The sequence below is a fragment of the Zea mays genome, chromosome 4 (assembly GCF_902167145.1).
Source record: "Zea mays cultivar B73 chromosome 4, Zm-B73-REFERENCE-NAM-5.0, whole genome shotgun sequence".
NCBI lineage: Eukaryota > Viridiplantae > Streptophyta > Magnoliopsida > Poales > Poaceae > Zea > Zea mays.
Window position 1 is genome coordinate 163,169,457 of NC_050099.1, and position 72,089 is coordinate 163,241,545.

General features: G+C 49.7%; 2 protein-coding genes across 5 annotated transcripts; both read left to right on the forward strand.

Moving 5' to 3' along the window:
• Window positions 1–24,857: 24,857 nt before the first annotated feature.
• LOC103653943 (probable xyloglucan endotransglucosylase/hydrolase protein 30) lies at window positions 24,858–40,224 on the forward strand. Of its 4 annotated transcripts, XM_020552660.2 has the most exons (3): window positions 24,929–25,352; window positions 39,220–39,415; window positions 39,534–40,224. In XM_020552660.2, exons 1-3 carry the CDS (start codon window positions 25,151–25,153, stop codon window positions 40,051–40,053), a joined length of 918 nt encoding a protein of 305 aa, XP_020408249.2. In that variant the 5' UTR covers window positions 24,929–25,150; the 3' UTR covers window positions 40,054–40,224. The 4 variants fall into 4 exon arrangements, with proteins under 4 accessions (XP_023158131.2, XP_020408249.2, XP_035823266.1 ...); XM_023302363.2 differs by lacking the exons at window positions 39,220–39,415; window positions 39,534–40,224 and adding an exon at window positions 26,391–37,075 and having other exon boundaries at window positions 24,858–25,352; XM_035967373.1 differs by lacking the exons at window positions 39,220–39,415; window positions 39,534–40,224 and adding an exon at window positions 26,391–37,075 and having other exon boundaries at window positions 24,929–26,246.
• Window positions 40,225–45,010: 4,786 nt separating this feature from the next.
• Window positions 45,011–45,856, forward strand: LOC103655627 (probable xyloglucan endotransglucosylase/hydrolase protein 30; the record flags this gene model as incomplete). Its single annotated transcript, XM_020552213.2, has 1 exon — window positions 45,011–45,856. A coding segment is annotated over one exon (672 nt), but the record flags the coding sequence as incomplete, so codon positions are not given.
• Window positions 45,857–72,089: the final 26,233 nt, after the last annotated feature.

A 72,089-nucleotide genomic window follows, 5' to 3' on the forward strand; every position in this document is an offset into this window, starting at 1 on the left:
TAAGTATGCTTCCATACGAATTTTCCAATAAGGAAAATCGTCACCATCAAAAGCGGGAGGAGGTCCATCCCCACCGGACATCGTAACTCTAGCGGTTAAGCTAATCTACGAGCAACAAGGCTCTGATACCAATTGAAAGGATCACGATGCCCAAGAGGGGGGTGAATTGGGCTTTTCTAAAAATCAACACTAATTAAAAACTAAGCAAGAGCTAATCAAGAGCCCAACTTCACCCCAACAACTAGCACTAAGAATATAATACTAGAAATGTAACAATGCTAAGACAATACTTCAAATACTTGCTAAACAAATACACAATGTAAAGTGCTTGAATTAAGTGCGGAATGTAAAGCAAGGTTTAGAAGTCTCCTCCAATTTTTCCCGAGGTATCGAAGAGTCGGCACTCTCCACTAGTCCTTGTTGGAGCACCCGCGCAAGGGTATTGCTCCCCCTTGGTCCTCGCAAGAACCAAGTGCTCACTACGAGATGATCCTTTGCCACTCTGGCGCGGTGGATCCCTCGAGACCGCTTACAAACTTGAGTCGGGTCACCAACAAGATCTTCACTGTGATCACCGAGCTCCCAACGCCACCAAGCCGTCTAGGTGATGCCGATCACCAAGAGTAACAAGCCGTAGACTTTCGCTTGACCAAGAAAAGCCTAATGCAAGTGGTGTGTGCTCTAGGTGGCTCTCGCTAGCGCTAATGAGGAACAAACGCGGATTAAGATTCTCTAATCTCCTCACTAGGCTTTTGGTGCTTGCAATGCTCTAGCAATGTGCTGGAATAAATGTGGAGTGCAAGACATTGAATATGGTGGGTGGAAGGGGTATAAATAGCCCTCACCCACCAACTAGTCGTTACAGGCAACTTTCTGCGCACTGGCGCACCGGACAGTCCGGTGCGCCACCGGTGCGCCAACGGTGCGCCACCGGTGCGCCAACGGTCGTTTCCAACGGCTAGTTCTGACAGCTAGCCGTTGGACTCATGGCACACCGGACAGTGAACAGTCACTGTCCGGTGCACACTGGACAGTCCGGTGCGATGTCCGGTGCGCCACTAAAATTCAACTCTGAAACAGGCGCTCTCAGGTTTTCTATGGAGGAAGCTTCTTCCTCGGACCATCCTGGCCCCACCTGGCAGAGGGTGCACCGGACAGTCCGGTGCACATCGGACAGTCCGGTGCCCCCAGGGACAGAAACCCTACTTCTTGTTTTTCAGCTGATTTTCAAATCGGTTTTCGTTCTAACTTGTGAGTGAGTTCTAGAGTGACACCTAGCACTGTATGTGAGTGTGATTGTGCACCAACACTACACTAGAACTCTCTTGGTCAAACTACTCATCGACAACCCCTCTTTATAGTACGGCTAAAAGAGAATAAAAGACCTAACTAAATCTCGAGTGTCCACATCTCCTTGACACTCGGACTCCGTAGACCTTTGCCTTTTGTTTCGTCGTTTTAGCCGTCGCTTCGAGTTCTTATCTCCGGGATTGTTTTCACCGTTGTAGTACTTCTACCTGTCATGCGACCTAACTTACCATTTGTCTCTGCAAAACACACGTTAGTCACATATAATATTACGTTGTCATTAATCACTAAAACCAACCAGGGGCCTAGATGCTTTCATGCCTCACTAATGGTAGTTGGTGTGTCTTCCACAAGGTACACTATAAAGTCATTACCAAAGGATTTTGCAACCCTCTGTCTCTTGCTCTTTCGAGTGACTATAGTGTCATCCTCCTCAGGGATGTGCACGTGAGAATCCTCAGCATGATCTATAGGAATCGACATTTCGTGCTCATGGGGAATTATTGTCTCATGACTTGTATCACTAGGTGTATTCTTCATGGGAAACTCATTCTCAAAAAATGTCGCGTCTCTTGATTCCATGATAGTATCAACATACATATCAGGCACATCAGATTTTATAATTAAGAACCTATACCCAGTGCTGTGAAAAGAGTACCCAAGGAATACACAATCAACAGTTTTAGGCCCAAGTTTACGCTTTTTGTTGATTGGCACATTCACTTTAGCCAAGCAACCCCAAGTGCGCAAATATGAGAGATTTAATCTTCTCTTTTCCCAATCCTCAAATGGAGTGATCTCTTTGTTTTTTGTTGGAACTCTATTCAGGACATGACATGCTGTCAAAATCGCCTCACCCCACCATGCCTTGGATAATCCCGCTGTACTCAACATGGCATTCACCAAATCTGTTAGAGTGCAGTTTTTCCTTTCAGCAATCCCATTGGATTGTGGTGAGAATGGCGGTGTCCTCTCATGAATAATACCATGTTCCACGCAGAACTCATCGAACACATTAGAGAAATACTCTCCACCTCGATTAGACCTTAACCGTTTTATTTTCCTCTCAAGTTGGTTCTCAACTTCAGCTTTATAGGCCTTAAAATAATTGAACGCTTCATCTTTTGTTTTTAAGAGATACACATAACAAAATCTAGTGGAGTCATCTATAAAAGTGAGAAAGTATCTTTTACCACCTTTTGTCAAAATTCCATTCATCTCGCACAGATCAGAATGAACAAGTTCTAGAGGTGCCAAACTCCTCGCCTCAGCAGCCTTATGAGGCTTGCGGGGTTGTTTTGATTCAACACACACATGACACTTAGACTTTTTGACCAAGTTAAATTTAGAAATTAAATTTATATTTGCTAACCGCATAAGACAGCCAAAGCTTGCATGACAAAAACGTGAATGCCATAAATCTGACTCATCAGAAAAATTAACAGAATTCACCAGTTTATTACACACATCATTCAGTGATAAGCGGAACAAGCCTCCGCAGTCATATCCTTTACCAACAAAAGTACCATGTTTCGACACAACACATTTATTAGACTCAAGAACAACTTTATATTCATCTCGACATAGCATCGAAACGCTAACGAGATTCTTCTTGATAGAGGGCACATGCTGCACGCTCTTCAATGGCACCGTCTTTGCCGAAGTAAACTTCAGAATGATCGTACCAACACCAAGAACATGAGCACGCGACCCATTTCCCATTAACAAGGCGCAAGACCTCCCGACCTGATAGAAAGTGAACATAGAGGCATCAGCACACACATGAATGTTTGCACCACTGTCCATCCACCACTCAGGTGAATTACAGACTGAAAGAACAAATGGTAAAGAATTACCATACCCAGATGTTCCATCTTCAGTTTCAGTGGTTACAACATTAGCTGATTTCTTGTCTTGAGTGAACTTGCGATCAGGACCCTCTCTTGCCCAATGTTGATCACTGCCACAGACAAAGCATCCTCCCTTTCCCTTGTTATTGTTGTTCTTCTTTTTAAACTGTGATGTTTGAACAGGTTTATTCGCGTTCTCTGGTTTGTTCTGGTTTTTCTTCTTGTTAAACTTGCGGAAGTTTCTCTTCTGCACCACATTAGCAGTAGAGGTCTCAACACCTTTTCCACTGTCCTTTGTTCTAGCCCTTTCCTCAACATCAAGAGTACCAATGAGCTCTTCCACATTGAACTCTTGTCTCTTATGTTTGAGAGAGGTAGCAAAGTCCTTCCAAGAAGGTGGCAACTTGGCGATTATACCGCCAGCCACAAACTTGTCAGGCAAAGGACAAGGAAAAAGTTCGAGTTCCTTAGCTAGTGCCTGAAACTCATGAGCTTGTTCCACTACAGATCGGTTCTCAACCATCTTGTAGTCATACAGCTGCTCCATGAGATACAGCTCGCTACCAGCGTCAGTAACTCCAAACTTTCCAACAAGAGCATCCCACAGCTCTTTCCCCGTGGGAAGGATGATATAGCTTTTCTGGAATTTTGTGTCAAGTGCGCTAATCACTGCACCTCGAAAGAGGTTGTCTTCAGCCTTAAACTTAGCCTCATCCTCAGGAGGTAAGTTGGCAGGCTTGCCCTCAGCGGCATGAAAACAAGACATTGCAGTTAGCCACAATTCCATTTTAGCTTTCCATATCAAGAAGTTTTTACCATCAAAAGGATCAGGCTTTAGCACAGCAGCAAAACCTCTGATAGAAAAATGCCTAAGATTAGGTTTTTGGATTGTTAGACTTATAGGTATTTTCCGTATCATTTTAATTCCATAAATTAATATTATGATGATGACATATAAAAGATAATTAATCATGACATCAAATATATCCATAACAATATGGATCATGAGAACATAAAGCATATAAATTATATAAATCATATAAATACGATAAACATGTAAACTGACTGAACAATTGAAAATAAACAGATAGTAATATAAACAGCATGACTGTAAAATTAAAACAGACAGATCTATCATATTATAATAAGACAAAACAGATAAGATAAAATCATTCCTACATATGAAACAACATAGATAAATATATGAAACATATATAATCTCCAGAACACAAAACAGTAAGTAAATAAACTGATCATACCCTCCCATGCGCTCTGATGATCCAGATCCCCGCTCCCCAAAAACCTAATTGCCGATCCCCCGTGCAAGGTCTCAAACGACACCGGCTTCGGAGGCACTGTGATTCTGAAAGTGTTTTCTCGCGTGTTCCGAGTGACAGGGTGCTCCTCTATTTAACCTCTCGCAGAGGGAAGCTGAAGGAGAAAGGTCGCCGAGTCACGCCAAGAGTCGGTCAGCTCTAGCCGAGTCATGTCATGAGTAGGCCAGCTGAAGGAGAAGGGTCACTCGGCTGGCTGACGAAGAGACAGGCAACTGAAAGGTTAACGCAGTTAGTGAGTGCTAAAAATTAACACAACCACACCACACCCCGCTCGCCTCGCCTCGCCCGGCCCGGCCGGCGGCGGCGGCGCGCGCGCGTGTGGCACGCCCTTGTCCATTTCTTGACTTCTCAAGTTAAGTGGAATAAATCCCACCATATAAGTCAAGCCAAAAGACTTTTGGACTTCCAATGTGGTACTATTGTTATTCTCCACCATTACACACCTTAGAGTTTATTCAATAAATGGGCCAAGTCCATAAAAGATCCAACAGAAAGATCATGCTAATCGAAATTGAACTGTGTTCTGGCGCGCAGACAGCTTCTCCAGCTCCCTCGTTGACTAGGCAGCAGGCACGTCCTAGGACCAGGACGACACCGGCCAACAGTGCGCCGAAATGCCCAAGGGGAACAGCGGCCGCGCGCTGCTTGCTGGCTCTGTAGATGTAGATCGATGCCTGTTCCATCCCGGCCAAGGCACGGGAGGCAGCGCAGGCACGGCCATGCATGTGTTCCGTGTTCGTTGTCTACTTGTGTTCCAGCGCTGTGCTTGCGAGTACTACTACAATACTAGTATATATACTCCTACTCCTATAAAAAGTTGATGTGTGAAAAAGTACGTTAGCAGGCCGTATAATGGATAAAGTCGTTGACGCGTCTATGATCTGTTGGTTGGCAGATGCGCAACAGTGCTAGCAACGGGAATTTTTTTATTAAAAAAAGCGTGGACAGACAGTCAATGAGGCGAGAAGGACGTCGCGTTCTCTATCCCTCGTCGTTGGACATGATGCATGTAGCGGTACGCGACACACTGGCGGTGGCAGGTGAAAGCGATTCCGATGCCACGCACACACAGGTCAGGTCGACAGGACTATTGGAGGACCGCGGTAGCCACGAGCGACAGACACGGAGCAATGTACGCGACACCTGGACGGCTTTCTGCCTATATATGTCCAAACAGTGCGGGCCGCCCGTTTGACCCGTGACCCGACACGATTCTAGTCTGGTCCAAGCACGATCTGACACGGTTAGTAACGGGTTCGGGTCGGCACGGCCCGTTAAGCGGGCCAGGTTTCAGCGGCTATGTAGGCCCGCGTGCTATGGTCCGGCCCGGCACAAGCTACAGGCCAGCACGCGGTGGCGACCCGTAAGCCAGCCACAACCCACAGACTAACGATATACCCCTCCTGGCCTCTCTCTAGCCCAGCCCACTCGGCCACTCCCCCAGACCCGTCACCCGTCGGCCACACAACCCTAACCGCGACTCCTAGGCGATTCGACGGCGACGCTCCTCGACGTCGGACCGCGAGTCCACGACTCCTCAACGTCGGACCGTCGGTCGTCGCTACCGGCTCTGGTGCTCCGTCCTCGTCCCTCCCTCCGTCTGTGTACTCCGGTTGTCGGGGACCATAATTAGGGGTACCCCTAAGACTCCTAATTCTCAACTGGTAACCCCCATCAGCACAAAGCTGCAAAGGCCTGATGGGTGCGACTAAGTCAAGGATCGGTCCATTCGAGGGACTCGATCACGCCTCGCCCGAGCCCAGCCTCGGACAAGGGCAGCCGACCCCAGAGGATCTACGTCTCGCCCGAGGCCCCCTCCAGCAACGGACATACTTCCGGCTCGCCCGAGGCCCAGTCTTCGCCAAGAAGCAACCTTGGCCAAATCGCCACGCCAACCGACCAAATCGCAGGGGCATTTAATGCAAAGGTGGCCTGACACCTTTATCCTGACGCGCCCTCCGGTCGACAGAGCCGAAGTGACCGCAGTCACTTCGCCGCTCCACTGACCGGTCTGACAAGAGGACAGCGCCGCCTGCGCCGCTTCGACTGCTGTGCCACTCGACAGAGTGAGGCTGACAAGCCGCCAGGCCCGGCCTCAGGCGCCATAGGAAACTCCGCTCCGCCCGACCCAGGGCTCAGACTCGGGCTCAGCCCCGGAAGACGACGAACTCCGCTCCGCCCGACCCAGGGCTCGGACTCGGGCTCAGCCCCGTAAGACGACGAACCCCGCTTCGCCCGACTCCAGGGCTCGGACTCGGGCTCAGCCCCGGAAGACGACGAACTCCGCTCCGCACGACCCACGGCTCGGACTCGGGCTCAGCCCCGCAAGACGACGAACCCCGCTTCGCCCGACCCCAGGGCTCGGACTCGGGCTCAGCCCCGCAAGACGACGAACTCCGCTCCACCCGACCCAGGGCTCGGACTCGGGCTCAGCCACGGAAGACGACGAACTCCGCTCCGCCCGACCCCAGGGCTCGGACTCGGGCTCAGCCCCGGAAGACGACGAACTCCGCTCCACCCGACCCAGGGCTCGGACTCGGGCTCAGCCCCGGAAGACGACGAACTCCGCTCCGCCCGACCCCAGGGCTCGGACTCGGGCTCAGCCCCGGAAGACGACGAACTCCGCTTCGCCCGACCCCAGGGCTCGGACTCGGGCTCAGCCCCGGAAGACGACGAACTCCGCTTCGCCCGACCCCAGGGCTCGGACTCAGCCCTGGCCTCAGCCAACGGTCTCCGCCTCACCCAACCCAGGGGCTCGGACTCGACCTCGGCCTCGGAAGACAGACTCGACCCTGACCTCAGAGGAGCCTCCACATCGCCCAACCTAGGGCACCACGGACCGATCACGTCAACAGGAGGCGCCATCATTACCCTACCCCAAGCTAACTCAGGCTACGGGGAACAAGACCGGCGTCCCATCTGGCTCGCTCCGCCAGGCAAGTAATGATGGCGCCCCGCACGCTCTGTGACGACGGCGGCTCGCAGCCCCCTTACGGAAGCAAGAGGACGTCAGCAAGGACTCGACAGCCCCGACAGCTGTCCTTCCGCCAGGCTCCAGCGCTCCTCCGACGGCCACGACACTACACGAATCGGGTGCCAAGACCTCTCCTGCTGCCACGATGGCATGTACTTCGGGCGCTAGCTCTCCTCCGCTAGACACGTTAGCACACTGCTACACCCCCCATTGTACACCTGGATCCTCTCCTTGCGCCTATAAAAGGAAGGACCAGGGCCCTCTTACAGAGGGTTGGCCGCGCGGAGAAGAGGACGGGACAGACGCTCGCGTGAGGCCGCTCGCTCCCCTCCCGCGTGGACGCTTGTAACCCCCTACTGCAAGCGCACCCGACCTGGGCGAGGGACGAACACGAAGGCCGCGGGATTTCCACCTCTCACGCCCGTCTCCTTCCCCCCTTCTCGCTCCGTCTCGTGCCGACCCATCTGGGCTGGGGCACGCGGCGACATTTCACTCGTCGGTCCAGGGACCCCCCCCGGTCTCGAAACGCCGACAGTTGGCGCGCTAGGTAGGGGCCTGCTGCGTGTTGACGAACAGCTTCCCGTCAAGCTCCAGATGGGCAGTCTCCAGCAACTTTTCCAGCCCGGGACGGTGCTCCGTTTTGGGAGTCTCGAGTTCATGTCACTCGACGGCAGCTACGACATGATACTCCTTCCCCCGTCGTGCGACAGCGACAATGGCGGCCGACAGCCCGCCCGCCGGCGGCAGAATCGACGACGTCTTCCCCGCGTGGTGGAAGAACAACATTCGGGCTCACCCCGCCCTCTCCCCCGCCGACGGAGGAGGAGGCGGGGCAACCAAGGCCAAGCAGGAGGCGGCACCTCGTCGGCTGTCGAGCGAGTCGACGGCGCCGACGCCCCAACGGGGGGCACGTCGGACATCGACCTCGCGTTTGAGACGAAGACGAGCGCCGTCTCCCCACAACACGCCAATCCCAAACAAACGGACGATGCCAGCACGCTCGCGAAAGGCTTGCTGGGCGTCACCCTCGTACCTGAGACGACGGTGCAGTCAGTCCCTGACGTGACTTCGTCACCACCCGTCGACCAAGAGGTACCCATCGATTCCCATCTCACACCTCTTGGATTCAGCCTCGACCCGCCAAGCGGCTTCGCTTTGGTGGACGCTCTCGTAGAGGCAAGTCCAAACCCACTGGGGTATCGTATGCGGTCACCCTGGGACCGGCTGACGGACGTCTCGACCTACGGGCCCTCGGGGTCCGAGGAAGATGACGAGCCCGACTTCTGTTGGGATTTCTCCGGACTTGGTAACCCCAGTGCCATGCGGGACTTCATGGCCGCGTGCGACTACTGCCTTTCCGACTGTTCCGACGGTAGCCGCAGCCTCGACGATGAGGACTGCGGCCCAAGTCGTGAATGTTTCCACGTCGATCTAGGGGGTCCCTCCGAAGGCAACCATCTTGGTATGCTAGAGAACGGTGATCTCCCTAGGTCTGTGCCTCGCGTTGACATCCTACGGGAGCTAGCTGTGGTCCCCGTTCAGGCGGGGGGTCATGACCCACAGCTCGAGCAAATCCGCGGGGTGCAGGCCAGGCTCGACGAGGGAGCAGGAACACTTGAGCCGATCCACCGGGACATCGGGCAGGAATGGGCGGGCCAACCTCTGGCCGGAGAAGTGCGCCATCTACCCCAGGGTATCCAGCACCGCATCGCCGACGATGTCAGGGTGAGGCCGCCACTCGCTTCCAGTGGAGTCGGCCAGAACCTGGCTGCAGCGGCAATGCTTCTCCGCGCGATGCCGGAGCCATCAACCATCGAGGGGCGGCGAATCCAGGGAGAGCTCAAGAATCTTCTGGAGGGCACCGCGGTTCGACGGGCCGAAAGCTCCGCCTCCGAAGGCAGGGGTACCCCTCGGAACATCGCGCTGCGACTTCCCGATTCATGCGGGAAGCCTCGGTCCACACCGGGCGCACGCGCGACACAGCGCCTGCGGCCCCGGGTCGCCTCGGCAACGAGCACCATCACCGCAACCATCGGGCCCACCTCGACGAAAGGGTGCGCCGAGGCTACCACCCCAGGCGTGGGGGACGCTACGACAGCGGGGAGGATCGGAGTCCCTCGCCCGAACCACCCGGTCCGCAGACTACCGGCTCCGAACCCCGACTACTATCACAAAGTACTCGGGGGAGACGAAACCGGAACTGTGGCTCGCAGACTACCGGCTGGCCTGCCAACTGGGTGGAACGGACGATGACAACCTCATCATCCGCAACCTCCCCCTGTTCCTCTCCGACACCACTCGCGCCTGGTTGGAGCACCTGCCTCCGGGGCAGATCTCCAACTGGGACGACCTGGTCCAAGCCTTCGCCGGCAATTTCCAGGGCACGTACGTGCGCCCTGGAAACTCCTAGGACCTCTAAAGCTGTCGACAGCAGCCGGGAGAGTCTATCCGGGACTACATCCGACGATTCTCGAAGCAGCGCACCGAGCTGCCCAACATCACCGATTCGGATGTCATCGGTGCGTTCCTCGCCGGCACCACCTGCCGCGACCTGGTGAGCAAGCTGGGTCGCAAGACCCCCACCAGGGCGAGCGAGCTGATGGACATCGCCACCAAGTTCGCCTCTGGCCAGGAGGCGGTCGAGGCTATCTTCCGGAAGGACAAGCAGCCCCAGGGCCGCCCACCGGAAGATGCCCCGAGGCGTCAACTCAGCGCGGCGCCAAGAAGAAAGGCAAGAAGAAGTCGCAAGCGAAACGCGACGCCGCCGATGCGGACCTTGTCGCCGCCGCCGAGTACAAGAACCCTCGAAAACCCCCGGAGGTGCCAACCTCTTCGACAAGATGCTCAAGGAGCCGTGCCCCAATCATCAGGGGCCCGTCAAGCACACCCTTGAGGAGTGCGCTATGCTTCGGCGCCACTTCCACAGGGCCAGGCCACCCGTGGAGGGTGGCAGGGCTCGCGACGACGATAAGAAGGAAGATCACAAGGCAGGAGAGTTCCCTGAGGTCCGCGACTGCTTCATGATCTACGGTGGGCAAGCGGCGAACGCCTCGGCTCGGCACCGCAAGCAAGAGCGTCGGGAGGTCTGTTCGGTGAAGGTGGCGGCGCCAGTCTACCTAGACTGGTCCGACAAGCCCATCACCTTCGACCAAGCCGATCACCCCGACCACGTGCCGAGCCCGGGGAAATACCCACTCGTTGTCGACCCCGTCATCGGCGACGTCAGGCTCACCAAGGTCCTCATGGACGGAGGCAGCAGCCTCAACATCATCTACGCCGAGACCCTCGGGCTCCTACGCGTTGATCTGTCCTCGGTCCGGGCAGGCGCTGCGCCTTTCCACGGGATCATCCCCGGGAAGCGCGTCCAGCCCCTCGGACAACTCGACCTTCCCGTCTGCTTTGGGACGCCCTCCAACTTCCAAAGGGAGACCCTCACGTTCGAGGTGGTCGGGTTCCGAGGAACCTACCACGCAGTACTGGGGAGGCCATGCTACGCGAAGTTCATGGCCGTCCCCAACTACACCTACCTCAAGCTCAAGATGCCGGGCCCCAACGGGGTCATCACCGTCGGCCCCACGTACCGACACGCGTTCGAATGCGACGTGGAGTGCGTGGAGTACGCCGAGGCCCTCGCCGAATCCGAGGCCCTCATCGCCGACTTGGAGAGCCTCTCTAAGGAGGTGCCAGACGTGAAGCGCCACACCGGCAACTTCGAGCCAGCGGAGACGGTTGAATCCGTCCCCCTCGACCCCAGCAGCGACGCTTCCAAGCAGATCCGGATCGGCTCCGGGCTCGATCCCAAATAGGAAGCAGTGCTCGTCGACTTTCTCCGCGCGAACGCCGATGTTTTCACGTGGAGTCCCTCGGACATGCCCGGCATACCGAGGGATGTCGCCGAGCACTCGCTGGATATCCGAGCCGGAGCCCGACCCGTCAAGCAGCCTCTGCGCCGATTCGACGAAGAAAAGCGCAGAGCCATAGGCGAGGAGATCCACAAGCTAATGGTGGCACGATTCATCAAAGAGGTATTCCATCCCGAATGGCTTTCCAACCCTGTGCTTGTGAGAAAGAAAGGAGGGAAATGGCGGATGTGTGTAGACTACACTGGTCTAAACAAAGCATGTCCGAAGGTTCCCTACCCTCTGCCTCACATCGATCAAATCGTGGATTCCACTGCTGGGTGCGAAACCCTGTCTTTCCTCGATGCCTACTCAGGGTATCACCAGATCAGGATGAAAGAGTCCGACCAGCTCGCGACTTCTTTCATCACACCCTTCGGCATGTACTGCTATGTCACCATGCTGTTCGGCTTGAGGAATGCGGGTGCGACGTACCAACGGTGCATGAACCATGTGTTCGATGAACACATTGGCCGGACGGTCGAGGCCTACGTCGATGACATCGTAGTCAAGACGAGGAAAGCCTCCGACCTCCTTTCCGACCTTGAAGTGACATTCCGATGTCTCAAGGCGAAAGGCGTGAAGCTTAATCCCGAGAAGTGTGTCTTTGGGGTTCCTCGAGGCATGCTCTTGGGGTTCATCGTCTCCGAGCGGGGCATCGAGGCTAACCTGGAGAAGATCGCGGCCATCACCAGCATGGGGCCCATCAAGGACCTAAAAGGCGTATAGAGAGTCATGGGATGTCTTGCGGCTCTAAGCCGCTTCATCTCACGCCTCGGCGACAGAGGCCTGCCTCTGTACCGCCTCTTAAGGAAGGCTGAGTGCTTCACTTGGACCCCTGAGGCCGAGGAAGCCCTCGGGAACCTGAAGGCGCTCCTCACCAACGCGCCCATCTTGGTGCCTCCCACTGCCAGAGAAGCCCTCTTGATCTACGTCGCCGCGACCACTCAGGTGGTTAGCGCCACGATTGTGGTTGAGAGACGAGAAGAGGGGCATGCATTGCCCGTCCAGAGGCCAGTCTACTTCATCAGCGAGGTACTGTCCGAGACCAAGATCCGCTACCCAAAAATTCAGAAGCTGCTGTACGCGGTGATCCTGACGTGGCAGAAGTTGCGACACTACTTCGAGTCTCATCCGGTAACTGTGGTGTCATCCTTCCCCCTGGGGGAGATCATCCAGTGCCGAGAGGCCTCGGGTAGAATCGCAAAGTGGGCGGTGGAAATCATGGGCGAAACAATCTCGTTCGCCCCTCGGAAGGCCATCAAGTCCCAGGTCTTGGCGGACTTCGTGGCTGAATGGGTCGACACCCAGCTCCCAACAGTTCCGATCCAACCGGAACTCTGGACAATGTTCTTCGATGGGTCGCTGATGAAGACAGGGGCAGGCGCAGGCCTGCTCTTCATCTCGCCCCTCGGAAAGCACCTGCGCTACGTGCTACGCCTCCACTTCCCGGCGTCCAACAATGTGGCTGAGTACGAGGCTCTGGTCAACGGGTTGCGCATCACCATCGAGCTAGGGGTCCGACGCCTCGACGCTCGCGGTAACTCGCAACTCGTCATCAACCAAGTCATGAAGAACTCCCACTGCCGCGACCCAAAGATGGAAGCCTACTGTGATGAGGTTCGGCGCCTGGAAGACAAGTTCTACGGGCTCGAGCTCAACCACATCGCCCGACGCTACAACGAGACTGCGGACGAGCTGGCTAAAATAGCCTCGGGGCGAACAATGGTTCCCCTAGACGTCTTCTCCCGAGACCTGCATCAACCCTCCGTCAAGACCGACGACACGCCCGAGCCCGAGAAGGCCTCGGCCCAGCCCGAGGCACCCTCGGCTCAGTCCGAGGTACCCTCGGCCCAGTCTGAGGTACCCTCGGCACAGCCCGAGGTACCCTCGGTACAGTCCGAGGTACCCTCGGCTCGACCCGAGGCACCCTCAGCTCAGCCTGAGGTACCCTCGGCCCCCGAGGGTGAGGCACTGCGCATCAAGGAGGAGCGAAGCGGGGTCACGCCTAATCGAGACTGGCAGACCCCGTACTTGCAATATCTCCACCGAGGAGAGCTACCCCTCGACCGAGCCGAAGCTCGGCGGTTGGCGCGACGCGCCAAGTCGTTCGTCTTGCTGGGAGATGGGAAGGAACTATACCACCGTAGCCCCTCAGGCATCCTCCAGCGATGCATTTCCATCGTCGAAGGCCAGGAGCTCCTACAAGAGATACACTCGGGGGCTTGCGGCCATCACGCAGCACCTCGAGCCCTTGTTGGAAATGCCTTCCGACAAGGTTTCTACTGGCCGACGATGGTGGCCGATGCCACTAGAATTGTCCGCACCTGCGAAGGGTGTCAGTTCTACGCGAGGCAGACCCACCTGCCCGCTCAGGCTCTGCAGACGATACCCATCACCTGGCCTTTTGCTGTGTGGGGTCTGGACCTCGTCGGCCCCTTGCAGAAGGCACCCGGGGGCTACACGCACCTGTTGGTCGCCATCGACAAATTCTCCAAGTGGATCGAGGTCCGACCCCTAAACAGCATCAGGTCCGAACAGGCGGTGGCATTCTTCACCAACATCATCCATCGTTTTGGGGTCCCGAACTCCATCATCACCGACAACGGCACCCAGTTCACCGGCAGAAATTTCCTGGACTTCTGCGAGGATCACCACATCCGGGTGGACTGGGCCGCCGTGGCTCACCCCATGACGAATAGGCAAGTAGAGCGTGCCAACGGCATGATTCTACAATGACTCAAGCCTCGGATCTACAACGACCTCAACAAGTTCGGTAAGCGATGGATGAAGGAACTCCCCTCGGTGGTCTGGAGTCTGAGGACAACGCCGAGCCGAGCCATGGGCTTCACACCGTTCTTTCTAGTCTATGGGGCCGAGGCCATCTTGCCCACAGACTTAGAATACGGTTCCCCAAGGACGAGGGCCTACGCCGACCAAAGCAACCAAGCTAGTCGAGAAGACTCGCTGGACCAGCTGGAAGAGGCTCGAGACATGGCCTTACTACACTCGGCGCGGTACCAGCAGTCCCTGCGACGCTACCACGCCCGAGGGGTCCGGTCCCGAGACCTCTAGGTGGGCGACCTGGTGCTTCGGCTGCGACAGGACGCCCGAGGGCGGCACAAGCTGACGCCTCCCTGGGAAGGGTCGTTTGTCATCGCCAAAGTTCTGAAGCCCGGAACGTACAAGCTGGCCAACTGTCAAGGTGAGGTCTACAGCAACGCTTGGAACATCCAACAGCCATGTCGCTTCTACCCTTAAGATGCTTTCAAGTTGTTCGCATACCTCGTTCCCACGCAAAGTTTAGTCATCAAGGAAGGGTCAGCCTTGCCTCGGCAAAGCCCGACCCTCCCTCGGGGGCTAAAAGGGGGGAACCCCCTCTGCGTCAAAAATTTTCCTCAAAAAAAGATCCTTTCTGCCAGAATGTCTTTCGTGCTTTTTGACTACTTCGAAAGTGGATCCTGAAAACGGCGGAGTACACGTAAGCAGCCAAGGCTGACCGAGCCGAGGGACTCCTACGCCTCCGGGATACGGATACCTCACTCATTACCTTCTGCGATAAGTAACTCGCGTTCGGATAAGTGATTCCGCGGACCGAACAAGTCTTCACGCTCGAAAGCTCCTCTGCCGAAGCGATTCTTCGGGCCTTCTCGACTGCGTCGGTGACAGAACCCTATGGACGGGCAAGAGTACGCGTAAGCGGCAAGGCCGACCGAGCCGAGGGATTCCTACGCCTCCGGGATACGGATACCTCACTCATCACCTTCCGTGAAAAGCAACTCTCGCTCGCACAGACAATTCTGTTACCGACGGAAAAGTCCAGATACTCGAAACAAGAGGAAAAGAAGCGCAGCTTTACAACACGACGATGGTGTGTTTGGGCCTCGGCGACCGCAGAAAACACACGCTACAAAATAATCCGATCCTGTAGGCTCGGATCTTGACGGTTGAAGGGAGCAGCAGCACCCTCGGTGTCAACTACACCTTCGGCGAGGTCCGACCTAGCCTCGGACGGCGACGCGGTCCGAGGATCTCCACTCTGAAGGACGACGTCATCATCACGCCCGGGCCATCGCCGCCAGGGTCTTCTCCAAGAATCCGGCTCCAGCAGGCAGCTCGGCTGGTCACCCCGAGGCCTCGGCCAGCTGTCCCCTGAAGACATCAGCCCAGCCCGAGGCCTCGGCAGATCAACTCTAGCGTCGGTCCCGCTAACGGACGACCCGACCAGGCTCCGGCCGACCAAGTCTTCTTTTCGAGCCAACTCTGCCTCTGTCCGTGCTAACACCGCTACCCCTGGCTTCGGCTCATCGAAGAGCGGCCAAGGGGTTCCTTTAACTAAGCAAGAGAAGCCTCGGATACCAAGGCCGACCGAGCCGAGGGACTCCTACGCCTCCGGGATACGGATACCTCACTCGTCACCTTTGCACGAGGCGACTCACGCTTGGTGAAGCGGTTCAGAAAACCAACAGGCGAGTCTTAGTGCTCGAAAATGAGGAAAAAACACGGCTCCGCGCCAAAAATACATACACGTTCAGGCCCCGACAACCATAATGAACAAAAGACCGGCATTCAAGGTGCCATCACAAACGGAACTCCGGTTCCACCTCCGCAGGTACGAACAACCCCACACGATTGGGGGGCCTGCGGAACAACAGAAGACCGACGAACGGCTCGCCGTCGCCCGCTCCAGCAGCGGCGACGACAACGACTTCTGCTCCGGGGGGCCGAACAGCAGCAGCGATGACCTCAGGGCGGATGCTGCTGCCATGAGGCCCTCGCCCGTGCCCTCACTCGTGAGGCAAGGATGGGCAGAAGGCCGTAGAGTTGGAGGTCGGTCCGTGGGCGGCCCCGGCTATCTCGTCGGCGGAAGAACCTCTTCCAGCTGCCGTGGCGGAAGGCGGCGCCGGGAGCGACTCCAAAGCCACTCGGGTCAGAGAGCCAGGCACGCGGCAGCTGCCAGCGCCACGAACGGCGAACTCCCTCCCCCCCGATCACTGAGGGAAGGAGCGGGCCGCCGCCCGCGCAGGGGCCGACCCCAACTCGGCACACTCCCCTCCCCAGCACTGATGATGAAAATCCTTGAGGCTGAGGGAGGGGCAGAGGCCGCAGCCCGGCTTGCTTTCCCCTGCCATCGAACTGGAGGTCACCGTCTTGGGTGACCGCCGGCGGAGGGGTGCAGCCGGGCTGCATGATGAAAATCCTTGAAGCCGAACGATGGCTGAAAGGTACCAACTCCCACAGAGTTGCGTTCTTCCAACGACAAGGCGAAAGGATTGCGGGTGTCCCCCATCTGGGGGCTCGGAAGGTGGAAAGACACGATGCATAAGGGAGCGCGAAGACATGGCCGCCTTTCAAGGGGGTCACCCTCCTTTTAAAGGCGACTCTCCCTACTTGCGTCCTCAGCCGTCGTGGGCTGAGTCTTCTCCAACACGCTCCAAGATCCTCCCCTTACGGCGCGGGGGCTAGGTCCCACGCGTCAAGCAAGCTGGCCCAGAGCAGAAGAAGCCAAACCGCCGCGCGCGGTGCATGCAACCGCCCAGGGGTTACGAGCATTCCTCCACTTTCGCCTAGACCAGCGGGCAAAAGGGCGGGCAGCCATGCAGGCGGCATGCAACCGCGCCAAGTGGGCGCGCCCCTCCGACTTCCAACACACCTAGCATGGGGGCCCACGCCCACGCGTCATGCAACCGGCGCGCCGGTCGCTACGTGCAAGCAACTGCACCGCCACTGGCACCACTGCCATGCCTCCTCGACTGCGGAACCAGTACCGCGACTCGAGGCAACCCTGCGTACGACCCAGCAGTGCCAGCCAGACGCGACGGTCAATACGGCCAAAAATGGGCCGGCAGTAATGGCGGTGGCAGGCGGGCAGGAGCAGCGGTCACGTCGTCAGCCAAGCTCACGTCCCGTCTAGGGGCAGCGAGAGAACCCTCTCTCACAGCGTGAAGACGGCGCGCCCTCGTTCCGTTCCTCGAACGGCTTGCGCACGCGCAACGGTCGCCTCGCGAACCACTCGCCCCGTCGCATTAACTCCGTGGCGGGACAGGCGGCGCCTCAGGCAGGAGAAGCAAGCGACGCTTCGCCTTCGCCATAATGACCGCGTCCAAAAAGGTACGCCACGTCATTCGATTTCGTATCCTTTTCCTTTTTCCTCTTTCTCTCTCTTACAACAGGGACCGAGAAAGGGGGATACCCCGAAAAGGATCCTTCCCCGTGAAGGAAATAGGCTCCGAGCCTCCCTACTGATCAGTGGTTCAAAGGCTGGCCCCTCGGAGGGGTTTAACAGCCGCCTCAGAGCGCAAGGGCTCCACACCCACTACTGGTCAGAGGTTCGAAGGCCGGCCCCTCGGAAGGGTTCAACGGCTGCCTCAGGCCACTCGGGCTCCGTGCCCACTACTGATCAGGGGTTCGTAGGCTGGCCTTCGAAGGGTTCACATCCGCCTTAGACATAGAGCGAGGGATGACCCTGGGTACGTTCGATACATAACCAAGGCTCGGGCTACGCTCCCGAGGTACCCTAGGACATTTCCGAGACCAGCGGGAACGATCTTGTAACAGAATCCCATCAGAGGGAGGCATCGAGCCCTCGAACCCCGTCGACAGGGGACCGGGTCCGGCAGATCACCCGCAGGTACTTTTGAGAGCGCCTCCGGGCCTCTAGCCGACCCCTAACAAATGGGGCACGGGCGTCCACTCGGATTACCCGCCAGCAGCTCACCGGAGACACCATGTTCGGTGCCCTCCGAGGGCAACATGGCGCTTTCCCCCCCTCCTCCTTGCGGAAAGGCGACGCAGGGGTGTATGTAAAAAAGTTGAGTCTGTCCCTGACCGTCCTCTCGCCCTGTGCAGAGGCTCAGGGGCTGCTCTCGCGAACCCGGCTCCGGCCAAACCGTTGACAGCGTCAACATACCAGCCCGAGAACTTGGGACCCGACCGTGCACCCGGGCTACGACCAGCTCGCATGAGGGAACAACCAGACCAGCCGAAGCATTGCGTGAGGCATTAAGACCTCGGAGGAGTCAAACCACTCCTCCGAGGCCTCGGGGGCTACACCCGGCAGGTGCGCTCGCGCGCACCCCCCGGAACAAAACGCAACCGAGAAAGGCTGGTCCCCTTGCAAAAAAGTGCGACAAAAGCCTCCAAGCGAGTATTAACACTCCCTTCGAGGCTCGGGGGCTACTGTCGGGGACCATAATTAGGGGTACCCCCAAGACTCCTAATTCTCAGCTGGTAACCCCCATCAGCACAAAGCTGCAAAGGCCTGATGGGTGCGACTAAGTCAAGGATCGGTCCATTCGAGGGACTCGATCACGCCTCGCCCGAGCCCAGCCTCGGACAAGGGCAGCCGACCCCGGAGGATCTATGTCTCGCCCGAGGCCCCCCTCTAGCAACGGACATACTTCCGGCTCGCCCGAGGCCCAGTCTTCGCCAAGAAGCAACCTTGGCCAAATCGCCACACCAACCGACCAAATCGCAGGGGCATTTAATGCAAAGGTGGCCTAACACCTTTATCCTGACACGCGCCCTCCGGTCGACAGAGCCGAAGTGACCGCAGTCACTTCGCCGCTCCACTGACCGGTCTGACAAGAGGACAGCGTCGCCTGTGCCGCTTCGACTGCTATGCCACTCGACAGAGTGAGGCTGACAAGCCGCCAGGCCCGGCCTCAGGCACCATAGGAAACTCCACTCCGCTCGACCCAGGGCTCGGACTCGGGCTCAGCCCCGGAAGACGACGAACTCCGCTCCGCCCGACCCAGGGCTCGGACTCGGGCTCAGCCTCAGAAGACGACGAACGCCGCTCCGCCCGACCCAGGGCTCGGACTCGGGCTCAGCCCCGGAAGACGACGAACCCCGCTTCGCCCGACTCCAGGGCTCGAACTCGGGCTCAGCCCCGGAAGACGACGAACTCCGCTCCGCCCGACCCAAGGCTCGGACTCGGGCTCAGCCCCGGAAGACGACGAACCCCGCTTCGCCCGACCCCAGGGCTCGGACTCGGGCTCAGCCCTGGAAGACGACGAACTCCGCTCCGCCCGACCCAGGGCTCGTACTCGGGCTCAGCCCCGGAAGACGACGAACCCCGCTTCGCCCGACCCCAGGGCTCGGACTCGGGCTCAGCCCCGGAAGACGACGAACTCCGCTCCACCCGACCCAGGGCTCGGACTCGGGCTCAGCCCCGGAAGACGACGAACTCCGCTCCGCCCGACCCCAGGGCTCGGACTCGGGCTCAGCCCCGGAAGACGACGAACTCCGCTTCGCCCGACCCCAGGGCTCGGACTCGGGCTCAGCCCCGGAAGACGACGAACTCCGCTTCGCCCGACCCCAGGGCTCGGACTCAGCCCTGGCCTCAGCCAACGGTCTCCGCCTCGCCCAACCCAGGGGCTCGGACTCGACCTCGGCCTCGGAAGACAGACTCGACCCCAACCTCGGAGGAGCCTCCACATCGCCCAACCTAGGGCACCACGGACCGACCACGTCAACAGGAGGCGCCATCATTACCCTACCCCAAGCTAACTTAGGCTACGGGGAACAAGACCGGCGTCCCATCTGGCTCGCTCCGCCAAGCAAGTAATGATGGCGTCCCGCACGCTCTGTGATGACGGTGGCTCGCAGCCCCCTTACGGAAGCAAGAGGACGTCAGCAAGGACTCGACAGCCCCGACAGCTGTCCTTCCGCCAGGCTCCAGCGCTCCTCCGACGGCCACGACACTACATGAACCGGGTGCCAAGACCTCTCCGGCTGCCACGATGGCATGTACTTAGGGCGCTAGCTCTCCTCCGTTAGACACGTTAGCACACTGCTACACCCCCATTGTACACCTGGATCCTCACCTTGCGCCTATAAAAGGAAGGACCAGGGCCCTCTTACAGAGGGTTGGCCGCGCGGGGAAGAGGACAGGACAGGCGCTCGCGTGAGGCCGCTCGCTCCCCTCCCGCGTGGACGCTTGTAACCCCCTACTGCAAGCGCACCCGACCTGGGCGCGGGACGAACACGAAGGCCACGGGATTTCCACCTCTCACGCCCGTCTCCTTCCCCCCTTCGCGCTCCGTCTCGCGCCGACCCATCTGGGCTGGGGCACGCGGCGTCATTTCACTCGTCGGTCCAAGGACCCCCCGGTCTCGAAACGCCGACACCGGTACTCCCTAACCCTAACCCTAACCCCTCCGCTCCTCGACGTCGAACCGTCGCTACCGGCTCCGGACTCTGGTACAGCGGTACTCCGTCCTCCTCCTCGTCCCTCCCTCCGTCTATGTCTGTTCGCTTGCTTGTAGTTGTAGCTATGCAGAACACATCTTGTAGTTGTGCAGAACTCATCTAGATTTGGTGTAGTACATGTGTAGCTGCCTGCCTGGTCGCTGTTCGCTTGCTGGTCGTTTATCTGTTCACTTGCTGGTGGCTCAAATTGGTACTGGCACTGGATCCACAAGCCCACCAGTCCCTGATCCTAGTCAGGCTGATCCTGATGCTAGTGGTACCAAGATGAAGAAAAGGTCCAAGTGCTGGAATGACTTTGATGAATTGACTTAGACTGTCAATGGTAAGAAAGTCAGGTATGCTGCTCGTTGCAAGCACTGTAAGCAAACACTCAGTGCTCGATCTAGTTCTGGTACTGGCCATTTGTTGCGACATAATTGTCCTTCTAAGAAAGCACATGAACGCTCTAGCCAAGTCCAATCAGTGCTTAAGTACAATGCTGATGGTACTTTGCAGCGTTGGGAGTACTCTCCTGTTGTTGCTAGGACTGAACTATGTCGTTTAATTGCTAGGGATGATCTGCCTCTATGGCATGGTTCTACTGCTGCTTTTCAATGTTACATTAATCGAGCTCATAACCCTATATTTGTGCATGTTTCTAGGCAAACCACTGCTAGGGACATGGTTAAATTATATAATGAGCGTATGCAGAACTTAATTGGTACTCTTAAAAATTATGTTGGTTCTATTTGTCTTACCTCTGATATCTGGTCTGGAAAAGCAAAGGAGGATTACTTAAGTGTAGTAGCTCATTTTGTTAATTCTAAGTGGGAATTAGAAAAAAAATTGCTTGCACTTAGGCTCATTGATGGTAAGCATAGTGGTGTTAATATTGCTAATCTTGTAGCTACTGTGATTGATGAGTATAATTTAACTGAAATTTTTTTTGCTATAACTTTGGATAATGCTTCCTCAAATAATGTTGCCATGAAATTTGTAAGACCTTTCTTGTGTGGTTACCTTGGTGTACCTGTTCCTGATAGTAGCCTTGGTACCGATGCATATGATGATGAATTGTCTACTATGTTTTTGCATCAACGTTGTTCATGTCATGTTATTAATTTAATTGTTAAATCTGGTTTGGATCCTATCAGAACATATCTTGATGACTTTAGAACTGCTATAACATTTTTAAATGCATCCAACCAACGTATAGCTGCATATAAAAGCTACTGTATGAGTATGGCTATTCGCCCTCGTAAATTTGGTGTTGACATCTAAATGCATTTGAGAATGATATATTGCTAAGATGTGTTGTTGTTCCTATGAAAGATAAATTCTTGAAGTATTGGAGAGACATTCCAATTTTATATGCAGTTGCATTTATTTTGGATCCTAGAGCTAAAACGAGGGGTTTTAACAAGGTCTTTATTAAGTTATCTAGTTTAACTGGTACTGATTACTCTAGGCTTCGATTTGATGTTCGTACTAAGCTAACCAAGGTATTTCAGTTGTATGAGACCAAATTTGGCGATGCACGCTTGAGTGCCACTCACCAACCATCAGCACTTGGTTGTGGTAAGAAAAAAATGGCATGGGATGACATATATGGTGATGATGACCTTGATGGTGAGTATTATTCTACACTAGGAAGGAGACCAGGTTCCTCTTCTTCTACCCCTCAATCTATCTCTACTCTTGCATCAACATCTGAGCTAGCTTCCTACTTAGACAGTGACACTATCACTGAGTTTGATGAGGACTTCAATGTCCTATCTTGGTGGCATCATCATAAATTAACTTATCCTATTCTTTCACTACTTGCTAAGGATGTCTTGACCGTGCCAGCATCTACTATTTCTTCAGAATCTACCTTTAGTCTTGCTGGCAGGGTGATTGAAGAGCGCCGACTAGCTCCTAATATGGTTGAGATATTGTCCTGTATCAAAGATTGGGAACTCGCTGATGCTCACCTGCAACATAGTGTGGAGGGAGGACACACAAGAACTTGAAGCTGAGCATGAAAACCTCTGGCTTGATGACCCAACAACACTATCTAGGAATGATGAAAATGCTTAGGTGGATCTGCATGTCTTATGTCTTATGAGTTGTATGCATGTATGAACTTATGGAATGTGGAGTTGTGGATTGTGGACTGTAATAAACTAATGAACTTAGGAGCTGGGCTACACTCTTTTTTCCTTCTTAGGGTTTTCTCACGAGGTGTGAGTTTTTACCTAAGAAGGTTTTTAATAAGGCGGCCATTGTACTAACATCTCTATATAATTTATTTCATTTGCATATTTGTGTCCGCGAGTGATCTGTTCTAACTTGTGTAATATATTTTCTCTTTGTGTGTAATATGTTTTGTATGTAATCTGTGGAATCCTATGATCTATGTGTAACCTACGCAATATTATATATTTTGTGTAATCTGTGGCAGCATGTGATTTATATATTTTTAATCTGCGTAATCTATATAATTTATAATTGGTCTGTTATGCATTGAGTTTTTGGGTGGGCCAGTGTGTGGCACGACCCGTTTGGCACGGTGGGCTTTCGGGCCGGCCCGGCACGATCCAGACATGGACGTGCCGTGCTTGGGTACACGGCTGAGCACGTGGGCCGGCACGGCCCAACCCGATCCATTAACGGGTCGTGCCTGGCCCGGCACTATTTGGACCGGGCCGAATCGGGTTCGGATCGTGTCCGTGCCGGGTGGCCCGTTTGGACATCTATATTTCAGCCCAGCTGTTCCGGCTAGCGGTGCCTCACGTAGTAGTACGTCGCACTCCCTGTGATAAATCTCTCACCAGACGCGACGCGTCCATCCCACGTGGCCACGTCCACAATCCAAGCACGTCGCCTGACATTAAGGTAGTGTTTGGTTGAGGAGCCAAGTAGAATGGAGCCGTTCCATCTAGAGATGGCAATGGGTACCCGCTACCCGAAACCCGGTGGGTTTTTGCTCTATTAGGGTATGAGTTTGGATCAATTTCTCTACCATGGGTTTGTTAATGGGTTCAAATGGAAACCCAACGGGTAAGTAGGCATGGGTTTGTTCTTCCACTACCCATACCCGCAAACCCATGAGTTTTTAAAACGCGCCTTAAAATCAACATTCCTTATAAATATGTCTCATTATATTATTAATTGAATATATTCTAATTGAAATAAACTTCATGTAACAAATTTTAGGCTAAAATTAGTTATCATTGTTCCTTTTATGCTAGCTTATTAATGTATTGATTGCCATTTACATGATGAATTATTTTTTATGTTGATGTTAGTGGGTATGAGAAACCTGTTGGGTACCCGAAACCCGCATGGGTATGGGTTTGGGCAAAATTTTATACCCGTCATGGGTATGAGTTTTTTAGCGGGCGTATTTTTTCTTCGCGGGTATGAGTTTGAGTAAGTAATACCCAACGGGTTTTTACCCATTGCCATCTCTAGTTCCATCCCTGATTCTACAAACAGAGCCGCTCTGTTCTGCGTTTGGTAATCTGGAACGGAGCGGCTCTGTTTTTTGTTTGGTTGCAGAGTGAACGGAACGGAGCGTGACTGTGAGAGCGGGATGGTAACGGAGCGGCTCCGTTCGGTTGATTTTTTTGGAGTGGATTGGTTCCGGATCTGAGGAGAATATTCCCTAATTGGAGTCATTCCGTTCTAAACAGCAACAAAACTGAGACAGAACGGCTCCGTTCTATTTGGCTTTTCAACCAAACACTACGGTCCTGTTTGGTTCATGCCTAACTACGCCACACTTTGCCTAAGGTTAGTCGTTCAAATTGAAGAACTAACCTTAGGCAGAAAAGTTAGGCAAAGTGTGGCAAGTTAGCATGCCCTACCTAAGCTCCCGCTGCAGCCGTTTCGCCACGCGCGAAGACACGATTAGGTCAGTCAGATGCGCTGCGTTGCTGTCTTTTTGAGTGGCACGAAACAGGACAAGGCAACGGGCAACCCCACCGGAGCTTAGGACCATTGCCCCCGTCACCAGCGGAGCTTAGCTGTTGCTTTGCTTTGCTTTGCTTATTGACCGCCGGTTACCTACCACGTTACCGCTCCTTTTTTTCCCCGAACCAAACCCGGTGCACCACGACCACGACAGTGGCAGTAGCAGTACTACTCCCGGCTCCTGTAATAATCTTTGTTGGCTGCTCCGTCCTTTCCTTGGGCTTCCGTGGCCACTGGGGGCCCACGCCACACTAACCGAGTCCACCTCAGCATGGGCTGTGGGCTGTGTGGCCTGTGGCTGCGGCTCAAAAAGGCAGCTCCCAACGTCCGCGCATGACGCACACGCAGCCGCGTATCTATCTCTATCCCCCTTCCTCCGGCTCCCGGCTCCGGCCAATTAATATAGCACAAGACCGCGTATAAAGCAAGCCAGGATCATTAGGCAGCCCAGGCCAAGAAACGCGTCTGGGGGTTTTTGGCTCTTGATCGTAAGCCGCCGCCTGCCAGTGGTGCACACGGAAAAAGGAAGGGACAGGGACAGGGACAGGACTCGAGGAGGCCGAGGAGGAAACCGAGGCCAGAGGCTGGAGAGCAGCGAGCCGCGCAGAAGCTCTTCTGCACGCGCGCCCACCCATGGCGGTGAAGGCGAGGGTCTCGCCGACGGGCTTGCTCGCCGCCGCAACGTGGGCAGGCTTATTATCACTCGTGGCTGCCTCCGCCCTCGACGTGCCGACCGTGGCCTTCGACGAGCGCTTCTCGCCGCTCTTCGGCGACGGCAACCTCGTCCGCTCCCCCGACGACAGGAGCGTCCGCCTCCTGCTCGACCGCCGGTCCGGTACGTGTATAGATGTCCAAAAAGCACGTGGCCCGTTAGCACGGCACGAAGCACGTTATTTTAGCACGACACGAGCACGACACGGCACGAATTGAAACGGGCCCGGGCTCAGCCCGGCCCGAATAGCGTGCCGGGCCCGACAGATATTTGAGCCCGTCGGGCTGGCCCGAGCACGGCCCGGTATCTGCCAGGCCTTTTAACCGGCCCGTTTATTCTAATACCACTAAAACCTAAATCCTGATTTCTCCACCCACCCCAGCCGCCAGCCCACTCTCCCACTCTTCCTCTCGCTCCTGGTTCCCTCCTCCCTGCGGCCGGCACACTTCCTGCAGATCCCGCGCGAGTCCTGAGCTCCTGGCCGGCCACGGCGCATGCAGCCGCGCAGACCATAGCACAGGAGCGCCGTGCGGCCGCACCGCTCCCGTGTTCCGCTCTGGGCTCAGGTCGTCGGTGCTGGGCACAGCACCGTGCGATCTCGCGTCTCCGCTCCGGCTCTGCGCTCTTCGTCTCCGCTCCTCCATGGTGGGCTCGTCGCGGCCGGAGCTCAAGGCTCATGTCGTCGCGGCCAGCAGCGCGATGGCCAGCAGCGCGAAGCCCAGCAGCGCGGCCAGGAACGCCGAACGCGCACGCGAAGGCCAGCAGCGCGATGGCCGCCCTCGCCGCGACGACCGCCGTGCTCGGGCCGGCACGGGCTTCTCCGTGGGCCGTGCTTTCCGGGCCAGCCCGGCACGGATGGGCCGGCTCAGTGCCGTGCTCGGCTGGTGTAGGCAGCCCGTCGGGCGGCACGGCCCGGCACGATTATCTGGCCGGGCTCAAACGGGCCGGGCTCAAACGGGCCGGGCTGGAACGGGCTCGGGCTGGGCCGGGCCGTGCCGCCCGTTTGGACATCTATAGGTACGTGGCTCCTTGCAGAGTTCCCGACCCGCACGCACGCACCTTTTTTTTTTCACAGCCGACATGAGTCTTCCATTCCACCCTCTGTTCTTTGCCGTCGATACGGTCTGCTGATAAGCAGGCTGCTTGCTCGCCCCGCCGCAGGTTCCGGGTTCGTTTCGTCGGACTACTACCTCCACGGCTTCTTCAGCGCGTCCATCAAGCTGCCCAGGGGCTACACGGCCGGCGTCGTCGTCGCCTTCTACGTGAGTGTTCCTTCTCAATCGATGCCGCAACGTTACTGGTAGCGTATCCGGTATGTATATCCCCCGCCGCCGCTCTTTCGAAACCGCGGCGAGCCATAGCGAGTCGAGGCCTCGAGGGTGCTACGCGCCCATGTCCTGCCTGCGCCGCACAGGCCACAGGCACAGCACGCTACAGCGCGGCCCACATGGGCTGCCTGGGCTCTGCAGCCCAGAAAAGGCTGCGACGCCTGGCCCCGGGAATAAATGTTCCCTCTTCAGTCATTCACGCCCCTCATGAGTGATGACTGATTAAGGTACAAACAAAAAAAATTAGTTAATGCTACCGAATTGATAGTAGCCCCCCCTGTTTGGTTAAATTTCTAGTACTATTCGCACGCCTCTGCGCCAGTGACTGCAGTGAATGGTGTCCAACCGCTCTGTAGTAGTTGTTGGAGCTTGCAACGTTCAGAGATTCCAACTAGCACATGATGACGTGCATAATGCTTGTGCAATCCTTTTGATCCTGCAGCTGTCTAATGTGTTGGAAAATAGAGTTTGTTTAAGTATGTTGCGTAAATATTGGTTTGTTTCCTGACGCACCTCTTCCTAATGCTAGAAGATAGGAATATAGTTTGTTGAGGTGATAACGCTTGTAACAGAATTGTTGTAATCTCCGGCTTCCTTTGCCTATATTAACATGCAAGCTCGGCAGAGAACATATGCCAGAGTTTAATCAAAAGGCTTCCGCTCCTCTGATTTCTTACATGGTAATCAGAGCCATCACCAAATAGGAATCCCACGATCCCATCTTCAAGCCCTTCAGTTATAGCTCTCATGGCTGGAGCATTATCATCTACTATCCCAAACCTCACCACCATGAATCTCCATCCTATTGTTGACAAGCTCGACAAAGAAAATCATCCAATCTGGCGCGCACAAGTTATGGCTACCATTCGTGGCGTGCGCCTTGAAGGGTTCTTAACAGGAAAGAAGACGAAGCCAGCAGAAGAAGTAGAAATCAAGGATGTTGATGGCAATCTCATTAAGACTGCAAATTCAGAATATGAAGACTGGATCGCTGCAGATCAGCAGGTTCTCAGCTACTTGCTCGCATCTGTGTCCAAGGACATTCGGATGCAAGTGGCATCTAAGAGTTCCGCAGCAGAAGCATGGAGCACCATTGAAGTGCTCTTCACATCCCAGACTCGTGCGCGTGCTGTCAACACACGCCTTGCACTGGCAACCACAAAGAAGGGTGCAATGAAGGCCACCGAGTACATTGCCAAGATGCGTGCACTCGGTAATGAGATGGCTGCCGCTGGCCGTCCTTTAGAAGAAGAAGAATTGGTCGAGTACATACTAGCAGGACTTGACGAAGAATATGATTCGGTGGTGAACTCAGTTCTCGCCAAGACCGAGCCTACCACCGTAAGCGAACTAGTTGCCCAGATTTTTGCTTTTGAAACTCGTGTTAATCTACGCAGTTATGATTCTTCTGGATCATCGGTGAATGCTACAAGCCGTGGTCGTGGCCGTGCTGGACCATCACGTAGCGGCTTCAGTCGCGGACGTGGTGGTGGTCGGGCGTTCAACAGCTCGACACAAAGTGGTCGAGGGTCCTTCCACAATAATAACCCTCGGTCTAATGGTCATAGTGTCACCAATCGCCCACAATGCCAAGTCTGTGGCAAAATTGGACACACGGCCGATCGTTGCTGGCATAGATTCGACGAAAATTTCACTCCAGATCAGAAGCATGTTGCTGCAGCTGCCACAAACTCATACAATGTCGACACAAACTGGTATATGGACTCGGGAGCCACTGATCATATAACAGGAGAACTTGACAAATTGGCTGTTCGTGACAAGTACCATGGCGCGGAACAAGTTCACATGGCAAATGGAGCAGGTATGAAAATTAGTCACGTTGGAAAATCTATTATTCATACCCCTTCACGAAATCTTGAATTACGCAATGTCCTTCATGTCCCACATGCAACAAAGAATCTGATATCCACTCATCGATTTTCCTTAGATAATAATGTATTTTTTGAGATTCATCCTTGGTTCTTTCTTGTAAAGGATCGGGACACGAGGACCACTCTGCTTAAAGGAAATTGTCACCGAGGCCTGTACCCTTTGCCATCCTCTTGCCACAAGAAGCTTGCTCTTGGAGTCAATAAGCCATCCCTTGTCAGATGGCACGATCGTCTTGGTCATCCATCTTTTCAAGTCGTTGAAAGAGTCCTTAGAGATTATAATCTTCCACATCAAGTTGAGTCCAATAAAGAGTATGTTTGTGGTCCTTGCCAACAAGCAAAAAGCCACCAGCTTCCATATTCAAAGTCTAGTAGTGTGTCAAATCAACCTCTAGAACTTATTTTTTCTGATGTCTGGGGACCTGCTCCCGAATCTGTAGGCAGATACAAGTATTATGTCAGTTTTGTGGATGATTATAGCAAATTTACTTGGATCTATTTATTGAAATTCAAGTCGGAAGTTTTTAAAAAATTTCAAGAATTTCAGAATCTAGTTGAGCGCTTGTTCAATAGAAAAATTATTGCGGTTCAAAGTGATTGGGGAGGAGAATATGAGAAACTTAACCCTTTTTTCACTAAAATTGGCATCTCTCATCATGTCTCGTGTCCTCACGCTCATCAACAAAATGGGTCTGCTGAAAGAAAACATAGGCACATTGTTGAGGTTGGGCTATCTCTTTTAGCACGAGCATCCATGCCACTAAAATTTTGGGATGAAGCGTTTCTTGCTGCCACTTATCTCATAAATCGTACACCCAACAAAGTCCTTCAATACTCCACATCTCTAGAAAAAACTATTCTTGGTTAAACCAAAATTTTCCTCCTTGCGTATTTTTGGTTGCGCATGTTGGCCTAATCTTCGCCCTTTCAATTCCAGAAAACTTGAATTTCGATCCAAAGAGTGTATTTTCTTAGGGTATAGCAATATGCACAAAGGCTTCAAATGTCTTGAGGAAAATACAGGGCGCATCTATATTTCTAGAGATGTTGTTTTTGATGAGAATATCTTTCCCTTCTCTAAATTACATAAAAATGCAGGAGCTAAATTAAGATCTGAAATATTACTTTTACCGCCAGTCTTGCTTCCTAGCCATTTCGGGGGTACGAATATGGATTACGTGACTAATCTTTCTAAGAATCAAGATACTGCGACAAGCTGTTCTGTGCAGATTCCAGCAGAAAAAAGGAGCATGCAAGGTGCCCCTACAAGCAACGTGGGCAACTCTGCAGCATGGGAGCATTATCCACCACTACCAATACGTGTACCAGCATGCAGTACGCCACCAGCATGCAGCACGCCATCTGCTCCAATCTGTGCACCGTCTGACAGCTCTCCTGTAAATGTATGTGCACCGCCTGACAGCTCTCCTGTAAATGTATTATCTTCTGCAGATGGCACACCGCTGTTTTCTTCACCCACGCGTCCAGAGGATACGCCCAGCATTGCCAGCACAACGCCTGATCACGCTGGACCTTCTGCGACACAAGGGGGAGAAATTGAACAAGCAATAGTTCCCATACCGCAAGCTCCAGCAATAGAGGAAAATCCACCGAGGACAAGACTTCAGCATGGTATTCGACAACCCAGAGTTTACACTGATGGTACTATTCGCTATGCTTTTCTTGTCTCTGCTGACAGTGAGCCTAGAAATCTCGAAGACGCTATTGGTAATAAAAATTGGAAGCATGCAATGGATCTTGAATTTAATGCTTTGATTAAAAATAACACATGGCACCTGGTGCTGTTCATTTGAGGGGATTTTCCCTTTATTTTCTTTATTGGAAAATATAAGAAATGAAAAAAAAATGAGGAGGGAGGCCAGCCGAGTGGGCCGCTCAAGGCCTGGTGGCCGAGTAGCCCACCAGCTAGCTCGTCCCGTAGGGCACGCGAAGGGGCACCAGGGTGCCGGAGAAAACCAGAGACTGGAGGCTTCCCAGGGGGAGGTGGCGGCGGCGTTCAACAGATTTTTTCGATCTGTGCGGCTCGTTCGTCCGGATCTTTCGGTAAAAATCAGTTTGCCTTCTCTCCTCTCGGCTCCTTAAATGGGAGCTCGATCCCCTGGCCGTTTGGCTCATCTCTCGGCAGACGCTCGTATCTGCTTTCTCTCCCTGTTCACTGCTCCAATCGAATCTCGGTAGATTTGTTCGATCTCCTGTGGTGATTCTCGCTGGTGGTGATTGGAAGAGGGTAGAGGTGATCCCTGCGCTCGTGTTGCTCGGTCTACGTGCGTTCTACTGCTGTACCAGTGCACCTGTGTGGTGCTCTGTGGGCTCTGATTATTGTCCACCGTGGCCTGGTGCTTGGGCTCCCTACTGCGCGGTGTTCCTCTTCTCGGGCTGGTGTCGAGGACGTCTCCCTCGACTCCGGCAGCGGCTCTAGTATCTCCGTCAACCTCCCGCCGTGCAGGTCCGGACGTGGGCGGCGGAATTGGTTTTCTGGGACAGAACCTCGTGTTCGCTGAGCTGGTCTTCCCACGTAGACAATCTACGTGCTGTGAGTTACCCGTTGCCTCTCATTATTTATTGAGTAATTTTGTGCAATCTGCTAGTATTATTTACTTGGGTGTGATTGCACAATTTATGGGCGGATTTGATTGCTCGATGATGATAGCGGTGTAGTGAGACGACGTGACAGTCTGGGTTTTGTGTGTTGTTATTTTCAGCATTGATATTATCTGTGCCTAGTTATTTCTTACTATTGTGCAAGCTGATTATTTAAGTTCATTATTGTTCCTTAATTCTTATGCACACTGTTTTGATCTTAATATTCATGCTTGATTTCTAGGCTCATAATATTTGTTCTAAAACCCTGTTTTGGTAAGATAGGACTGTCATGTTAGTCGAGGATCTTTGATCACCCTTTAGCGTTGGAGGGCTGTCTTGTGCAGCAACCCGCTATTTTGAGAGCAATACTTTAAGATAAACAATTATGTTTATTTGTTTAATCTGCCTTCTTCATCTGCAAGCCATGTTTAATTTCCAAATGGACCTGTGTAGCTATTTTACATGTTTACATGTCTTAGAATTGCTACTGTTCATTGCTGCTATAATTACATATGGCATTTGTCTGAGTTATATGCTTGTTTTATTCGGAATTAGAATATTTAATCTATTTAAATATGTAGAAAGCATGTCACTTATTTCTCTAAATTTACAACAATCCAGAAAACCAATTCGTATTATGGCCTCCAGTTCTGATGTCATTAAGCCTGAAGCGTTCGACGGCGCTAGCTTTAAGCGCTGGCAGATTAAGACTCGCATGTGGCTCACTGACCTAAAATTATTTTGGGTAGTGACATCGGCTGTTCCCCAGGTTGCATCAGATGATTCTGATGATGCAGCGAAGGCCGCCGCACTTGCGGAGAAGGCCAAGTGGGACGAAGCCAATGAGGCATGCTTGTCTCGTCTGCTGAACGTCTTGTCGAACCGCTTATTCGACGTGTACTCTGGTTTTACCTCCGCTAAGGGTCTATGGACTGAACTTGAGAACGAGTTCTCTGAAGTTGACAATGGCAATGAGTCATTCACAACGGAAAACTATCTCAACTATAAAATGGTTGAGGGAAGGTCTGTTATGGAGCAGCTACAGGAGATTCAACTCCTTGTTAGGGACTTGGTCCAATATGGTTGCGTCCTACCAGATAGTTTTCAGGTGAATGCAATACTGGCAAAGCTCCCGCCTTCTTGGCGAGACTTTGTGACTTCACGCCGCCACATGAAGAAGCAAATGACTCTCACTGAGTTGTCAGCTACGATAAATGTGGAAGAGCGTGCAAGGTCCAGTAACAAGCCATCTCAGCAACTCCAGGCTCACGTTGTTGAGAAGGGTGGAGATAGAAAATTCCAGAAGAAGAAGAAGAACTCTCCACAGAAGAATATGAACCAACCTAAGTCCAAAAAGATGAAGAAGAAAAAGGAGGACTTTATCTGCTACGTTTGTGGTGTCTCCGGGCATACAGCTCGGAGGTGCAAACTTAGGAAGGGAAAAGGTCCTCCACCTCAGCGCAAAGAAGGGAACGTGGTGGTTAACTCCACCCCAGGGTATGCACCTCAGGCCTTTATGGCAAGTCCATCAGATGACTGGTGGATGGATTCCGGTGCTACTGTTCATATTTGTGCTGATCGATCCATGTTCTCTTCATTCCAGGGATTCAACAGCGCACCAGTCTTGATGGGAAATGGTGTTCCGGCAGCAGTTCGAGGTACTGGACAGGTCTGCCTGAAGTTAACTTCAGGAAAGACGCTCGTGCTGAAGGACGTACTCTATGTGCCCTCGATGAGCCGGAACCTCATTTCAGTGTCGCTGCTATGTCGACAGGGTCTCAAATTAGTGTTTGAGTCTAATAAAGTGGTCTTGTCTAAGTTTGGTACTTTTGTTGGAAAGTCGTATGAGTCAGGCGGTTTGTTCCGTCTTTCTGTTTTGAATAATCATTCTTCTTACCATGTTAATGTGGTCTGTAATAACGATTCCATTAATAATATATGGCATTCCCGTTTGTGTCATGTGAATTTTGAGGCCATTAAGAGATTAAGTGACATGTCTTTAATTCCTGAATATAAACATGTTAAAGGTGTAAAATGTGGTATTTGTGTGCAAGCTAAGCAGCCTAGAAAACCGTTTCATACGGTTGAAGGCAGAAGTACCACTCCTTTAGAACTAATTCACTCAGATATCTGTGAGATGAATGGTATAATCACAAAAGGCGGTAAAAGATACTTTCTTACCTTGATAGATGATGCTACTAGGTTCTGTTATATTTACTTACTCAGAACTAAAGATGAAGCACTAGAACACTTTAAGATCTATAAGACTGAAGTTGAAAACCAGCTAGACAAGAAAATTAAAAGGTTACGGTCTGATAGAGGAGGTGAATACCTTTCCAACCTTTTTGATGAGTACTGCAAAGAGTGTGGAATCATTCATGAAACCACTGCTCCTTATTCACCTCAGTCAAATGGGGTAGCTGAAAGGAAGAACCGAACGGTGTGTGACTTAGCTAATGCTTTGTTGCAAAGTTCGGGGATGCCTGACATATGGTGGGGCGAGGCAGTACTCACAGTATGCTATGTCCTGAACAGGGTGCCGCCTCGCAACCGTGAGGCCACACCCTATGAAGGATTTAAAGGAAGGAAGCCAGATCTTTCGCATCTTCGAACTTGGGGCTGCCTTGCAAAGGTGAATGTCCCGTTGCCGAAGAAGAGAAAGTTAGGCCCTAAGACCGTAGACTGTGTCTTCCTGGGTTATGCACATAACAGTGCAGCTTATAGATTTCTAGTGGTCCATTCCGAGACAAGTGAAGTTGCTATAAATGTAATAATGGAGTCTCGAGATGTGACATTCTTTGAGAGCATCTTCCCTATGCGGGATAAGGAAGTAGTAGCCCCAGATGGTCCATCTCGGACATATTCTCTGCCCTCGAGTGTCAATGACCAGACTCCAGATTTGGAGTTAAGGAGGAGTAAGAGACAAAGGACTGAAAAGTCTCTGGGTGATGATTATATTATCTATCTAGTGGATGAAGAACCACGCTCCCTCACAGAGGCATATACATCTCCGGATGCAGAGTACTGGAGGGAGGCTGTCCGTAGCGAGATGGATTCAATCATCTCGAACGGAACTTGGGAGATAACTGATCTCCCAGCTGGTTGCAAGCCTGTGGGCTGTAAATGGATCTTTAGGAGGAAGAGGAGACCCGATGGTACTATTGAAAAGTACAAGGCCCATCTTGTGGCTAAGGGTTTTACTCAAAAGAAAGAGGAGGATTATTTTGATACTTATTCTCCGGTGGCTCGATTGCCCACAATCTGTGTGCTTTTAGCACTGGCAGCTGCTTATAAACTTCTTGTCCATCAAATGGATGTAAAGACAGCATTCCTAAATGGAGAGCTGGAAGAGGAAATTTATATGCAGCAACCAGAAGGATTTGTGGTTAAAGGTCAAGAGAGCAAAGTGTGTCGCTTGATTAAATCCTTATACGGTCTTAAACAAGCTCCCAGACAATGGCATGAGAAGTTTAATAATACTCTAACCACTGCCGGGTTTTGTGTAAACGAAGCCGACAAGTGTGTGTATTATCGCTTCTCTGGGGGCAAAGGTGTCATCATGTGTTTATACGTTGATGACATATTGATATTTGGGACCGATTTGGAGGCTATCATGGAGACAAAATTATTCCTCTCCAAGAACTTTGATATGAAGGACTTGGGTGAAGCTGATGTTATACTGGACATCAAGCTGATAAAGGGTGAGGATGGGATTACTTTGTCACAATCCCATTATGTGGAAAAGGTCCTGACTCGCTTTGGACATATGGACTGTAAACCAGTCACCACGCCCTATGATCCATCCTACACGCTCAGTAAATATGAAGGCGAGCCTGTGAACCAGCTACTATATTCGCAGATCATCGGATCTCTCATGTACCTGAGCAGCGCAACTAGACCAGATATCTCATATGCAGTATGCAGACTGGCTCGTTATTCGGCCAGTCCAGGAGATAGACACTGGGTAGCCTTGTACAGAGTGCTTCGGTATTTGAAGGGAGCGATGAATCTTGGTATTAAATATACCGGATTTCCGTCAGTACTTGAAGGATTCAGTGATGCAAACTGGATCTCTGACTCGGATCAAATGAAGTCTACAAGTGGCTATGTGTTCACTTTAGCTGGTGGGGCCGTGTCATGGAGATCGTCTAAACAATCAGTGTCGACACGTTCCACCAAGGAGGCTGAATTAGTTGCACTTGATTCAGCAGCATTGGAGGCTGAATGGTTGAGAGACCTATTGTCAGACCTTCCAATGCTAGCAAAGCCGATACCGGCTGTCCTAGTATACTGTGACAACACTTCTGTGTTGCTGAAAGTGAACAGTAGAAAGGACAACCAAAAATCCTCGAGGCATATCAGAAGACGACTTGATTCATGTCGGCATGCTAGAGAGACGGGTGTAATAACCGTAGATTACATCAAGTCTGAAAGGAACCTTGCTGATCCTTTCACCAAAGGGCTGGCTCAAAAGCCAATTCAAGCAGCGTGTATGGGAATGGGACTCGTACCCTGTTAGCGGTTTCAACTGCGGATAACTGTCCTGTGTGACCGGAGATCCCGAGATCCAGGCTCCAGGAAACGAAGCACTGTGGAACCAAGAGCACAAAAGATAAAGAGTCTCATGAGCTGCTGTGCTCTAACTGTATGGCAGGTTGAGCGATATGCTCTTAATGAAGTCAATGCTATAAGCAGGGAAATTGTCCTACAGAATTTCCTTAACGATTTCACCTATATGAGCTGACTGTGGGGTCGCAGTCCAGGAGAGAATGGGGTTTTCTCTCTAGTGAGCTCATGAATAGATATTAAAGGGCATGACCGTAACGCCCTGCCCCGTAAGAGAAGCAGATAATCTGCCTAGTACTATGTGCCTTTTGTGCGAAGATTCTCACACTAGGGTTTGTGGATCAAGGCGTAGTCCTCCGCTTACTCGTGCAGGGTTGGAACACACTGGGATAGGCTTTGGTTCAAACCTAACAAGTACCTCTGCCGAAAAGTAGTATATAAACAGTACAGGAGCTCAATGACATTGATCAGAAAATAAGAGTGAAAATGGTGGGGATTGCTGTTCATTTGAGGGGATTTTCCCTTTATTTTCTTTATTGGAAAATATAAGAAATGAAAAAAAAATGAGGAGGGAGGCCAGCCGAGTGGGCCGCTCAAGGCCTGGTGGCCGAGCAGCCCACCAGCTAGCTCGTCCCGTAGGGCACGCGAAGGGGCACCAGGGTGCCGGAGAAAACCAGAGACTGGAGGCTTCCCAGGGGGAGGTGGCGGCGGCGTTCAACAGATTTTTTCGATCTGTGCGGCTCGTTCGTCCGGATCTTTCGGTAAAAATCAGTTTGCCTTCTCTCCTCTCGGCTCCTTAAATGGGAGCTCGATCCCCTGGCCGTTTGGCTCATCTCTCGGCAGACGCTCGTATCTGCTTTCTCTCCCTGTTCACTGCTCCAATCGAATCTCGGTAGATTTGTTCGATCTCCTGTGGTGATTCTCGCTGGTGGTGATTGGAAGAGGGTAGAGGTGATCCCTGCGCTCGTGTTGCTCGGTCTACGTGCGTTCTACTGCTGTACCAGTGCACCTGTGTGGTGCTTTGTGGGCTCTGATTATTGTCCACCGTGGCCTGGTGCTTGGGCTCCCTACTGCGCGGTGTTCCTCTTCTCGAGCTGGTGTCGAGGACGTCTCCCTCGACTCCGGCAGCGGCTCTAGTATCTCCATCAACCTCCCGCCGTGCAGGTCCGGACGTGGGCGGCGGAATTGGTTTTCTGGGACAGAACCTCGTGTTCGCTGAGCTGGTCTTCCCACGTAGACAATCTACGTGCTGTGAGTTACCCGTTGCCTCTCATTATTTATTGAGTAATTTTGTGCAATCTGCTAGTATTATTTACTTGGGTGTGATTGCACAATTTGTGGGCGGATTTGATTGCTCGATGATGATAGCGGTGTAGTGAGACGACGTGACAGTCTGGGTTTTAGTGTGTTGTTATTTTCAGCATTGATATTATCTGTGCCTAGTTATTTCTTACTATTGTGCAAGCTGATTATTTAAGTTCATTATTGTTCCTTAATTCTTATGCACACTGTTTTGATCTTAATATTCATGCTTGATTTCTAGGCTCATAATATTTGTTCTAAAACCCTGTTTTGGTAAGATAGGACTGTCACGTTAGTCGAGGATCTTTGATCACCCTTTAGCGTTGGAGGGCTGTCTTGTGCAGCAACCCGCTATTTTGAGAGTAATACTTTAAGATAAACAATTATGTTTATTTGTTTAATCTGCCTTCTTCATCTGCAAGCCATGTTTAATTTCCAAATGGACCTGTGTAGCTATTTTACATGTTTACATGTCTTAGAATTGCTACTGTTCATTGCTGCTATAATTACATATGGCATTTGTCTGAGTTATATGCTTGTTTTATTCGGAATTAGAATATTTAATCTATTTAAATATGTAGAAAGCATGTCACTTATTTCTCTAAATTTACAACACCTGGTACCTCCATGTAAAGGCAGAAACATTATCGACTGCAAATGGGTCTATAAAATTAAAAGAAAGGCGGATGGCAGTTTGGATAGATACAAAGCTAGACTTGTTGCAAAAGGATTTAAACAGCAGTATGGAGTAGACTATGAAGAAACATTTAGTCCTGTAGTCAAGCCTGCAACCATAAGAACAATTTTGTGTTTAGCTGTGTCAAAAGGATGGTGCTTGAGACAATTAGATGTGAATAATGCTTTTCTTCATGGATATTTAGAAGAAGAAGTTTACATGCGTCAGCCTCCTGGTTATGAAGATAAAACATGCCCTGATTTTGTATGTAGACTAGACAAAGCTATATATGGATTAAAACAGGCACCTCGGGCGTGGTATTCTAGGCTCAGCAACAAGCTTCTCGAATTTGGATTTAAGATGTCTTTATCCGATAACTCCTTATTTTATCTGGATAAAGATGGTGCAAAAATGTTCATTCTTGTTTACGTGGACGACATAATTGTGGCTAGCGCTTCATCTCAGGCTGTCACAACCCTTCTAAGAAAACTTGGAGATGAGTTTGCTCTTAAGGATTTGGGAGATCTGAGTTACTTTCTTGGAATTGAGGTAAATAAAGTTAATGATGGTATAATTCTTACTCAAGGTAAATATGCCAATGATCTTCTAAAAAGAGTTAACATGGCATCTTGTAAATCGGTTAGCACGCCAATGACTGTTGGAGCAAAGTTACATTCGGCTGGTGGTACGTTACTTGGTCAAAATGATGCAACACGGTACAGAAGCATAGTAGGAGCACTTCAGTATTTGACTCTCACCAGACCAGATATTTCTTTTGCAGTAAACAAAGTATGCCAATTTTTACATGCTCCTACAGATGAACATTGGGCTGCTGTGAAGAGAATACTGCGATATATAAAGTCATGCACCAAACTTGGCATCAAAATTGCTAAAACCAATTCTTTACTTGTGAGTGCTTTCTCAGATGCAGATTGGGCTGGTTGTCTTGATGATAGAAGGTCAACCGGAGGATTTGCAGTGTTCTTGGGAACTAACTTAATTTCTTGGAGTGCACGGAAACAACCTACAGTATCAAGATCAAGCACGGAAGCAGAATATAAAGTTGTAGCTAATGCAACAGCTGAAATTATGTGGATTCAAACTTTGTTACGGGAAATTGGGGTTCAAAGCCCTCAACAGGCAAAAATATGGTGTGATAATATAGGTGCCAAATATCTATCCAACAATCCGGTCTTTCATGGTCGAACTAAGCATATAGAGATAGATTATCATTTTGTTCGAGAAAGGGTGGCAAGGAAACTGTTGCACATTGATTTTGTGTCATCTGGAGATCAGGTCGCCGATGGATTCACGAAGCCCTTGCCGGTAAAACAATTAGAAAATTTTAAACACAATCTCAACTTAGCTAAGTTGTGATTGAGGGGGTGTGTTGGAAAATAGAGTTTGTTTAAGTATGTTGCGTAAATATTGGTTTGTTTCCTAACGCACCTCTTCCTGAGGCTAGAAGATAGGAATATAGTTTGTTGAGGTGATAACGCTTGTAACAGAATTGTTGTAATCTCCGGCTTCCTTTGCCTATATTAACATGCAAGCTCGGCAGAGAACATATGCCAGAGTTTAATCAAAAGGCTTCCGCTCCTCTGATTTCTTACATAATGGAGACGTATACGAGAAGACGCACGACGAGCTGGACTTCGAGTTCCTGGGCAGCCGGTGGGGCGGGCAGTGGCGCGTGCAGACCAACGTCTACGGCAACGGCAGCACCAGCCACGGGCGGGAGGAGCGCTACCTCCTCCCCTTCGACCCCACCCTCGAGGCCCACAGCTATTCCATTCTCTGGGCTCCCACCCACATCATGTACGCATCACAGTGGCACAGTCACCAGTAAACTAGAAAGCAGCGCTACGTACTCTCTACTAGTCTCTACATTGATCAGTGATTACTTACTGCATGCGTGTTCAATCTATATATGCAGCTTCTACGTCGACGACACGCCGATCCGGGAGGTGGTCCGGCACCCGGACATGGGCGGCGACTTCCCGGCGAAGCCGATGGCGGTGTACGCCACCATCTGGGACGGGTCCGCGTGGGCCACGGACGGGGGCAAGTACAAGGTCAACTACAAGCACGCGCCGTTCGCGTCCGACTTCTCCGGGCTGGTCATCGTCGGCTCCCGCGCCGACGATCCGGTGCTCCGGGACCAGGAGGACCTCCTCGGGCTCGTGACGGCCGACTACTACGCCGCCGTCATGACGCCGCGGGAGCGCGCGGCCATGCGCGCCTTCAGGGCGCGCCGGATGACGTACACGGTGTGCTACGACGCCGTGCGGTACGCGGACGGGCCGTTCCCCGAGTGCGACAACTCGGACGAGGAGAGGGAGTCCTTCTCGGCCTGGGGCGAGTCCAAGACCGTCGTCGTGAGGCCCCGCGCCCGAGGCCGCCGCCCGCGCGGACGCAAGGTCGGCGCCGGCGCCCGGCGCCACGGGACGTGCTGACGTGTCAAGCAGATGAGATTTCGTTGACAGAAAAAAAAAACCAAGATCTGTTGCGAAAGCTATTTGGCCGACCCGCATGCAGGTTGTAAAGCTAGGTGTAGGGACTAGTAGGGATTAATGCGTTATGATTCTTTGATTCCTTGGGTGACAGTTATAAATTTCTTATTATTAGTGTGCTATATATATAACCGAATCATTAAATATTTCAAGAAAAATGTTATCGTGCAGTGCATTGAATTTAACATGTCTTAGATTTGAACTCTGAATCATTGCGTATTTTAGCTAGAGGGGGAACGATCCAAATGTTTTCTTCGTAATTTATTACGGGCCTAAATTAAATTTATATCAAAATAAATAGAAAACTCGATCCCATTCTTAAATTTTATAACGAACTTATTTTTTATTTAAATATTATAGCGAACTTCTTTTTTTATTTTCTTGATGTAGTAGGAAACCCCCACCTCGTATGTTAGACCTTTGAAGGCCAAGAAGAACACCACCCAAGGGAGGCAAAGGAGAATGACAAGCACGAGAGGGCGTGAGAGAGCCATCCACACCAAGCGATCGCTTGGGCAGAGCCATTGTTTTTCAGGCGGTATGCTCATAGGCGGGCGTCCACGATGCATGCACGGAGGGTGACTGCTAACGAGGATAGATCTATCTACAAGACATAATTGTTGCGCTGCTTCCAGAGGTGCCAGAAGTACACATATCTTGTACTTGGGATTATTAAACACATGATGGAGATCTAAGCTTTGGCTGCAATAAGTTCTTGGAATTTATTTGCCCTGAGACCAAGCTTTTAGACAGCAAAATGTTATTTGCCCATCAGTAAGAGGTCTACATCATATGGTTATGATGATTACCTATGTGTTCTTCCAAGTAGATATGTTGGAGATGTGATGTTGGTTATTCACCTTTATGGTGATTTCCATTTTATTTTTGAAATTTTGGTCAAGCACAGGTTAGTGGAGTCCTAAGCATTGGCTGCGGTATGTTCTTTGAATATATCAGCCCAGAGACCATGCTTTCAGGCAGCAAAAGTTTTGCCCACTACTGGGAGATCTACTCCACTGTTTCATTACATGGAGATTATCTACGTTGTGTACACCAATTTTCAAAAATCCTTTGGTACACTTTATGCGATACCTGGAATTCTCCAACATATAAAGATATGATATATTTTGTGGCATATTACAACATCAGAAAATGGTTATGCCATTTGAAGGATAATTATTTAATAGAGTTTGATGAACTCGCCTAATGGGCTTAATTATCCTTAATGTTCATTGGATATGTTCATTTCATTTTTGCATAATATGGGAATTCACCTCTTCATTTTGGAGGAAATGAGATGCTCTCTTTCTCTTATGGTTCTTATGAAAAGAACTTATGTGCTTTTGCGGCTTGATATGCAAGCGCAAAATGAATAGCAAAGAAAATCATAAGACTTGTGGACTTATGAGTATGTGTCTACATTATGTTGTAGACTAACACTTTGTATTCAAATATTTTTGCTTGAAAGCAAATATATAAGCACATTAAAAAAGGGAAGGGCAATGAGTATGACAAACTCTTTTGTCATTACACTATACATGGTATAGTGTTGTATGCCTAAGCATCTAATCTTGTATATGAAATACCAATAGATGCATACTACTCATGAAAGCTAAGATATGAAGTGTACTTCAACCTTCCATCTGACATGATAACAGTGGTTAGTTGTGTAATTCATGATTTGGACTAATCATGTAACAACACTTCTTTTTCTAAGAGAAGACCACTTTGTTAGATGATTCGCTTTTGAGTACTATATAAATGATGCATGAGATTTGGTATAATCTCATAATTGATGTTGTGATAGGTTCAACTCATGCAATGTGAGTTGAACACACTCATGTGATTTGAGTGTAAAAACTCATATGAATTTGAGTTAAACAATCTCATCGATTAGAGTTGAACCAACTCATCAAGGGAGTTGAAGACTCATTGATTTGAGTTGTGCAAACTTGTACAGGGATTCTTCCAATTGAGGAAGAAACATGCAATGTGGAGAATTGAGCCACAAACTCTATAAGTGGGGAAACAAAATATTCTCATATTCCTTTGGAAAGAGGAAAGAATATTTTGACAATCGCTTTGCGCGATATCATGATATGTTAATATCCAGTCCCCTTTTGGTAATGGAAGTATCAAGGATGTGTTGATATATCCTAATTGTTATCTTACCATATTATAGAGATATCCATATAATTACTATCATGTGGAAACACAAAGTGATAGTGATGGATATTGCATATGTTTCTCAGAAACATTTCTTATGGACTGTATTCTACATACATCCTCCCATACAAAGTGTTGCATATGTTATAACTTTTCATGTGATGATACTTACCATGCTGGGTAAGACTGAATTGGTAATTCCATTATTGGGATGAAATGAAAAGTTATGGACAATTCTGTTGGTCATGTTTTTCCCATAAGATGGATACTTGATGAGTATCATTGGGAATGAGATTTTAAGTCCCTCTTATCTTAAAATCTGATCTGAATTGGTTAAGTTCTTTGAATTGTTTCAAAGGAACGAGTGTGGTCCATTACATAGATGGTATGGACATTGAAGGCTTTATATGGTTATTTGGTGCATCTATATGATGACCTGAAGTGTGTCCTTTGGACAACACATGACCATTAAGTAATAATGTCTCAAGCTTGAGCACATTAGCCTCCACACTACTGAATTTACCAAATATGCTTACAATAATGATTGTTTGTCTTGGTATTTAGAATGATATCCATAAAGGATATGATGAATCTGTGATAGATTCGAAAATTTCAGATCATTAATGACCATCAGTAATGAATTGTCATTTCCAACTGGTTATGGTTGGAGTCAGGAAGTTTTGCACGCTCCTGACTTGTGATTAACTGCATGTACTGCATGTACAAGTTCCCCTATGGTTTTAGTACGTGGGAATCCAAGAAAGATTTCCCATGCGTACATTGGGTATGTTCCCAATCTCACCACCGCAGCGTACATATATGGGCACACAGAAAACTGGGGATCTATGTGAGAATTCATTATCCGTCGATCATTAAGTTTTAGAATCTCTTCATAAGATTCTATTTATGGCCCGTACGCTTGCTTGAATCATGAGCTTTTCCAGGCATTAGGGGGAGATTTCAAGTACCAAAAATGAATGCCAGGAAATTATAATGAATGCAGTAAGCATTCAGGCTCAGGATCACGTACTAAAACTGAACCTTTGGGTTCGAATGATTTGCAAGAAGTTGCAAATTAACTGCCATGTGCATTTACTATGAGGTGTCACTCAAATTAATCCTATGTGGAAGTGCCAGAAAGAGTGGTTAAATGGAACACCACTAAACTCCCTATTGCAACGTTGTTGTAAATAAGAGGGGGAGAAGTATGGCCACAAATTGGGATTAAGATGCTTGCAAGCAGCTGAAGGCTATGCCTTCTGAGATAGTAAATGCAGACCAACTATTCGTTGGTAACCAACCTAGTGTTGGTAGACACCTAGAGGATATGGATTATCCTGTGAATGGAAGACATTCACAACCTAGCTCAGTGCACACTGATGAGGCTAGGTTATCGGAAGCCCTTGATTCTCGTTTTGGGATTTCACGAGGAATCATAAGGGTACATAAAAAATGACTTTATGTCAACTGGAGAATTGTGTTATTTGAAAGCTACAAGTGTCGACACATACATCTCAGCAATTGTATATGCGCTCCAAGTGATCCAAAAGACTATGGCCATAGCAGAGCACGAGTATGCTCAAACTGGATCTTGTTGAGTGATACAATATTGCAGAGATAGCCTTGCTCACCGGAAAGAAGTGTTAACTTATTTTCACTTCAAGGTATCTTACTGTGGATACAAGTTTGTTTTCATGGACTTGGAAACAATGAGGTGGTGAGAAAGCATGGCTAGTAGCAACTGGGTTTATACGCAAACCCAAGCATTATTTTAATGCTATAAATTCTCTTCTACCGTGAGTAGTAAAATTCCGATACAATATTATGGGCAGTAAATCATCTATCTTTGCAGTTGATAGATGTAGTGACAACATGTGCATATGTGGTCACTGGATTATGGTATTTATGGAGTCTTGAAGGATTCCAAATACATAATCACCAATCACAAATTTGCAATGCTTGGAAAGTCTTTGTGACTTAGAGCATCCTGGTCAAATATGGTACATTCGACCTAGTGAATCCTTCCTTCTGAAAGGATACACAAAGAATAGTATGTTCAATATAAATATGTGCAACATATTTCTAAACATACATTACTTATCGACGGAGTTCGAGATAGAAGATATGAATTGAAAGAGATTTTCAATTCGAAGTAAACTATCTTGAGTATCTTGGATACAAAAATTGTCTATATCCAACATATATTGAAGAAATTCAATATGAGAGAATCATTGTTATTTGATTCTTTCGGATCATGAGATGTGCTATTGTATCTTGCAAGAGCATCCGGCCGGATATTGCTTTGCAATGATTTGCTAGCTAACAGCACATGAGATCGAGTTATGATCTCTAGATGTACTCATGCTCTCCTTATGTTTGGATATACTGATCTTGGATATCTATAGAAGATCCCCAGGTACAAGATCAATGACATACTTCTAGTAAGTTGGACCTACTGTTTGATAAATGTTGATCAACAGAGATAAATGGTCACTTACACTAATCATTCTATAGTACACTTCGTGCTGATAACGTGTTGAAGTATACTCAGTGGCAAATGAGAATTGAGAGAGACAAATGGCAGAGACAATCACAGTTGTGTTTATTGCAGGGAGGAACTTGTTTATATACAAGTGACAGGGGTCATCCCCAAGGGGTGTGTCCCTTGGGGATGTGTTCGTCGAGCCCCTTGGATTGGTCACTATATGACATGTAACTTTGTAACATATATTTTGTAACACCATTCTCTGGGCTCCCACCCACATCATGTACGCATCACAGTGGCACAGTCACCAGTAAACTAGAAAGCAGCGCTACGTACTCTCTACTAGTCTCTACATTGATCAGTGATTACTTACTGCATGCGTGTTCAATCTATATATGCAGCTTCTACGTCGACGACACGCCGATCCGGGAGGTGGTCCGGCACCCGGACATGGGCGGCGACTTCCCGGCGAAGCCGATGGCGGTGTACGCCACCATCTGGGACGGGTCCGCGTGGGCCACGGACGGGGGCAAGTACAAGGTCAACTACAAGCACGCGCCGTTCGCGTCCGACTTCTCCGGGCTGGTCATCGTCGGCTCCCGCGCCGACGATCCGGTGCTCCGGGACCAGGAGGACCTCCTCGGGCTCGTGACGGCCGACTACTACGCCGCCGTCATGACGCCGCGGGAGCGCGCGGCCATGCGCGCCTTCAGGGCGCGCCGGATGACGTACACGGTGTGCTACGACGCCGTGCGGTACGCGGACGGGCCGTTCCCCGAGTGCGACAACTCGGACGAGGAGAGGGAGTCCTTCTCGGCCTGGGGCGAGTCCAAGACCGTCGTCGTGAGGCCCCGCGCCCGAGGCCGCCGCCCGCGCGGACGCAAGGTCGGCGCCGGCGCCCGGCGCCACGGGACGTGCTGACGTGTCAAGCAGATGAGATTTCGTTGACAGAAAAAAAAAAAAACCAAGATCTGTTGCGAAAGCTATTTGGCCGACCCGCATGCAGGTTGTAAAGCTAGGTGTAGGGACTAGTAGGGATTAATGCGTTATGATTCTTTGATTCCTTGGGTGACAGTTATAAATTTCTTATTATTAGTGTGCTATATATATAACCGAATCATTAAATATTTCAAGAAAAATGTTATCGTGCAGTGCATTGAATTTAACATGTCTTAGATTTGAACTCTGAATCATTGCGTATTTTAGCTAGAGGGGGAACGATCCAAATGTTTTCTTCGTAATTTATTACGGGCCTAAATTAAATTTATATCAAAATAAATAGAAAACTCGATCCCATTCTTAAATTTTATAACGAACTTATTTTTTATTTAAATATTATAGCGAACTTCTTTTTTTATTTTCTTGATGTAGTAGGAAACCCCCACCTCGTATGTTAGACCTTTGAAGGCCAAGAAGAACACCACCCAAGGGAGGCAAAGGAGAATGACAAGCACGAGAGGGCGTGAGAGAGCCATCCACACCAAGCGATCGCTTGGGCAGAGCCATTGTTTTTCAGGCGGTATGCTCATAGGCGGGCGTCCACGATGCATGCACGGAGGGTGACTGCTAACGAGGATAGATCTATCTACAAGACATAATTGTTGCGCTGCTTCCAGAGGTGCCAGTAGCAGAGTGTTGCAAAGGTCGAGGAAGACGTTCTGCTGTAGGTGGCAGAGGGTGAGGTAGCCGGTGTAGGTTGGAGCAGCAGATGTCGTCGATGATACTGGCGCCGATCACAGATGTCATCAACGACGATCTGGGGAAGAGATGTGCGACGTTGACTCCGGTTCTGCAGAACATACCTCGCAGATGTCATCAACGGCGATCGTTTTCTTGAGCAGGTGTTGAGCACCATTTTGAGTGCGCGGACGGTCCGGCCCGGACAGTCCGCGGTCCGGACAGTCCGCGCCTATGGGCCGGACGGTCCGCGCACGCACAGAACAGATTAGGGTTCCGAGTTCTTGCTATGTTTGTTGGCGAAAATCTCGGGATAAGCTCGGAAATTAGTTTGTAAAGGATCCAGCCCCCTACTCTATAAATAGAGAGGTATACGGCCGATTTATAATCATCAATCGAATCAAACACTTCTATTTCACATTTTATCCTAGGAGTAGTTCTAGTCTAATTTAGGTTTAGTCTCTCGATCCCCAAATTCTTCGCCTCTCTTCGACTCTACGCCGATTAGAGGAGTCTAGGTCGGCCGGCCCGAGCCTAGACAACCTCTAGGATCTCTCCTCCCCGACGGGGTCCCTCCCGGGAGCGAGATCCAGGCGTCGCCGGCGATCTTCCGCCGCCCCTGCGCACGCGCGGACCGTCCGCGCTTGACCAGAGAGCACCGCCGTGGGTTCTTCTTGAGTATTTGGCGCTCCGAAAAAGCGTCAACATACTTTTTGGCGACTCCGCTGGGGACAACACATCTAGACCTATCAAATCGGCCCTCAATGGCCGGTTCAAAGGATAGCTCTGAAGTTTCCACCAGCAATATCATCACACCGACATGGGAAAACTTGCCGGCTGAAGAACAGCTCCTGTTCGAGGAGCGCCAGGAGCAGCTGATCCAAGAAGTAAAGGCGAAGTTCCTGGCCGACTTCAAAGTGGACATGAACAACAAAGTCGTTCGGCAACGAGCGACAGATTTGGCTTCGCTCCGACCTACTACGATTACCCCCAATGTAAGTAGCACCAACGAACTCCAATCTCTTAAAGCTTACATAGACGAACAACGAGAACAATTGCAACGTATCGTAGGGGATATACAAAATGATCATGAAAGGCTAGTGCGTGTGCTTGATAAGTCTACTATGGCAAATCTTCCTTCGCACGAGGTTGAATTGAGTGAGTACGCACATAATTCATCGGCTACAGGTTGTCACGACCAGTCACAACCCCTTTATGGGATGCCGATGGACATGTACCCTAGGCAACGACAGCCTCCCACGCACATCGGCGATAAATTTGCCGATCTGCGCATGTCCGGACCGACCGCACATGGGCGCGGACCGTCCGGGCCAGCGGCGGCCGATCCCATTTTTAGAAGCAAATTACCGAGACCTGCACTCAATCCGCCACATGTCGTGCAAACCCTAGATAGCCCATTCGGACCTTCTGCGTATGGCGCCAGACAGTCCGAATATAATGTCGGACAGTCCGGCCACATAGCCGGACAGTCCGCGCACGGGGCCGAACGGTCCGCGTATTTAACCGGACGGTCCGGCACAGAGTTTTTTAAGGAGGATGGATATCCAACTCCGTATCCGTCCCAGCTAGACTCCCCATCTCACCATATGACACACCAGCACCATGATATAATCTATCAAACTCATGAGAGTGAGTACTTTCCGGTCCCTAGAAGGCCAGAAAGGAATGGCCAGTCCTATGAACCTCATAGGGCATGCATTAATGCGCTGCAAAACCCAAACCAACGAGGAGGAAAACAACATACCAACATCCAAACAAACTCATCCATATTGGACCAAAGAGCCGGTGGTCTCCCACTGGCTGCCATCGATATAGTAAGGGAGGAAATAGCTGGGGTGTTCCGAGATAAGCTCGGAGTTAGTATAGTCCCCGGGGGGCAGTCATATCGGAGACCTTATGATAGCCAGTTTGACCGGCTCCCATACCCACAAGGGACTAGAATACCTGAATTCGCAAAGTTTTTGGGTGACCAAGAAAAGAGCACGCGTGAACACATAGACCAGTTCTTAGCACAGTTAGGAGAATTGGCCGACACCGAAGCATTCCGTATACGTTTATTTTCATTATCTTTAATAGGAACTGCATTCACATGGTATGCCACGCTCCCTCCTAACTCCATTTTGTCGTGGGGAGATTTAGAACAAAAATTTCACGAACATTTCTTCTCTGGCGATTATGAGCTAGATTTAGTAGACTTAGTAGCCCTACGACAAGAAAAAGATGAATCGGTTAGTGACTACATCCGGAGATTCCGGGATACGAGAAACCGATGCTTTCAAATTCATTTAACAGATAAACAACTGGCGGGAATAGCCTTTGATGGATTGCGCTATTATTTAAAAGAGAAATTAGAAGGCATCCAGTTCTTCACGCTAGCACAATTACATCAGAGAGCTTCGGCTTGTGAAAGCCGAAGCAAAGAACTAGTCAAAACGGTTCATCATAATGTTCATATAGTAGAACATAGTCAAAGTAGTTCGGACGGTGAACCAAAGGAAATTTACACTGCCGAAATAGTTTGGCCTGAGCAGGCCAAATCTTCGGCTTGCTCCTCCTTGCAGCCAGTTCAAAAGAAACAACATGAGGAGATTAAGTTTACATTTAATGTTGGCAAATATGATAAGATATTCGATGAATTACTAAAAAATGGTAACGTTAAGATTGATTATATCGTTCCACCTGCCGACGAACTAAAGCGTCGCGCATATTGCAAGTGGCACAACTTATTTTCCCATGCCACTAATGATTGTAATGTGTTCCGACGACAAATCCAATCGGCCATTAATGAGGGACGATTGAAATTTCAGGAGGACACATAGTCCTTCCCAATGAATATGATTGACTTCAATGGCAAAAAAGTCCTAATTCGGCCCAGCACAGCCGATAAGGGCAAAGACAAAGAAGTCATCATCGACAACGCACGGGAGGTTGATGGAAACAACAAAATTGCTTGCAGGAAAGTGGTGGCCGAGAAGACTCCTGATGGAGGGGAGACACTGAAGGTGACCATCACAAACTCTGACACTGGAGGGCAAGTGCAGACAAGGGGACATGCGCAAGAACCCATACTACGCATCACAGACGGTCCGGTTCCCAGGTGCGGACGGTCCGTGACATCGCCAGACGGTCCGGAGCGTTCCAGCGGACGGTCCAGCAACGCCGAAGAACCAAGGCGACCTCGTACCTTCAAACCACGACGACCAGAAATAGGTACGTGGAAAACTAACACGTTCAAGGCAACTGGTCGGTTGGTAAAATCCAGCCCGACCTTTGATCAATTATTGTCTAAATATGTGAAAAAGAAGGCTGGCCCCAGCGACCGGCCACCAAAGCAACCTCGCTTACCCACCCAGGTGCGACGACAGGTTAGGCCGATTGGATCACCGTACCAATCGGAAAGGACAAGAGGTCATAATGTTCAATCAAGACCTAACGTACCTGCATGGACACCCCACCACCATATCCACCTATGCCATATCCATACACATACACATACACACCTCCACCATATGTCCCAAATCAAATGTGGGGCATGCCACCATACCCATTTGGGATGCCACAGTACCCCGCTTGGGGGGCACCCCAAACATCTGTGTTCAATAGGTTGACACCTCCAGTACAAGACCGATTGAGAGCCCCTAAATCTGGTCCACGAGCACAGGCCCAACAAGATTGCCGAACAACTCGGCCCCAAAGGCTAACTAATCCGGCAGGGGGGCATACAGCTACAACCTCCAACAATGCGAAAAAAGGAGACGTCATTAAAATAGGAACGACAGATGTCGTCGTACAACAAAGTAACGAAGGGCCAATGATTTTTGGTGAATCGGCCAACACAAAAAAAGGTATGGCTATCAACAAAACAGCCGATCCAAAATACTCCATGCCCCGATGGTGCCCATCGGGATTGACACGATCGCAAAAGCAAAAATTACAGCGCCTCAGAGCAAAGGAGAATCAGGAAAAGGAGGCGGAAAGAATATTCAATGACACACATCCGCAGTATCCGCCACCACAAAAGAGATGGAGACCAAAGGCCATTGAGAAAAATCAAACGACCACAAAGATAGAAAATAAAAAGACAACTGTGCATCTCTCTGCAGGTATGGTAGACTGTCCAGCTATAAAGGCCGGATCATCTGCACAGGACGCGGACCATCCGAACCCTGAGGCCGAACCATCCGCACTACACCAAGACACCTCCGACGACGTACCGACGCCCATGGAGGAAGACGACCTGCAAGGAGAAGACCTGGTCGACTACGGAGCTACGCCAGAACACTTAGAAAATTAGGAAAGCAAGTTGACGAATTGGTCAGGACCAGTATGACGCTCGGCGGTGTTGGGACTGACAGTTCGATCAAAGCTAAAGGGATCACGTCCGTTGAGTCAACCATCGAGACCAAGGCCACTGCGTACCATCCTAGTAAGTGGCAAGATGCCTAATAAAACCGATGTGATCACATCGAGTTAGTTGCTTTTGGTTCGCTTAGCTCCACCAAAAGGCAGGGGGCATATGTTGAGCACCATTTTGAGTGCGTGGACGGTCCGGCCCTGGGCCGGACGGTCCGCGGTCCGGACAGTCCGCGCCTATGGGCCGGACGGTCCGCGCAGGCGCAGAACAGATTAGGGTTCCGAGTTTCTTGCTATGTTTGTTGGCGAAAATCTCGGGATAAGCTCGGAAATTAGTTTGTAAAGGGTCCAGCCCCCCTCCTCTATAAATAGAGAGGTATACGACCGATTTGTAATCATCAATCAAATCAAACACTTCTATTTCGCATTTTATCCTAGGAGTAGTTCTAGTCTAGTTTAGGTTTAGCCTCTCGATCCCCAAATTCTTCGCCTCTCTTCGACTCTACGCCGATTAGAGGAGTCTAGGTCGATCGGCCCGAGCCTAGACAACCCCTAGGACCTCTCCTCCCCGACGGGGTCCCTCCCGAGAGCGAGATCCAGGCGCCGCCGGCGATCTTCCGCCGCCCCTGCGCACGCGCGGACCGTCCGGCCCCCAGGGCGCGAACCGTCTGGCCGTCAGGCAGAGGACCCTAGCCCCTGCGCCATGTCGCGGACCGTCCGACCCTAGGCCGCGGACCGTCCGCGCCTGACCAGAGAGCACCGCCGCCGGTTCTTCTTGAGTATTTGGCGCTCGGAAAAAGCGTCAACATACTTTTTGTGAAGAACTGGATGCCTTCTAATTTCTCTTTTAAATAATAGCGCAATCCATCAAAGGCTATTCCCGCCAGTTGTTTATCTGTTAAATGAATTTGAAAGCATCGGTTTCTCGTATCCCGGAATCTCCGGATGTAGTCACTAACCGATTCATCTTTTTCTTGTCGTAGGGCTACTAAGTCTACTAAATCTAGCTCATAATCGCCAGAGAAGAAATGTTCGTGAAATTTTTGTTCTAAATCTCCCCACGACAAAATGAAGTTAGGAGGGAGCGTGGCATACCATGTAAATGCAGTTCCTATTAAAGATAATGAAAATAAACGTATACGGAATGCTTCGGTGTCGGCCAATTCTCCTAACTGTGCTAAGAACTGGTCTATGTGTTCACGCGTGCTCTTTTCTTGGTCACCCGAAAACTTTGCGAATTCAGGTATTCTAGTCCCTTGTGGGTATGGGAGCCGGTCAAATTGGCTATCATAAGGTCTCCGATATGACTGCCCCCCGGGGACTATACTAACTCTGAGCTTATCTCGGAACGCCCCAGCTATTTCCTCCCTTACTATATCGATGACAGCTGGTGGGAGACCACCGACTCTTTGGTCCAATATGGGTGAGTTTGTTTGGATGTTGGTATGTTGTTTTCCTCCCCGTTGGTTTGGGTTTTGCAGCGCATTAATGCATGCCCTATGAGGTTCATAGGACTGGCCATTCCTTTCTGGCCTTCTAGGGGCCAGAAAGTACTCACTCTCATGGGTTTGATAGATTATATTATGGTGCTGGTGTGTCATATGGTGAGATGGGGAGTCTAGCTGGGACAGATACGGAGTTGGATATCCATCCTCCTTAAAAAACTCTGTGCCGGACCGTCCGGTTAAATACACGGACCATCCGGCCCCGTGCGCGGACTGTCCGGCCATGTGGCCGGACTGTCCGACATTATATTCGGATTGTCTGGCGCCATATGCTGATGGTCCGAATGGGCTATCTAGGGTTTGCATGACATGTGGCGGCTTGGGTGCAGGTCTCGGTAATTTGCTTCTAAAAATGGGATCGGCCGCCGCTGGCCCGGAAGGTCCGCGCCCATGTGCGGTCGGTCCGGACATGCGCAGATCGGCAAATTTATCGTCGATGTGCGTGGGAGGCTATCGTTGCCTAGGGTACATGTCCATCGGCATCCCATAAAGGGGTCGTGACTGGTCGTGACAACCTGTAGCCGATGAATTATGTGCGTACTCACTCAATTCAACCTCGTGCGAAGGAAGATTTGCCATAGTAGACTTATCAAGCACACGCACTAGCCTTTCATGATCATTTTGTATATCCCCTACGATACGTTGCAATTGTTCTCGTTGTTCGTCTATGTAAGCTTTAAGAGATTGGAGTTCGTTGGTGCTACTTACATTGGGGGTAATCGTAATAGGTCGGAGCGAAGCCAGATCTGTCGCCCGTTGCCGAACGACTTTGTTGTTCCTGTCCACTTTGAAGTCAGCCAGGAACTTCGCCTTTGCTTCTTGGATCAGCTGCTCCTGGCGCTCCTCGAACAGGAGCTGTTCTTCAGCCGACAAGTTTTCCCATGTCGGTGTGATGATATTGCTGGTGGAAACTTCAGAGCTATCCTTTGAACCGGCCATTGAGGGCCGATTTCATAGGTCTAGATGTGTTGTCCCCAGCAGAGTCGCCAAAAAGTATGTTGACGCTTTTTCGGAGCGCCAAATACTCAAGAAGAACCGGCGGCGGTGCTCTCTGGTCAGGCGCGGACGGTCCGCGGCCTGGGGCCGGACGGTCCGCGACCTGGCGCAGGGGCTAGGGTTTCCTGCCTGACGGCCAGACGGTCCGCGCCCTAGGGCCGGACGGTCCGCACGTGCGCAGGGGCGGCGGAAGTCGCCGGTGGCGGCCTGGATCTCGCTCCCGGGAGGGACCCCGTCGGGGAGGAAAGATCCTAGGGGTTGTCTAGGCTCGGGCCGGCCGACCTAGACTCCTCTAATCAGCGTAGAGTCGAAGAGAAGCGAAGAATTTGGGGATCGAGAGGCTAAACCTAAACTAGACTAGAACTACTCCTAGGATAAAATGCGAAATAGAAGTTGTATTGATTCGATTGATGATTACAAATCGGTCGTATACCTCTCTATTATAGAGGAGGGGGGCTGGACCCTTTACAAACTAATTTCCGAGCTTATCCCGAGATTTTCGCCAACAAACATAGCAAGAAACTCGGAACCCTAATCTGTTCTGCGCCTGCGCGGACCGTCCGGCCCATAGGCGCGGACTATCCGGACCGCGGACCGTCCGGCCCCAGGGCCGGACCGTCCACACACTCAAAATGGTGCTCAACATAAGACTAGAACTACTCCTAGGATAAAATGCGAAATAGAAGTTGTATTGATTCGGTTGATGATTACAAATCGGCCGTATACCTCTCTATTTATAGAGGAGGGGGGCTGGACCCTTTACAAACTAATTTTCGAGCTTATCTCGAGATTTTCGCCAACAAACATAGCAAGAAACTCGGAACCCTAATCTGTTCTGCGCCTGCGCGGACCGTCCGGCCCATAGGCGCGGACTGTCCGGACCGCGGACCGTCCGGCCCCAGGGCCGGACCGTCCGCGCACTCAAAATGGTGCTCAACATATGCCCCCTGCCTTTTGGTGGAGCTAAGCGAACCAAAAGCAACTAACTTGATGTGATCACATCGGTTTTCTTAGGCATCTTGCCACTTACTAGGATGGTATGCAGTGGCCTTGGTCTCGATGGTTGACTCAACGGACGTGATCCCTTTAGCTTTGATCGAACTGTCAGTCCTAACACCGCCGAGCGTCATACTGATCCTGACCAATTCGTCACCTTGCTTTCCTAATTTTCTAAGTGTTCTGGCGTAGCTCCATAGTCGACCAGGTCTTCTCCTTGCAGGTCGTCTTCCTCCATGGGCGTCGGTATGTCGTCGGAGGTGTCTTGGTGTAGTGCGGATGGTTCAGCCTCAGGGGTCGGATGGTCCGCGTCCTGTGCAGATGATCCGGCCTTTATAGTCGGACAGTCTACCATACCTGCAGAGAGATGCACAGTTGTCGTTTTATTTTCTATCTTTGTGGTCGTTTGATTTTTCTCAACGGCCTTTGGTCTCCATCTCTTTTGTGGTGGCGGATACTGCGGATGCGTGTCATTGAATATTCTTTCCGCCTCCTTTTCCTGATTCTCCTTTGCTCTGAGGCGCTGTAATTTTCGCTTTTGTGATCGTGTCAATCCCGATGGGCACCATCGGGGCATGGAGTATTTTGGATCGGTTGTTTTGTTGATAGCCATACCTTCTTTTTTTGTTTGTGTTGGCCGATTCACCAAAAATCATTGGCCCTTCGTTACTTTGTTGTACGACGACATCTGTCGTTCCTATTTTAATGACGTCTCCTTTTTTCGCATTGTTGGAGGTTGTAGCTGTATGCCCCCTGCCGGATTAGTCAGCCTTTGGGGTCGAGTTGTTCGGCAATCTTGTTGGGCCTGTGCTCGTGGACCAGATTGAGGGGCTCTCAATCGGTCTTGTACTGGAGGTGTCAACCTATTGAACACAGATGTTTGGGGTGCCCCCCAAGCGGGGTACTGTGGCATCCCAAATGGGTATGGTGGCATGCCCCACATTTGATTTGGGACATATGGTGGAGGTATGTATGTGTATGGATATGTCATAGGTGGATATGGTGGTGGGGGTGTCCATGCAGGTACGTTAGGTCTTGATTGAACATTATGACCTCTTGTCCTTTCCGATTGGTGCGGTGATCCAATCGGCCTAACCTGTCGTCGCACCTGGGTGGGTAAGCGAGGTTGCTTTGGTGGCTGGTCGCTGGGGCCAGCCTTCTTTTTCACATATTTAGACAATAATTGATCAAAGGTTGGGCTGGATTTTACCAACCGACCAGTTGCCTTGAACGTGTTAGTTTTCCACGTACCTATTTCTGGTCGTCGTGGTTTGAAGGTACGAGGTCGCCTTGGTTCTTCGGTGTTGCTGGACCGTCCGCTGGAACGCTCCGGACCGTCTGGCGATGTCACGGACCGTCCGCGCCTGGGCACCGGACCGTCCGCGATGCGTAGTATGGGTTCTTGCGCATGTCCCCTTGTCTGCACTTGCCCTCCAGTGCTAGAGTTTGTGATGGTCACCTTCAGTGTATCCCCTCCATCAAGAGTCTTCTCGGCCACCACTTTCCTGCAAGCAATTTTGTTGTTTCCATCGACCTCCCGTGCATTGTCGATGATGACTTCTTTGTCTTTGCCCTTATCGGCTGTGCTGGGCCGAATTAGGACTTTTTTGCCATTAAAGTCAATCATATTCATTGGGAAGGACTCTTTGTCCTCCTGAAATTTCAATCGTCCCTCATTAATGGCTGATTGGATTTGTCGTCGGAACACATTACAATCATTAGTGGCATGGGAAAATAAGTTGTGCCACTTGCAATATGCGCGACGCTTTAGTTCGTCGCCAGGTGGAACGATATAATGAATCTTAATGTTACCATTTTTTAGTAATTCATTGAATATCTTATCACATTTGCCAACATTAAATGTAAACTTAATCTCCTCCTGCTGTTTCTTTTGAACTGGCTGCAAGGAGGAGCAAGCCGAAGATTTGGCCTGCTCAGGCCAAACTATTTCGGCAGCGTAAATTTCCTTTGGTTCACCGTCCGAACTACTTTGACTATGTTCTACTATATGGACATTATGATGAACCGTTTTGACTAGTTCTTTGCTTCGGCTTTCACAAGCCGAAGCTCTCTGATGTAATTGTGCTAGCGTGAAGAACTGGATGCCTTCTAATTTCTCTTTTAAATAATAGCGCAATCTATCAAAGGCTATTCCTGCCAGTTGTTTATCTGTTAAATGAATTTGAAAGCATCGGTTTCTCGTATCCCGGAATCTCCGGATGTAGTCACTAACTGATTCATCTTTTTCTTGTCGTAGGGCTACTAAGTCTACTAAATCTAGCTCATAATCGCCAGAGAAGAAATGTTCGTGAAATTTTTGTTCTAAATCTCCCCACGACAAAATGGAGTTAGGAGGGAGCGTGGCATACCATGTGAATGCGGTTCCTATTAAAGATAATGAAAATAAACGTATATGGAATGCTTCGGTGTCGGCCAATTCTCCTAACTGTGCTAAGAACTGGTCTATGTGTTCACGCGTGCTCTTTTCTTGGTCACCCGAAAACTTTGCGAATTCAGGTATTCTAGTCCCTTGTGGGTATGGGAGCCGGTCAAACTGGCTATCATAAGGTCTCCGATATGACTGCCCCCCGGGGACTATACTAACTCTGAGCTTATCTCGGAACGCCCCAGCTATTTCTTCCCTTACTATATCGATGGCAGCCGGTGGGAGACCACCAGCTCTTTAGTCCAATATGGGTGAGTTTGTTTGGATGTTGGTATGTTGTTTTCCTCCCCGTTGGTTTGGGTTTTGCAGCGCATTAATGCATGCCCTATGAGGTTCATAGGACTGGCCATTCCTTTCTGGCCTTCTAGGGGCCGGAAAGTACTCACTCTCATGGGTTTGATAGATTATATTATGGTGCTGGTGTGTCATATGGTGAGATGGGGAGTCTAGCTGGGACGGATACGGAGTTGGATATCTATCCTCCTTAAAAAACTCTGTGCCGGACCGTCCGGTTAAATACGCGGACCGTCCGGCCCCGTGCGCGGACTGTCCGGCCATGTGGCCGGACTGTCCGATATTATATTCGGACCGTCTGGCGCCATACGCAGAGGGTCCGAATGGGCTATCTAGGGTTTGCATGGCATGTGGCAGCTTGGGTGCAGGTCTCGGTAATTTGCTTCTAAAAATGGGATCGGCCGCCGCTGGCCCGGACGGTCCGCGCCCATGTGCGGTCGGTCCGGACATGCGCAGATCGGTAAATTTATCGCCGATGTGCGTGGGAGGCTTTCGTTGCCTAGGGTACATGTCCATCGGCATCCCATAAAGGGGTTGTGACTGGTCGTGACAACCTATAGCCGATGAATTATGTGCGTACTCACTCAATTCAACCTCGTGCGAAGGAAGATTTGCCATAGTAGACTTATCAAGCACACACACTAGCCTTTCATGATCATTTTGTATATCCCCTACGATACGTTGCAATTGTTCTCGTTGTTCGTCTATGTAAGCTTTAAGAGATTGGAGTTCGTTGGTTCTACTTACATTGGGGGTAATCGTAGTAGGTCGGAGCGAAGCCAGATCTGTCGCCCGTTGCCGAACGACTTTGTTGTTCCTGTCCACTTTGATGTCGGCCAGGAACTTCGCCTTTGCTTCTTGGATCAGCTGCTCCTGGCGCTCCTCGAACAGGAGCTATTCTTCAGCCGGCAAGTTTTCCCATGTCGGTGTGATGATATTGCTGGTGGAAACTTCAGAGGTATCCTTTAAACCGGCCATTGAGGGCCGATTTGATAGGTCTAGATGTGTTGTCCCCAGCGGAGTCGCCAAAAAGTATGTTGACGCTTTTTCGGAGCGCTAAATACTCAAGAAGAACCGGCGGCGGTGCTCTCTGGTCAGGCGTGGACGGTCCGCGACCTGGCGCAGGGGCTAGGGTCCTCTGCCTGACGGTCGGACGGTCCGCGCCCTGGGGGCCGGATGGTCCGCGCGTGCGCAGGGGCGGCGGAAGATCGCCGACGACGCCTGGATCTCGCTCCCGGGAGGGACCCCGTCGGGGAGGAGAGATCCTAGGGGCTGTCTAGGCTCGGGCCGGCCGACCTAGACTCCTCTAATCGGCGTAGAGTCGAAGAGAGACGAAGAATTTGGGCATCGAGAGGCTAAACCTAAACTAGACTAGAACTACTCCTAGGATAAAATGCGAAATAGAAGTGTTTGATTCGATTGATGATGATTACAAATCGACCGTAGACCTCTCTATTTATAGAGGAGGGGGTCTGGACCCTTTACCGTCAGAACTCGGAGCAAATCCCGCGATTTTCGCCAACAAACGCAGCGAAAAACTCGGAACCCTAATCTGTTCTGCGCGTGCGCGGACCGTCCGGACCGCGGACCGTCCGGCCTCAGGGCCGGACTGTCCGCACCTGCATTTGGTGCTCAACATATGCCCCCCTGCCTTTTGGTGGAGTTGAGCAAACCAAAAGCAAATAACTCGATGTGATTACATCGGTTTTCTTAGGCATCTTGCCACATACTAGGATGGTATTGCTTAAGGAAACGCCCATTCAAGGCTTTGGGTAAATCTTTGCCTTGTAATGTTTGCAATAAATAGGCATTACCAGACATTACCTGTTTTACTTTATATGGACCCTCCCAGCTTGGCGACCACTTACCAAACTTTCGGTCTTTACTCCTTAGAGGCAGGATGGTCTTCCACACCAGGTCCCCTACTTGAAATGACTTTGCTTTGACCTTCTTGTTGTAGGCCCTGGCTACTTTGATCTTGTCCTTTTCTATTGCTCCCAAAGCTATCACCCTCTTGTCGGACACCTCATCAATATTATCCATCATTGAATTATAATAATCCATGACGGTTAGCTCATTTTGTCTGGCGAACCTGACAGCATTCAAACTTATTTCCACAGGCAACACTGCTTCCTGCCCATAGACAAGCTCAAAAGGAGACACTTTAGTAGCACTATGTTTAGATATTCTATGAGCCCATAAAGCTTCGGACAAAATCTTATGCCAATGCTTAGGATTATCATATATCTTCTTTTTTATCAAGTTGATCAATGTCCTATTACTAGACTCGGCCTGTCCATTGGCCTGAGCATAGTATGGAGATGAATTAAGCAACTTAATTCTATATAATTCAGCAAATTCACGTACCTCCTTTGACATAAAAGAAGTCCCTTGATCTGTAGTCAAGGTCTAGGCAATGCCGAATCTATGAATAATATGTTCAGTTATGAACTCAATTACCTCCTTGTGCGTCATGTTCTTTAGAGCAACGGCTTCAGTCCATTTGGTGAAATAATCAGTGGCAACTAACACGAACCGATGCCCCTTTGATGATGAAGGATGGATTTCCCCAATAAAGTCTAATCCCCATCCTCTGAAAGGCCAAGGCTTGATGATAGGATGTAATTCGGCTGTAGGGACCAACTGTAGGTCACCGAATTTTTGACACACTTGGCAACCCTTGTAGTACTTGAAACAATCAGCTATCATATTAGGCCAATAAAAACCAGACCTTCGCAACAGCCACTTCATCTTTGGAGCCGATTGATGGGTACTACAAATTCCTTCATGTACTTCGGCCATGGCTAATATAGCATCATCTGAGCCCAAGCACTTAAGCAGGACGTCGTTGACTGTTCGGCGGTAGAGTTCATCACTCATCAAAACATACTTGAAAGTTGTACGTCGAATGTTCTTATCTGTCCTAACGTTGGGATTCCGTAAATAATTAGTTATGGGTGTCCTCTAATCTCCTGCATCGGCTTCATTATCAGCCGAATCGATTAGGAGAACTTCCCTGGTAGCCCCGGACAGTCCGGCGTCATCACGCGGACGGTCCGCGACTTGGGGATTTGGCTCTGCACTGGTTATCAGATTTTCAATATTGTGAAATTTCCCTCTCTTTACCCGATAACCTGATGGATCTTGTGCCAAATCGTTAGCTCTATGATTCTCAACTCTAGAGACATACCGAATACTGAATTCGTCAAAAGAATGGATTATGCTCCAACATTTTTCAAAGTAACTATTTAGAGTACCATCAAAACATTGATATTCTTCTAACACCTGTTGGACGACTAGCTGAGAATCACCAAATGCCTTTACATGTTGAAAGGGAATTAGGCTTACATCTATTTTCCTAATTAATTTTGGTGGTTGAATTGCCCAACACAAATAATTGGACTAACTAGTTTGCTCTAGTGTATAAGTTATACAGGTGCCAAAGGTTCACACTTGGCCAATAAAAAGACCAAGAATTGGGTTCAACAAAGAGAGCAAGGGATAACCGAAGTGTACCCTGGTCTGGCGCACCAGACTGTCCGGTGTGCCACCGGACAGTGTCCGATGCACCATCGGACAGTGTCCGGTGCACCAGGGGACTTCACGCTGAACTCCTCACCTTCGGGAAAATCCAGAGGCGCTCCGCTATAATTCACCGGACAGTGTCCGGTGCCCCAGAGGAGAGCGACTCTGAAACTCGCCAGCTTCGGGAATTCGCTTCGCTATAATTCACCGGACATGTCCGGTGTGCACCGGACTGTCCGGTGAGCCAGCGGAGCAACGACTACTTCGCGCCAACGGTCACCTGCAGAAGCATTAAATGCACGCCAGAGCGCGCAGAAGTCAGGCGTGCGCGAAGTGGCGCACCGGACACTCTACAGTACATGTCCGGTGTGCCACCGGACATCCAGGCGGGCCCAGCAGTCAGAGCTCCAACGGTCGGAACCCAACGGCCTAGTGACGTGGCTGGCGCACCGGACTGTCCGGTGCACCATGCGACAGACAGCCTCCACCAAACGGCTAGTTTGGTGGTTGGGGTTATAAATACCCCCAACCACCCCACATTCAAGTCATCCAAGTTTTCAACCTTCCAACCACTTACAAGAGCTAGGCATTCAATACAAGACACACCCAAGTGATCAAATCCTCTCCCAATTCCACAAAAGCTTTAGTGACTAGTGAGAGTGATTTGTTGTGTTCTTTTGAGCTCTTGCGCTTGGATCGCTTTCTTCTTTCTCATTCTTTCTTGTGATCAATACTCAATTGTAACCAAGGCAAGAGACACCAATTGTGTGGTGGTCCTTGCGGGGAAGTTTTGTTCCCGGTTAATTTGAGAAGAGAAAGCTCACTCGGTCCGAGGGACCGTTTGAGAGAGGGAAGGGGTTGAAAAAGACCCGACCTTTGTGGCCTCCTCAACGGGGAGTAGGTTTGCGAGAACCAAACCTCGGTAAAACAAATCCGCGTGTCACACTTTCTATTTGCTTGCGATTTGTTTTTCACCCTCTCTCGCGGACTCGATTATATTTCTAACGCTAACCCGGTTTGTAGTTGTGATTATTTTTGAGAATTTCAGTTTCGCCCTATTCACCCCCCCCCTCTAGGCGACTTTCAATTGGTATCAGAGCCCGGTGCTTCATTAGAGCTTAACCGCTCGAAGTGATGTCGGGAGATCACGCCAAGAAGGAGATGGAGACCGGCGACAAGCCCGCTACAAGCCACGGGAAAGCTTCATCCGAAGAGTCCCGCAAAAAGGGAAAGGGGAAGGAGAAGAAGGCTTCTTCCCACAAATCGCATCGGAGTGGGGACAAGAAAAAGAAGATGAGGAAGGTGGTCTACTACGAGACCGACACCTCATCGCCATCTACCTCCGGCTCCGACGCGCCCTCCGTAACTTCTAAGCGTCATGAGCGCAAGAAGTTTAGTAAGATCCCCTTACATTACCCTCGCACTTCTAGACATACTCCATTACTTTCCGTTCCATTAGGCAAACCGCCAACCTTTGACAGTGAAGATTATGCTAGGTGGAGTGATTTAATGAAATTTCATCTAACCTCACTCCACAGAAGTATATGGAATGTTGTTGAGTTTGGAGCACAGGTACCATCTGTAGGGGATGAGGATTATGATGAGGACGAGGTGGCCCAAATCGAGCACTTCAACTCCCAAGCCACAACTATACTCCTCGCCTCTCTAAGTAGGGAGGAGTACAACAAGGTGCAAGGATTAAAGAGCGCCAAGGAAGTTTGGGACGTGCTCAAGACCGCGCACGAGGGTGATGAACTCACCAAGATCACCAAGCGGGAAACGATCGAGGGGGAGCTCGGTCGCTTCCGTCTTCGCCAAGGGGAGGAGCCTCAAGACATGTACAACCGGCTCAAAACCTTGGTGAATCAAGTGCGCAACCTCGGGAGCAAGAAATGGGATGACCACGAGGTGGTTAAGGTTATTTTAAGATCACTCATTTTCCTTAACCCTACTCAAGTCCAATTAATTTGTGGCAATCCTAGATACACACTAATGACTCCCGAGGAAGTAATCGGGAATTTTGTGAGCTTTGAATTTATGATCAAGGGCTCACGGAAGATCAACGAGCTTGACGGTCCTTCTACGTCCGAAGCTCAACCGGTCGCATTCAAAGCGACGGAGGAGAAGAAGGAGGAGTCTACACCAAGTAGAACACCCATCGACGCCTCCAAGCTCGACAATGAGGAAATAGCGCTCGTCATCAAGAGCTTCCACCAAATCCTCAAGCAAAGGAAGGGGAAAGACTACAAGCCCCGCTCAAAGAAGGTTTGCTACAAGTGTGGTAAGCTCGGTCACTTTATAGGAAAATGTCCTATTTCCAGTGACAGTGACAGGGGCGACGACAAGAAGGGGAGAAGAAGAGGTACTATAAGAAGAAGGGCGGCGATGCCCATGTTTGTCGCGAGTGGGACTCCGACGAAAGCTCCAGCGACTCCTCCTCCGACGAGGACGCCGCCAACATCGCCGTCACCAAGGGGCTTCTCTTCCCCAACGTCGGCCACAAGTGCCTCATGGCAAAGGACAGCAAAAGGAAGAAGGTTAAATCTAAATCCTCCACTAGATATGAGTCTTCTAGCGATGATAATGCTAGTGATGAGGAAGATAATTTATGTACTCTTTTTGCCAACTTAAACATGCAACAAAAAGAGAAATTAAATGAATTGATTAGTGCTATCCATGAGAAGGATGATCTCTTGGACTCCCAAGAGGACTTCCTTATAAAGGAAAACAAAAAGCATGTTAAAGTTAAAAATGCTTATTCTCTAGAAGTTGAAAAATGTGAAAAATTATCTAGTGAACTAAGCACTTGCCATGAGACTATAGACAACCTTAGAAATGAGAATGCTAATTTGTTAGCTAAGGTTGATTCTATTGCTTGTAATGTTTCAATTCCCAATCTTAGAAATGATAATGATAATTTGCTTGCTAAGATTGAAGAATTAAACATTACACTTGCTAGCCTTAGAAATGAAAATGAAAAATTGCTTGCTAAGGCTAAAGATTTTGATGTTTGCAATGCTACTATTTCTGACCTTAAAAGTAGAAATGATATATTACATGCTAAGGTTGTAGAATTAAAATCTTGCAAACCCTCTACATCTACCGTTGAACACACTACTATTTGCACTAGATGTAGAGATGTTGATATTAATGCTATTCATGATCACATGGCTTTAATTAAACAACAAAATGATCATATAGCAAAATTAGATACTAAAATTGCCGAGCATGAACTTGAAAATGAAAAATTTAAATTTGCTCGTAGTATGCTTTATAGTGGGAGACGCCCTGGCATTAAGGACGGCATTGGCTTCCAAAAGGGGGACAATGTCAAGATTAATGCCCCTCCTAAGAAATTGTCTAATTTTGTTAAGGGCAAGGCTCCCATGCCTCAAGATAACGAGGGATACATTTTGTACCCTGCCGGTTATCCTGAGAGCAAGATTAGGAGAATTCATTCTAGGAAATCTCACTCTGGCCCTAATCATGCTTTTATGTATAAGGGTGAGACATCTAGTTCGAGGCAACCAACCCGTGCTAAGTTGCCTAAGAAGAAAACTCCTAGTGCATCAAATGATCATGATATTTCTTTTAAAACTTTTGATGCATCTTATGTGTTAACTAACAAATCTGGCAAGGTAGTTGCCAAGTATGTTGGGGGCAAACACAAGGGATCAAAAACTTGTGTTTGGGTACCCAAAGTTCTTGTATCTAATGCCAAAGGACCCAAAACCATTTGGGTACCTAAAGTCAAGAACTAAACATGTTTTGTAGGTTTATGCATCCGGGGGCTCAAGTTGGATCATCGACAGCGGGTGCACAAACCACATGACAGGGGAGAAGAAGATGTTCTCCTCCTATGAGAAAAACCAAGATCCCCAACGAGCTATCACATTCGGGGATGGAAATCAAGGCTTGGTCAAAGGGTTGGGTAAAATTGCTATATCACCTGACCATTCTATTTCCAATGTTTTTCTTGTAGATTCATTATATTACAATTTGCTTTCCGTTTCTAAATTATGCAAAATGGGCTACAACTGTCTATTTACTGATGTAGGTGTCACTGTCTTTAGAAGAAGTGATGATTCAATAGCATTTAAGGGAGTGTTAGATGGTCAGCTATACTTAGTAGATTTTGATAGAGCTGAACTCGACACTTGCTTAATTGCTAAGACTAACATGGGTTGGCTATGGCACCGCCGACTAGCCCATGTTGGGATGAAGAATCTTCATAAGCTTCTAAAGGGAGAGCACATTTTAGGATTAACAAATGTTCATTTTGAGAAAGACAGGATTTGTAGCACATGCCAAGCATGGAAGCAAATTGGTGCCCACCATCCACATAAGAACATCATGACGACTGACAGGCCATTGGAACTCCTACACATGGACCTATTCGGCCCGATCGCTTCACTTGGGTATTCTTTTTGCAGGAAAAATCTCATACCCAAGAGACCTTAAAGGGATTCTTGAGATGAGCTCAAAACGAGTTCGGCTTAAGGATCAAGAAAATAAGAAGCGACAATGGGACGGAGTTCAAGAACTCTCAAATTGAAGGCTTCCTTGAGGAGGAGGGCATCAAGCATGAATTCTCTTCTCCCTACACGCCACAACAAAATGGTGTAGTGGAGAGGAAGAATCGAACTCTATTGGACATGGCAAGAACCAAGCTTGATGAGTACAAGACATCGGACCGGTTTTGGGCTGAGACGGTCAACACCGCTTGCTACGCCATCAACCGGTTGTATCTACACCGAATTCTCAAGAAGACATCATACAAACTCCTAACCGGTAAAAAAGCCCAATATTTCATATTTTAGAGTCTTTGGTAGCAAATGTTTTATTCTTGTTAAAAGAGGTAGAAAATCTAAATTTGCTCCTAAGACTGTAGAAGGCTTTTTACTAGGATATGATTCAAACACAAGGGCATATAGAGTCTTTAACAAGTCCTCTGGACAAGTTGAAGTTTCTTGTGACGTTGTGTTTGATGAGACTAACGGCTCTCAAGTAGAGCAAGTTGATCTTGATGAGATAGGTGATGAAGAGGCTCCATGCATCGCGCTAAGGAACATGTCCATTGGGGATGTGTGTCCTAAGGAATCCGAAGAGCCTCCAAATGCACAAGATCAACCATCCTCCTCCACGCAAGCATCTCCACCAACTCAAAATGAGGATGAGGCTCAAGATGATGAAAGAGAAGATCAAGCAAATGAGCTACCTCAAGATGACGGCAATGATCAAGGGGGAGATGCAAATGATCAAGATAAGGAGGATGAGGAACCAAGGCCGCCACACCCAAGAGTCCACCAAGCAATCCAACGAGATCACCCCGTCGACACCATCCTTGGCGATATTCATAAGGGGGTAACTACTAGATCTCGTGTTGCACATTTTTGTGAGCATTACTCTTTTGTTTCCTCTATTGAGCCACAAAGGGTAGAGGAAGCACTACAAGATTCGGATTGGGTGGTGGCAATGCAAGAGGAGCTCAACAACTTCACTAGGAATGAGGTATGGCATTTAGTTCCACGTCCTAACCAAAATGTTGTAGGAACCAAATGGGTTTTCCGCAACAAGCAAGATGAGCATGGTGTGGTGACAAGGAACAAAGCTCGACTTGTGGCCAAAGGATACTCCCAAGTCGAAGGTTTGGATTTTAGTGAAACCTATGCACCCGTAGCTAGACTTGAGTCAATTCGTATATTATTGGCCTATGCTACTTACCATGGCTTCAAGCTTTATCAAATGGACGTGAAGAGTGCCTTCCTCAATGGACCAATCAAAGAAGAGGTCTATGTTGAGCAACCTCCCGGCTTTGAAGATAGTGAGTACCCTAACCATGTATACAAACTCTCTAAGGCGCTTTATGGGCTCAAGCAAGCCCCAAGAGCATGGTATGAATGTATTAGAGATTTTCTTATCACTAATGGCTTCAAAGTTGGAAAGGCCGATCCTACTTTATTCACTAAAACTCTTGAAAATGACTTGTTTGTATGTCAAATTTATGTTGATGATATTATATTTGGGTCTACTAACGAGTCTACATGTGAAGAATTTAGTAGGATCATGACACAAAAATTCGAGATGTCTATGATGGGGGAGTTAAAGTATTTCTTAGGATTTCAAGTAAAGCAACTCCAAGAAGGCACCTTCCTAAGCCAAACGAAGTATACTCAAGATATTCTAAGCAAGTTTGGGATGAAGGATGCCAAGCCCATCAAGACACCCATGGGAACCAATGGGCATCTCGACCTCGACGAGGGAGGTAAATCCGTCGATCAAAAGGTATACCGGTCGATGATTGGCTCTTTACTCTATTTATGTGCATCTCGACCGGATATAATGCTTTCCGTATGCATGTGTGCAAGATTCCAAGCCGACCCTAAGGAAGCTCACCTTACGGCCGTGAAATGAATCTTGAGATATTTAGTTTATATGTGGCGGAACTGCCCGAATTATTCCAACTTAAGTGCCTAAGCCCCGCCTTAGAGGCTAGACCACACTTAAATGGGAATAACCCGTCAATCCCTCGGATCTAGTCCGACACGGCCACTGACAGGATCAAGTACCACAATCTCACTCGAAGGTGAGTCACAGAGCAAATACAATAAAGCATAAAACCATACATGTCAGAGTATTAAATTATTACATCGCCATCATCATCATCGGAGTTTTTGCAAAAGTAACCATCATTGTTCGAAGTGCAGCGGAATAAAACTAACGGTAATTAAACAGAGAGATGGGAAGCCTGTCCCATCACTCCTCATGCTCCTCCTCAGCCAAGGCAGGGTCCCACTCGACAGTCCAACCCGGTGGCAAGGTGGACGGCCAAGTTATTCCAGCAACCATTTCCTCCAGAGAACCTGTAAAAATTATGCCACAAGCAAGGCTGAGTATACTAATACTCAGCTAGACTTACCCGGTGTGAGGAGTCTACTCCTCTACCTCTAGACATGCAGCTGTTTGGCTGTAGGGTTTGGTTGCCAAAAGCACTAGCTGAGTTTCTAAATCAAGTTTTTAACTTTGTCAAAATTAAGTGTGACTCTCTTAAGGCTAAAAGTGTACTATCTACTCATACATAGTAGCAAGCATTATTAGCAATCAACATCTTATATCAACTCATCATATTTCCACTTGTTACTCAATGCAGTACAATGGATCAAGCAGTCTCATTAGCTGCGAGAAGCAGACGATTCGAATCGAGTTTTTATCCTTGCAAGGTAAACCTAAACACACGACATGCAGGGGCACTCCGTCCCCACACACATCAACTGTCCCCATCGATTCCCCGTCAGCAGATCAGGGCTCACCGCCTTGGCGTACAATGCCTCACTGACCCCGACTGGCCGTCGTGCAGTGACCGCACTTGTACCCACCATAACTGGAATGGGAGACCTCGTCTCAGGTCGCGTGAGGGGATATGTCCACTGCCGGGTTCACTCAGGTACTAGGCTTACCGATTTACCATATTTCTCGGCATGTGCTTAGTACGTTCAATCGCTTGACACAGGTATCCGCACGTTAATCCTTATTCCAATTTCATCTCGTAGACCACGCATCCCCATGGATCCGTGTCCACAGACCAACATCAGTATGATATGAAAGTGGGTACAATCAATGTCCTGACCTCGCGCGAGTGCTAGAAAAATCACTCGACTTCTACCGAGATCCCTAATTAGCAAAGCAGCTACTCGACCTAGCATACTAGTATCCATCTCAAAGGTATCCTGAGTCATGCAACTAAGTTTTCATTCAACTCCTACACTTAAGTGCACAGTACAATACTACAAACATTAAGTGCAGTAAAATAGCATAATATAATTGGTTATGCATAAAACCGGGGCTTGCCTTCCAAAGCAGTGGCAGGCAGGTCCTCTGGTGCAGGCTCGGGTGCTGGATCTGGGGCTACCTCCTGAGCAGCTCCTTGCTCCGGCACGAGGATGTACTCTCCGTCAGCAAGGTTACAGTCTATCGAAATGCAATGAACATGTATGTCATGATTATGCAAGATTTAATAACATTAAGCTAAAAGAAACTAAGTCAAGAAATAACTTAGGGTTTCCTGGTTAGGTGGGGCTTCTGGTGGTATATATATATACATAGACTTATTACCTTTTAGGCTTAGGTTTTCTTTTAGGATAACATAGTGGATTTGTATTGTCTTTATAGATTTCAGTGGACAAATTTATAAAGGTTTTAGGATGACATTAATTTACATTATTCATTTTCCTTCCTTTAATTTCCATTTAGGGTTTCTAGTGTAGGTTTGAACTACGACAGTGTTTTAATAATTTCCAAAAATTCTGTAAAAATTACAGTGGGTTGTCATTTGCTATTCTAGCTTGTTTTAAGAATTTGAGGCTTAAAGTACAAAGGCTAGGCTTTAAATAAAAATAACAATAGTTATGTAAAATGGGCCACTTTACACTACATCTCTTAGTTAGGGGTAGGTTCTGTCCTAAAGGTTATTTTTGCTGGCATCCCATAGTAATAATAGGCTTCTGTGCTAAAAATCACAGAAAACTAAGGGGTGGTTATTTAGTTATGATTTTCTTAAGTTTAATGTCAAAAAGGCACTTTCTACTACATTATTATTTGAAAAATGTCAAACAGCAGATCTCATATTTTTCTTAAGTTCTCCTTAATAAAACATTAGTTATCCCAAGGGTAGGGGTGTTTTTACCTTGGGGTTATTTTTGTAGAGTTTTTCTAAGTTATCCTTATTTTATTAAAATAAAAGGTATCCTACTTATTTTATGCTAAACCAGGGTATGATATATTTTTCCAGTGAACTACATTAAACAAGTATCCTAACAAAAATAGAGGTGCTCTCTGTTTCTTTGTTTAAATTACATTTTCTATTTTTCTTACCCTTAAGCATATTATAAAATAAGGGGTAAAAACTAACTTAATGGAGTGGACAGAGAGGTTTAACATTTTTATTTGGGTTAGTAGGTAGATACAAACTTCTCAAAATTTTTCTAACCTCAGTCAAATAGTGCAACTAATTTTTGCCCTATTATTAAGCTTTTGGTCAAAACTATAATTAAATCAGAGCTTTAAAGTTTTCTATAGTACATAGGGGGTTTTATATTTTTCTTAAGTAGGTTACATTATTTAGAGTCTGACAAAATTGGTTTGACCAAATTTGGATGAGTTAAACAGAAGCTATGGATTTTCAAAGTTTCTGTTCAAATTAAAAACAGATTTCATAAAGGTTTTCTGGAAAACAGTTTACACCGAGGTCCCTGGGTTTAAGCTAAATCAATCTTCGCAAATCTACCCTCGCGCCACTATTCCCCTGTGTCTCTGACATTTCACAAAACCCCCTGACCTTCTCTCCCTCTCACCCGCAGTCCTTCCCCTTATGCAAACAGTAACCGCGGGAAAGAAAAGGGTGGCGCGGCTTACCGGCGACGAGGGAGGTCCGGCGGAGGGTGGGGTTGGCTCGGGGAGGCTCTGGCGGTCACGTCGAGGTACGACTTGACGTCGGGGATGGCCGGAATCGCCCGGTCCACGCGCGCAGGCGGGTGTCCTCGTCGGCGGCGAGTATACCGGCCAAACCACGGCGAACTGGTTCAAACCGAGGGCACGGTGAGCTTCACGGGGTAACGTAGCGACCGTGTGCACAAGGAATCGAAGGAAGGTAGAGTGGTTTACCCGGTCCACGTACTCCGGCGGGGTTGAGAGCTCCGGCGAGCGTGGACTGGCCTCTCCGGCGAAGCAAACTCCGATTCCTCGCTCGGGGAGCCTCACGGAGGTGTGCACAGTCTTCTCCGAGGGCTGAACGGGGTTGGGAATGGCTCTAATGGCCGGTCTACGGTGACAGGGGGATTGGGCGGCCGCGGACTCGCTGCGCATGGGCAAACGGCGACGAGCTAAACTCTGGTGAGGTTTGAGGGTGCGCGGAAGAGTGTAGTCGAAGCCTGGGAGGGTTTTATAGGCTCGGGCGCGGGCCACGGCGCTGGTTTGGCTCAGGCGCGGCGCTGGGCATGCGGGGGCGCGCGTGAGCGTGCTCTGGCGCGGGCAGAAAGCGTCGAACACGTGGAGGTGTGTTTCTTCCATTGTTCAAACGTCTCCAGAGATCGCAAACGTGCGAATCTTGCCATGAATCCAGCGCAGACCTCCTCCTGGCACCTAGGGCTATCTCACATGTGTGAGTTCCAAAGGAGGATACGCCCTAGATCAGGAGATAGACGGGCGCCAAATCTGGCTTGTCTCACTGCCCACATTGCAACAAAACTGATGTCAAGAGCTGTCAAATATCCGAGTCTCGGCTTCCACTTTTTCCAGGGGGTGCCTTAAGTGGTATACCACATTTTTGGTATAGAGCCCAAGTGGTTTTGGCGCCATCTTCAAAGTGAACACGGTTGAACTTTAACTTAGGGTTAGAATTTAACTTAGAGAGAAATAGAGAGCTCTAGCTCTCTCTCCACTTGGAGATTTGATTTAGGGTTTCTCCAGGGGTCTTTTTGCAATAATTCTCTCCCCTAATTGCTGGTTATAAAGTTGCTTAGGGTTTGGGTAAAAGTTACACATGCTTTGCACACTTGTTCACTCTCCTTCCCTTCTTACCTAGGGTTTTGGAAGATAGGGTTTAAGAGAGGTCTAGGGTTCTTCTCCCCTCTTATCCAAGGTAGTAAGTGAGCAAGGATTTAGAGTAATGCTTCTTAGGTCATTGGCAACTTGATTAGCACTTGATCTCCAAGTTCTTATGTGTTGCCCTAAGCCTTTACCCCTTGTGATCACAGCTTCTAGTGCCAAGGTGGGCTCTAGCCAAGGTAACACCTGGGGTGTTACAGCCCTCCCCCCTTAAAGGAATCTCGTCCTGAGATTTTAGGTACAACCCCTTGGAGGGTGCTTGAAGGTGTGCTGGTGCTACTCTTCCTTTACGCCCAAGTTTCACTTATTAACTGCTCTTCGAATGTCATCCTCTTTGCAACTTCAGAAGGAAGCCCTTCTTAAGTTAAATCCACAACTTAGACTATCCTTGTTATCTAAGTTTTTCTTATAATTGAATTCAAAGGGCAGGTGGGGGCGGGGTTTTGGGGTTACATACCGACTCCTTTGGGCAGAAAGTCGGGGAAGCGAGAGCGTAGAAAATCCTCAGTCTCCCATGTAGCTTCTTCTGCTGAATGGTGACTCCACTGAACCTTGTACATTTTGACCGACCTTGCCCGAGTTGATCTCTCCTTTTGATCTAATACCTTGACGGGGTACTCTTTGTAGGACAAGTCTGGTTCTATCTCAATGTCTGGTTCCGGTAGCACTTCAGTGGGTAGGCGAACACATTTCCGCAGCTGAGATACATGGAACACATTGTGAACTGCTGACATGTGGGGGGGCAATTCCAATTGGTAAGCTACGGGTCCACAACTTGCCTTGATCTCATAGGGTCCAATGTAGCGAGGAGCTAACTTGCCCTTGATCCCGAATCTCTGGACACCCTTGGTGGGTGATACCTTAAGATAGACATGATCTCCCACCTCAAACTGTAGAGGCTTCCGCCTCTTAT

Excerpts from the sequence above, each read along its gene's own strand:
- LOC103653943 (XM_023302363.2), top strand. The coding sequence starts at position 31,439 with ATGTTTATTTGTTTAATCTGCCTTCTTCATCTGCAAGCCATGTTTAAT.